Genomic DNA, 72,089 nt, shown 5'->3' with positions numbered 1-72,089 from the left:
AAAAAGGACCCGTTAGCTTAACTTCTGTAGTGGGGAAAATGCTTGAATCTCTCAAGGAAGTAGTGGTGAGATATCTGGGTAGAAATTGTCTCATTGAGCAGACACAGCATGGATTCATGAAAGGCAGGTCACGTTTAACGCATTTAATGGAATTATTTGAGGATACGACGAGTACGTTGGACAAGGTGGACTCTGTGGATGTGGTGTACATGGATTTCCAGAAGGTATCCGATACGTTGCCAACAAAAGGCTGCTGAATAAGGTAAAAATGCATGGCATTGTGGGTAATGTATTATCATTGATACTGGATCGGTTAACCAACAAAAAATAAAGAATGGGAATAAACGGGTGTTTGGATTAATGTTGGCACGACAACTGTTTGCAATTTACACAAATGTTTTGGAGTTGAGGACCAAGTGTACGGTGTCAGAGTTCATATTTGATACAAAGATGAGGTAGAGCAATGTCTGCAGAGGCCTCTGTCAGTCTGCACAGGTTAAGTGAGTGGGTAAGGGTCTGGCAGATGGAGTTCAGTGTTGGGATATGTGAGGTCATCCATTTTGGTCGGACAAACAGCAAACTGATGATGAAATGGTGAAAACGTGCAGCATGCTGCTGTGCAGAGGGAGCTGGGTGTCCTTGTGCATGAATCACAGGAAGTTGGTTTGCAGGTGCAGCAGGTAATTATGGCAGTGAAGGGAATATTGTCCTTCATTGCTAGAGGGATGGTTATGATGCAGCTGTACAGGGTGCTGGAGAGGCCACACCTGGAGTACTGTGTACAGGTTTGGTCCCCTTGCATTAGCAAGGATGTACTGGCACTGGAGGGAGTACAGAGGAGGTTCACTAATTTGAGTTGGGAGTTGAGGGTTGGTGTATGTGGAGAGATTGAGAAAACTGGTTCTATAATCATTGTAATTTAAAAGAATGGGAGGTTGGAGAGGAAACAATAAAATTATGAAGGGAGTAGATAAGACAGAAGCAGGGAGGCTATTTCCACTGCGGGCGGGTCAAACTACAGAGCATTACCTCAAAATAAGGGGGAGCAGATTTAGGACTGAGTTCAGGAGGAGCTTCTTCAGCTAAAGGGTTGTGCATCTGTGGAATTCCCTGCCGAGTGCATCATTTGACGTTATCAACTTGAATGCCTTTAAGGCAAAATGTAGTTTTGTGAACAGGAAAGGAATTAAGGGTTATGGTGAGAGAGCAGGAATGTGGAGCTGAGGCCATGAAAAGATCAGCTCTGATCTTATTGAATGGTAGAGCAGGCTTAAGGGGCCAGATGAAAGTTCTTGCCTTGTGCCATCAAAATTGGCCTTTGTCCAATTCAGAACCTTAACGTTTAGATCTGGTATATTATTCTCTGTAACTATTTTAAAACTAGTAGAATCATCAGAGACTCCCAACAGTGTGGAAGCAGGTCATTCAGCCCATCACATTGATCTTGACCTGGAGAGCCTCCTAACCTTCCCCTGTAACATTGCATTTCCCAGGGCCAGCCAACCTACACATCCCTGAACACTATGGACAATTCAGCCTGGATAATCCACCAAACCTGTACATCCCTGAACACTGTGGGCAATTCAACCTGGACAATCCACCCAACCTGCACATCCCTGAACACTGTGGGCAATTCAACCTGGACAATCCACCCAACCTGCACATCCCTGAACACTGTGGGCAATTCAGCCCGGACAATCCACCCAACCTGCACATCTTTGGACTGTGGGAGGAAACCAGAGCACCCGGACGAAATCCTTGCAGAAAATCCCAATAAGGTGATTATCCCTTTCTTATTTCCCAGTTCCACCTAAATAACTTCACTGGGCGTACTCCCAGGAATATCTTCCCTAAGCAAAAACATAATGCCATCCCAAATCAAAAATGCCACTCCCTCTCTTGTCCCCTTTCTAGTCTCCCTATAGCATCTATACCCTGGAACATTAAGCTGCCAGTCCTATCCATCCCTGAGTGGTGCCTCTGTAATTGCTATAATATCCCAGTGCCATGTTCAAAACCATACCCTGAGCTCATCTGCCTTCCCTGTCAGGACTCTTGCATTGAAGTAAATGCAGTGCAACTGCTCAGTCCGACTTCATTCAGCCCATCATATTAATACTGACCCTTGCCTGCCTTGACTATTTGACTTCTGAGCTCTACCAGCCTCAGACATACCACTTTTCTCAGCATCTTCTTGGGTTTACACCCACTCCCTCACTGGTTTAATGCCTCCCGAGTATCACCAGCAAGTCTCCCTGCCTAGATATTAGACACCTTCCAATTCAGGTACAAACCATTCTTCTTATGCAGGTCAACTCTACTCCAGAGGAGATCACAACGATCCAAAAAACGTGAATCCTTTTCCCCTGCACCAGCTCCTTAGCCACTCATTGAGCACCTCCTCCTCCTCCTCTGTAATATGAACATTTTTCAAGATGTCACCATTTATTTCCCCACATTCTATATCTCCCATGTACTTTTTCACAGTAAACACTAATGCAAAATACTTGTTTCCTATCTCGCCCATCGCCTGCAGCTCCACTCAATGGCTGCCTTGCTGATCTTTGAGGGTCTCTATTTTCTCCCTAGTTGGCCTTTTGTTCCTCATGTATTTACAAAAGCCCTTTGGATTATCCTTAACCCTATTCGCCAAAGCTATCTCACGTCCCCTTTTTTGCCTCCTGATTCCCCTCTTAATTATACTCCTACTGCCTTTATACTCAAAAATTTTTTGGATTGGAATAAATGCAAAATATAACATCCTGACAAAATAAACGAGGGTAGGACTTACACTCAATAAAAGTAGGGTCTTGAGTAGTGATATGGGAACAAAGAGACCGAGGGCTTCAGATCTTTGAAGTGTGTGTTACATGCAGACAGGCTGGTGAAGAAGGTGCTTAGCAAACTTACCTTCATTGTTCAGACCTCTGAGTCCAGGAGTTGGGACGTTATGTTGAGCATGTACAGGACATTGGGGAGGCCTCTTCTGGAATACTCTGTCCAGTTCTGGTTGTGCTGTTATAGGAAGGATATTATTAAAGTGGAGCAGGTTCAGAAGAGATTTACCAGCATGTTTCCATGAATGGAGGGATTGTGTTCGAAGGAGAGGCTGGATAACCGGGGGTGGGGGGGGAATTCAAAACTCAGGTGCATTCATTTTGAGAAGAAATTAGAAAGATTTGGGAAAAGACATTAGGGTTTTAAAAAAAAATTATACGTGTGAAATGAACTTCCAGAGGAAGTGGTAGCTGTGAATACAATCACAATATTTAAAAGACTTTCAGATAAGTACATAAATAGGAAATATTTGGGATGGATGTGGACTAAGCGGAGGCAGGTACAATTAGTTCAGTTTGGAATTATGGTCGGCATGGACTGGTTGGACCACAGGGCCTGTTTCCTTGCTGTATAACGTTATGACTCTAATCCTCACTAACTCTAAATTCCTCCATCCTCAACTCTCCCGATCACTGTCACCTCATCCAGCCTCACAATTCTTCCTTATTTATATAATTCCTCACCAGCCACAGAACGCTCCCTATCTCATGTCCTCCAGTTTCACAAATCTCTGCGATATGTGCCTTTCTTTAGTTCCAGCCTTGAGGATGCCCTCATTCACTCCGATTGATTGGAGGACAAACTGGTACAACCTGGTCCTCCAGTACTGCTCTCTGTCCCCTATTGACCTGCGCTGACATCAATCATCGGGGCCCATTGTGAGGTGAGTGGTGGGATCCTCCCTTTCTCTGCCCAGGGATGAGCTTCAATATTCACAGTCAATGGGGCAGTAACACAGAGCACAGGGGCTGGGGCTTTTCAGCCCATTTGGGATGTACCCTCTCCCTCTGGAGATGCTGCAAATATGTCCCAATTCCCTTCCCATTTGCCCATAGACCCCCAAATCTTCCCTTAAAAAGTAAAATTCCAAATCTGTTTATGAATAACTGCTGAGTCTGTGTCCAGCTGCCATTCAGACTGTTCCAGAAACTCAGAACTTACTGAATAAAAAAAGTTCACATATTCACATTATTTGCCAATTACCTGAAAATAGTTACTAAAATTGTGACATTGTTAACAATTCCCCTCTCCCTGCAGATTAGATATCCTAGAAACAAATTTGCACCTGGTCAAAATCATTGCTTAACCTTCTCAGCTCCAAGGACAATTATCTGTGCTTCTGCTAGCTCTCCACAAAAGAGGAACACATCTTATTTTCATTTATTAGTGTCATAGAGATGTACAGCACAGAAACAGACCTTTGGTCCAATTGGTCCATGACAACTAGGAATCGTCAACAAATGGAGCCCCATTTGCCAGCTATTGGTCCGTATCATTGGAAACTCTTCCTATTCATGTACCCAATCGGATGCCTTTCAAATGTTGTAATTGTATCAGCCTCCACTACTTCATCTGGCAGCTCATTCCACACATACACTACACACAGCTTGAAAACTTTGCCCCTTAGATCCATTTTTAATCTTTGCCCTCTCAACTTAAGCCCATGTGATCTTGTTTTGAACCCACCTAACTGGGGGGAAAAGACCCTGGCTGTTCACCTTATCCATGCCCCTTATGATTTTATAAATCTCCATGAAGTCACCTCTCAGTCTTTGACTCTCCAGGGAAATTAACCCTGGCCTATTCAGCCTCTCCTTGTAGCCCAAATCCTCCAACCCGAGCAAAGTCTTTGTAAATCTTGTCTGAACTCTTTCAAGATTCACAACTTCCTTTCCAGAACAGGGAATTTCGAACTTAAAACACAATTCCTGAAATGGCTTAATCAATGTCCTGTTCAACCACAATTTGACGTCCCAGCTTCTGTACTCAATGCATTGACCAATAAATATAAGCATACCAAAGACCACCTTCACTAGTCTGCCTCCCTGCGGCTCTACTTTCAAGGAACAATGAACCTGTACTCCATGGTCTCTCTGTTCAGCATCATTCCCAAGGACTTTACCATTAAGCTCTGATTTGTCTTTCCAAAATCCAACAGCTTACATTTGTCTAAATTGAACCCAGTCTGCCATTCCTTGCTCCAATGTCCCATCTGGTCAAGATACTGTTGCATTCTGAACTAACCTTCTTCATTGTCCACTACACCTCCAATTTTGGTGTCTTCTGTAAACCCACTGACCATATCTCATATATTCACATCCAAGTCATTTATTTAAGGACCCAATATCCATTCCAGCAGGACAATGCTGCTCACAGGCCTCCAGTCCACAAAGCAACCCTCCATCACCACCCTCTGCCTCCTACCTTCAAGCCAGTTTTGTATCCAAATGGCTAGTTCTCCCAACATTTCATGTTATCTAACCTTGCTAACCAGTCTGCTTTGTGGAACATGGTTCAGTGTCAATATAGACAACGTCCAGAGTCTGCCTTCATCAATCACCTTTGTCACATCTTCAAAATAACTCAATCAAGTTAGAGAGAGGAAGAATTTCCCACACACTAAACCATGTTAACTAGCCCTAATCAATCCTCGTCTTTCCAAATACATGTAAATCCTGTCCCTCAGAATCCCTTCCAACAACTTACCTACCACTGACGTTAGGTTGACTGTTCTCTTGTTCCCTGGCCTTTCCTTACCACCTTTTTTAAATAATGGCACCCATCTTCCAGCACCTCACCTGTCACAAACAATGGTATAAATACCTCAGGGAGGGGCACTGCCAACACCTTCCTAGCTTTCCACAAATTTCTGGGATACACCTGATCAGGTCCCAGGTATTTATCCACCTTGCTACTGTTTAAGACATCCAGGACTTCCTCCTCTGTAACATAGACACTTTTCAAGTTATCACTACTTATTTCTCCAAACTCTGTAGAATAGAAGAGCATAGTATTTCTCCCACATCCTGTTGTTCCATAGATGGCCTTGTTGATCTTTAAGGGGTCCTATTGTCTGTCTGGTTATTATTTTATGCTTAAAGTATTTGTAGAATCTCTTTGGATTCTCCTTAAACTATGTCCTAGAGATATTTCAAGTCCCCTTTTTGCTCTCCTGATTACCCTCGAGTATATTCCTGTAAAAACGTGATCTTGTACTCCCAATTCCTCCGCCTTTGCCATATCTGCTCCCAGAAGAAGCAATTCCACTCCAGGACATCCCAGAAAGGTTTCCTCTTTCAAGGACCGCGTTTCTCACCCACTTGATCAACAATGCACTCCAACGCATATCCTCCACTTCCTGTACCTCCGCCTTCCCCCCACACCTCCAACCACAATAAGAATATAATCCCCCGGTCCTCACCTGCCACCCACTAATCTCCATTAACCTCTGCTATGTCTGCTACCTACAGTCAGACCCCACCACCAGGGATATATCGCCCTCCCCAGCCCTTTCTATCTTCTGCAGAGACCATGGGATCTTTGGTGCTGATGTGCTGCCCCACGGATACTTCAGTCACTCACCCTGCCAAATGGCCTAGTGAGATTATCATTAGATGGATAATCCAGACACCCAGATAACGTTCTGGGGCCCAGGGTTTGGATCCGGTCACGGCAGACAGTGGAATGTGAGTTCAATAAAAATTTGGAATTAAGAATCTATTAAAGACCACAAATCCATTGTTGATTATTGCGAAAAAAAACCTCATCAGATTCGCTAACATCCTTCAGGGAAGGAATCTGCCATCCTTACCTGGTCTGGCCTACATGTGACTCCAGACCCACAGCAATGTAGTTGACTCTTTACTGCCCTTTGAGCCCAGCCAGTGACACCCTCCTCCTGTGAATGAATAACAAAGAAGGTCAAATCTTGTACACAACCATACAATTCTTACAGATAAGTGATCTCTTAGTAAATTTGCTTCTCAACTCCCTGCTGACTATTGGGGAAGTGGGGGGGCGGTCAATAGTACCATCCCAATAAGGAGATCATCCCTTTCTTATTTCTCAGTTCTGCCTGGATGTACTCCCAGGAATACCCTCTTGAAGCCCAGCTGTAATGTTATCCCTTATCAAAAATACCTCTCCCCCTGCTCTGTTGCCCCCTTTCTATCTTTGCTATAGCATCTATACAGTGGAACATTAAGCTTCTGGTCCTATCCGTCATTAAGTTATGCCTCTGTAATTGCTATAATATTCCAGTGCGATGTTCAAAACCATACCCTGAGCTCCTCTGCCCCCTGCATTGAAACATATGCAGTATAACTGCTCATTCTGTGCCTTGCCCTTGTCTGCCTTGACTGTTTGACGTCTGAACTGTACCAGCGTCAGACTGAGCTCTTCCCTCACTCTCTCTGAGTTTACCCACATTCCTTCACTGGTTTAATGCCTCCTGAATAGCACTAGCAACTGTTCCCTTCCAGTGCCAGTACAATCCATCCTTCTGATGGAGGGCAATTCTACCCCACAAGAGATTCCAATGATCCAATAATGTGAACTCTTCTATTCCTATGTCATTGATACCAATAAACAACAGCCTCCCCTCAAAATGGTTATTCTCCCCTTTAAGAATATTCTGCTCCCTCTCTGAGACATCCTTATACAAAAATTACACATTCGAATAATAAACCTTACACTCATAAAAGGATTACATGACACATTGAAGGTTTGGGGAGACCTTTTGAGAGAATGCGATGATTCAAAGGAGAATTTTTAAGCAGCAAATGGGATTGATCTGGAACACAATACTCACACACACAATGCGAATATCCAGATCCTGATATACTGAGTAATTCAATCAGAGTTTAGCAGAATATTTACTGAGATTACCAACTGAATGTCCACCTGTAATATCCCGTAATACAAGTTTATAAAATCTGTCACTATAAGTTTAAGTTAGAAACTCACAGCATCCCCTTCTGGTGGCCCAGGATTACTGTACATATTACCCTAGAGGACATCAGCAGTCAACTCAGAGGGAAATCTGTGGGTTTCTAGGACATTCCAACTTGAGATCTCATGTGACTGAACACAGCAGTTCTTTGACACATTGGAGAAAATGATCCAAGGGTCAGTGAGATATGGGGAACAAGAATTACTTTCTTTTCTTTCATTCCGTGCTGCCGCTCTGCCTCATCAATAAGACATGGGTGTGAAAGGCTAATGCCTAACGATGGGCAAGTTGTCTCCATCCTGACCAATGGGTAGGAAGATCCTCTCAATCACTCCAAAGCGTATCCCTAAAAAGATAGCAACTCTGCCTGCTTCCCACTGCCCAGTGCTCCCAGTAAATGTTTGGAAGAATGGGAAGGGGGGATATCTCCTAGAAAAGGCATAACTGTAAAGGTCTAAGAGGATTATGAAAAGAGAGAGATGCACAGGAGAAGGGGGCAACAAGTTGCCAGATGAGGTGTAACTTGGGAAAAATGGGAAGTTGCTCATTTTGGAGGAGATAATAAAAGAACAAAGTACTATTTAAATGGTGGAACCTGTAGAAAGCTGCACCACAAAGGGACCTGGGGTAATGGTTCAGGAAACACAGAAAGCTACCACACAATTACACCAGGGAATCAGGAAGGAGAATCGAATGTTTTGTTTCAAAGTTTTTCAGTATTAGAGTTTGGAGTCTCTACCTGAGAGTAACATGTGGAAGTGCTGGTGAGACCACCATATCTGCAGTAATGAGAGCAGTTTTGGTCCCTTTAGATAAGGAAATGTGTCACTTTATTGGAGGCATTTCAGGGAAGATTCAATGAGATGATCCCTGGTTTGGAGGGATTATCTTTTAAATAAAGGTTGAAAAGGTTGGGTCTCTACTCACTGGAGTTTGGAGAAAGAGAGGTGATCACATTGAGACAGATGGGATTCTTTAGGGGTTTGACAGGATAATATTGAGAGGATGTGTCTGAGGGTAAATACTGAGAGGGGAGTCTGAAACCAGATTATGAGTCACGGAATCAAGGGTTCGGTTTTGGATTCAAGTTTAAGGTGACACAGACGCGGGTAAGGGGTTTCAGTAGCAATGGAGCTGGGGTGAGGTGGAAAAAAGCAACGTTTAAGAGATTGGAATTCCTGGTGTTTGTGATTGTGTGGATGTCTGATCAGAAGGTCACCTTGGGGTCAGATATAACAGCAATATTGTGAAGAGTGTCATTCTGCTTCAGAGAGTTCCCAGTGAGAGGGAGGGGCTCAGCAGAAAGGTAAATGTAAGGCAATGGGTTTAACCATGACAATGTTTCATTGGAGGAAACTGCAGCTTATCGAGTAGGAGGAATGTGGTAAGCAGTTTGATAACTGAGTAACAGTGGAGTAATGGAGAGGGATGATGGGGGGAGGGAGAGCTGGGCATCGTCAGTGTACATGTCAAACCTAACACAGTGTGTTTGGATGATATCACCTCCTGGCACTATGTACGTGAGATACAGGAGAGACCAAGGATAGATCGTTGAGGGACACCAAATGCAAGGAATTCAGAAAGGAAAAGGAGAGTGGAGATGGAGCAGGATTTTCCAACAACGGTGAGGTCAAATATCAGTTTTTCACAGAATGGGAGAGAAGGACATAACCAAAAAAAGACCAACAGACAGAACAAGGAACAACATCTATGAATTGGCAAAGGGGAGTGATGAGGCGGCAGCAGAGGAAAGAGAGTTGGAAAGTGAGTTTAGTGAGATTAGGGTAAAGTTTCAAGCTGAGCTCTGATAAGACTTGACAAGACACTGGAGAAAGATGTAGGTTCAGGACAAAACCAGGAACACCACGTGAGGCAGTTTGGCTCAGTGGGCTAGCGGGAGGGAGAGGAGCAGCAGATCGGATTATCTCAGTCTTAGTGACAGAGAAACTCCATGTGCTCCTCACTCGTTGGTGGAGGGGAGGATGGAGGAGACAGGATGATGGGCAGTGTTTTACAAAGAAACAAAACCAGGGTTAGTGATATTTAAAATGAACGAACAAACCTGATGTATTTAGGTTTTATCCAGAATATTAAAACAAATGACTGAAGTCCAGGTTCGAATCCCATCTTGGCAAATGGTGGCATCTGAATTCAAGAAAAAAAAACAACGTATTAGGAATCTCCTGATCTCCATGAAACCATTGTCATTGGCGAAAAAAATCCTGCCAACCTGACAGCAGCCCAGCCAGCTACTCACTGAAATAATCACTGCAAAGTCTCAACACAGGAATGAAACTGGATGGACCAGTTGGCAACTAACACAGCACCAGAAATTACAACCACAGAATCAGCCCTCTCGATGGTGCAACGTCCTCCTCACTAACATAGGGTTTTTGGGGCCAAAATGTGGAGAGCTGTCTCACAGACCAGTCAAGGAACAGCCTGACATAGTCATACCCACGGAATCATCCCTTACAAACAATGACCAGACACCACCATCACCATCCCAAGATATCGAGAGTGTGGTGCTGGAAAAGCACAACAGTCAGGTAGCATCCGAGGAGCAGGAGAATCGACGTTTCTAGCCTAAGCCCTTCATCAGCCTGACCTGCTGTGCTTTTCCAGCACCAGACTCTTGATTCTGATCTCCAGCATCTGCAGTCTTCACATTCTCCTAAAATCTCTGGATATGTCCTGCCCCACCAGCAGGACAGACCAGGCAGAGGTGGTGGCACAGTGATGTACAGATAGGGAGGATTTGCCCTCGGAGTACACAGCATTGGTTCCGGAGACCAGAAAGTCTCATGGCTCCTGCTGATTACCACGTCCCGTCCTCCCTTGGCTGATGAATCACTCCTCCTTCATGTTGAATAACATTTGGAGGAAGCACTGAGGCAATAAAATGGTATCAAACATACTCTGAGTACAGGGTTTCAATGTCCACAATCGAGACTAGCTCTATAATAGAATTACTGACTGAGCTGGCCAGGTCCTAAAGGGTATAGCTGCTCAACTGAGTCTGCAGCGGGTGGTGAGGGAACCAACAAGCGGGAAAAACATACTTGATCTCATTGTTATGAATTGACCAGCTGCAGATCCATCTGTCCATGACAGTATCAGTACGAGCGACCATCACAAATTCCTTTTGGAGACAAAGTCTTGCCTTAAAGTTGAGAAAAACCGCCATCGTGTTGAGTGACACTATCACCGTTCTAAATGGGATAGACTTTGAAGAGATGTAGGATCTCAAACTGGGTATCTCTGAGGCACTGTGGGACATCAACAGCAGCAGAACTGTACTCCAGCACAATCTGTAATCTCATGGGTTTGTAAATCCTGCTCTCACCCATCACAATGGACTGAAAGGAGGGCATGCCATGAGCAGCACCAGGCAGACTTAAAAATGAAGTGCCAACTCGGTGAAGTGACCAAACAGGACTATCTGCATATCAAACAGCATCAGCAGCAAGCAACAGAGCTAAGTGATCCGACATCCAATGGAACAGATCGGAGCTCTGCAGTTCTGCCACACCTAGTTGTGAACGGTGATGGACAATTAAACAACTCACTGGAGGAAGCATCACAGATATCCCCACCCTTACTGATGGAGGGGCCTCACACATTCATGCACCAGATAAGATGACAGCATTTGCAGCAATCTGCAGCCAGAAGTGCAAAGTGGGATGATCCATCTCAGCCTTCTCCAGTGGTTTCCAACATCACAGATGTGAGTTTTAAAGCAGTTCAGTTGAGTTTGAATAACATCAAGAAATGGTTAATTAGTGCAAAGGCTACGGGCCCGACCAATATTCTGGCAATAATACTGATGGTTTGTGCTCCAGAACTTGCCACCCACCAATCCAAGTACCACTCCAGCACTGGCATCTACCGACAATGTGGAACATTGCCCAGGGATGTTCAACACAAAAACACAGTGCAATCCAACCCAGCCAATTTCCATCGATCAGTCTACACTCGATTAGCAGTAAAGTGATGGAAGATGTCATCGACAGGGCTACCAAGCAGCAGCTGCTCAGCAACAGTCAGATCAGCGACCCTCATTTTAGGCTCCACCAGGGCCACTCAGCTCCCGATTGTGTTACCGCCCTGATTCACAATCTGGCAACCAGCTGAATCCCAGAGGTGAGGTGAGGTGAGTGTGATAACTCAGTCCCACTCCAAGACCACTATTTCTAGCTGATTCCACCCTTGTCTCAGCTCAAATACTTTCATCCACCTTGTGTTATCTCCAGACTTCATTTTCCAAACACACTCAGGGCCAGCTTGCCACATTCAACCTCCCTGTAATCTCAAGAAAGTCTAAATCTCTGCTTGTTGATTCATCAAAAGGCTCCTAATTATAATCAACATACAGCCATAGAGATGTACAGCAAGGAAACAGACCCTTCGGTCCAACCCGTCCATGCCGACTAGAAAACCCAACCCAATCTAATCTCACCTGCCAGCACCTGGCCAATATCCCTCAATTTAAAATTCTCACACTTGATTTAATTCCTGACTGTGATAATCCCTAGCTCCCTGCACCACACACACTGAGACCTCGACAACCCACTTTCTTAGAGACTCAGAACCATTTGTTAATTCATCACTTCACCTGTGTGGCTGTTTCTACAGTTGCTGAAGCAGCTTGGTCTGAAATTCGCAACCAAAACCTCACAGGTCTGCCTTTAAGACATCCCTCAAAACCTGCTTTTTGGCAATGCTTTTGGTCACCTGACCTAATATCTCCATCTCTGGCCTTATGTCTAAAGTTCTCAATAGTATTTTTGAGAAATTATAAGCATGATAATAAAAATACAAACTGTTGTTGATTTGGACATTATTCTCAAATCATCACTGTTGCTGAATGAATAATCTATGTTAGAAACGAAAATTGCTTCTTAATAATCGCTCTAGACAAATTCAGGAAAACAAAGCTTTATTAGGAAGTCTGCAGAGATGGGCAGCCTTCTGAGTAAAAGGCGGGCTGAGGCTTACAAAGTTTCTCATTATATACAGCACAAGTCCCTCCCCTCCTTGGTTCTAACGAGCCATGAGGTTCACATTCTTAAAAACATCATTATTCTCCAACTTGCATCCTTATCACAAAGTCTGCAACAAATGTCTTCAGACCCTCCCCTTCATGCCTCCAGACCCTAGAGGTGTTATTTTTCTCTCCCTGTAGTCTTATCAGTCAAAGACTTATTCTTCTCTGTCTGTGCTGTAGCAGATGTCTCTGTATCAATCTGTAGCAGATGTCTCTCGAGTCGTTTCCCTGTCCTGCAGTCTTTATCAGTCAAGGACTCATCCTTCCCTGCCTGTGTTTATGGTTTCATCAATCAAGGGCCTGCTTGTTTTACTCTGCTCACAAACTGCATGCACTATTTTAAACTATTCTACTTTTGAGTATACAAAATGTTTTAAGAAAGCAAAAGTCTAATGTTTTAGAAAAGAAGCAAAAGTTTTATCTTTTATTATAGATCAGTCTGAGGTCTAGGCACATCTTAAAGTTGCAAACCGAAATTACCTCTCACAATCTATAATGCCACTTACCCAACCACATTGTAGGAGCACCTACACCACACAAACTGCAGCTGTACAAGAAAGTCAAACATCACCCTCTTCACAAGCAACAGGGATTTGGCATTAATCACTGGTATCTGTGGAAGGAGAAACACAGTTGATGTTTCAGGGAGTGCAAAATGTATTACAGGGAATGAAAATGGTGCAGAATTTGATCGTCAGAAATGGAAGGAAAATACACTTGCTTGTTGGAAAAAAGAATTCTTGACTGTCAAATATATTCAAGAAAAAAGTAATCTGATAATAGAGCAGTACATGGTCAGGGGCTGGGCAGCAGTGAAAAACTCATTTACAAAGGGTCTATAAAAGTAATAATACAGGAGTAAACAGACCAAAAATACACCCATGGTTCGAGACTGAGGAAGCTAGATATTGACAAAGTGGTTATGAGGGAGCCCAGAGGTGAATCAGAGCAGGATTGGCTGCTGTGATCCCAGTGACTCTATACTAGAGAAAGGCTGCACATGCGCCTGGCTGCACCTTGCCCCCTACAAAGATGGCAGCCGCGCACGTGTCCAGTGAATCGTTGTCCCGAATAAAGATGGCGGCGCTTACTCAGGTCTGCAGCCGCACTGAGGCAATTCTCCATTTACTGCAAACACGGGAGTGGGACGTTCAAATTTATGTTTTCCGACGTGCACAATTTGTTTGTAAAACCTCTCCGCTCATAGCAACACAGTTTTTCTCCCGTTTCCCTGTTTATTTCTTTCCTTACCGTATCCTTTCTCTCCATAACTTCCCGAACATTCATTACAGCGACTCTGCGCCGCGCGCGAGAGTGATCACATGGTTTAGTTTAGCTCCGCCCTTCATTTACTTTGATTGGTTGGAGGACCAACATCCCGTTAGGTCCTCCAGCTCCGCCCACCGTTCTTTCATTGATCCGGTGCTGACATCAATCACCCGCGGGTCCCTTTGTTGGCTAGAGCATGCGCAGTGCGACCTGCTTTTGCTGATATGTTGGGTAATGTGATGGGAGAGTTTACTGAGGGGAGGAATTCCCTTTGTGTGAGCTCTGCAGTAGATTTCCTTTATTCATGGAGGGAATTGCCTTCCCACTCATGACTGGATAGCTGTGATTGATGAGTCAATGCCATCTGAACCAGTACATAAACACCCCATTTTCACAATATCTGAGATCTTTAGCACATTGTATCACGCTCTTCTTTGGAGACAACAAAAAAACATGAAACGGAGCCTCAAGGAATCGGAGCAGGAGTAGGGCATTCATCGCCTTCAGCTTGTTCCCCCATTCTATCAGATCATGGCTTGGCCAACCCAGACCTCAACACCTCTTTTATGCTTGATCCGCATAGCCCTCAACTGCTCAATATTTCAAAAATCTATCTGCCCTTTTTTAAAATAATTTGAGACAGAATCACAGATTCCCTACTATGTGGAAACAGGCCCTTCAACCCAACAAGCCAGAACAACCCTCCAAAGAGTAACCCAACGATTCCCCTCCCACATTTAACTTTCACAATTGTTTGGGCGAGAAAATTCTAGCCATTCACTGAGAGAAAAAAATTCTTTACTTTTTCTAAAATGAATGTTCCCTTATGTAATATCCCCTGGTTTGAGACATCACTGGTGCTAGAAGATCGAGTCAACATCTACTCTGTCAAGCTCCTCAGAATCTTGTTTCCATTAGATCACCCCTGCTTATCTATTCTTGATAGGTCAACCCTTTTGTCCTCAAAGCAGCTAAGTAAATCTTTTTTGAATGGTCTCCGATGTTAGTTTATCCTTTATTAAATGTGGGAGCTAACACTGTATACAGCACTGCAAGTGAGGACTCAGCAACAGCCAGTGTGGTTAACCAATCCTCAGTCCATGCTAATACATTTCGCCGATCCCATGAGCTCCTAAATTGTACAATTAACTTTTATGTAGCACCTTATCATTTGCATTTTTAAAATCCAAATACAGAACATCATTGGATTGCCCTTTATCAGCCCTGCTTGTTATCTCCTCAATGAACTGTCGCAAATCTGTCAAATATAGTTTCGCTTTCACAAAACCCAGTCTACCATGTTTAATAATAAGCTTTTCTAAATATCCTGCAATTTCTTACTTGAATATTTGACCTCTGTAGATTCTTTCAGTAGATTTGCTAAGTATGATTCCCCTCTCTTAAATCCATGTGGACTCTGTCCAATCCTGTCACTGTTCAGTAAGAAACTTGACTGTACTCCAATATACTTAGTAAATGTATCTGTATTTATTTTTAAAAATTGATTACTTCTAAATGCTGGACCCATGCAATATCAATGAATTAGTGACTCTGAATTTGGGTTATAATGTTTTTTCTATTAATTCCTTTTCGTACTGTGTTATGCAGACAGCACCAAGTGATCACTCTTAATTGTGAGTAACTTTGAAAATAATATATTTTAAAAATGACATCCCAAAATGCTGCCTCATTATTGTGCAAGGAGGATTTTGCATTCAATAGTTTGCAGATAAAATTGAACAGATTTTTGCTGCATTTTGGCCAGACTGCACGTTACACCAAAGTGGTAACTCTGCTATCAAATTCTTACGTGACACTGCCCAAGGCGATACTGATGGGACTTCACTTTGCCATTCTGGGTCACCAGCTTTATTTCCAGGTTTAATCCTATAATCATCCTAGAGCTTGTAATTTTAGACAACTTCTCTTTTAGGTACATATGTAAATATCATACTGAAATGTTGCACTGAATGGTACCAAATCTGAAATTAGTCTCTAATCTGACCCTTCTACAAATGTATTGGCATAAGTCTATGCCAGTTATTTTTCTGAAGCCTGTGATTCCTGATGAAGGGCTTACGCCTGAAATATCAACGCTCCTGCTTCTTGGATGCTGCCTGACTTGCTGTGCTTTTCCAGCATGACACTTTTCGACTCTGATATCCAGCTTCTTTGGTCGTCACTTTCTCTTTTGAGAAGTTTAAACCAAGAATAATTTTTATTGATCAAAGTGCAATAGGAACCAATTCATGAAATTCAGATATCTCACATTTACCTTAAGTATGGGAAGGCTAAGTCATGACTAAATTATTGTCAGTAATTGAAACCATGCTGACAAACTTGTGCAGTATCAGTGCCTCACCTTTACAGTGTTCCCAAAAATCGCACAGCTGCAGTATTTTGTTTTGCACTGAGCGATATGTTGTTCTCACTTTTTTCTTTGTGAAAGATTACAAAATTAACTTGGATGAATGAACTTATAACTTCTTTAATCAATGTCGGGAGAAAGAAAATGTCAGTATTTCAAGTGCTGATAAAGTAAAATAAACTGAATCAGTAGAAAGGGTTTAAGATGGATATGGAACAAATGCTGGCAAATGGGACTAGATCAATTTTGGATATCTGGTCAGCATGGGCAAGTTGGACTGAAGGGTCTGATTTTGTGTTGTACAACTGTGACTTCATTCTCTCAATTATTCAAGAAGTTGAATACTTCGAGGAGGAAAAGGAGAATTTATTCAGAGAATGCACGTGAAATGATGATTGAGGTATGTGAGATGCAATTTCGGTTCAAACAATTGAGATGTGCCTGACCCAACAGGCTGCTATATAATAAAAGACAAGACTTTTGCTTCTTTTCTAAAACATTTTCTATACTCAAAAGTAGGATAATTTAAATTGTGCAAATGCTGACATTTTGTGAGCAGAGTAAAAACAAGTCCTTGATTGATGAAACCATTAACACAGACAGGGAAGAATGAGTCCTTGACTGATAAGACTGCAGGATAGAAAAACAACTCGAGAGACATCTGCTACAGATTGATATAGAGACATCTGCTACAGATTGATAAGACCGCTAGCACAGACAGAGAAGAAGAAGTCTTTGACTGATAAGACTACAGGGTAAAAAAAACAACAACTCTGGAGACATTTGTTGCAGACTTTGTGATAAGGGTGCAAAATGGAGAATAATGACGGTTGAAGAATGTGAAACTCGTGGCTCGTTAGAGCCAAGGAGGGGAGGGACTTGTGCTGTATATAATAAGAAACTTTGTAAGCCTCGGCGCGCCTTTTTCTCAGAAGGGTGCCCAACTCTGCAGACTTGTAAATAAACCTTTGTTTTCCTGAATTTGTCTAGAGCGATTATTAAGAAGCGATTTTCGTTTCTAACAAACTTGGGGGTTCGTCCGATCAACACTCCGGCCGCGAGGGGAGCTGAGGAAGGATATCGGAGAAGGTGCACCCTGCCGAGTTCGGCAGTCCCTGATTCCTTGCTTGTCGCCCCGCGCGGCTTGAGCGAGTGATATCCGGGAGGCTCAGGAAAACAAAGGAGGGGTGTGGCCGAGGCAGTGTGGACAGTTAACGATCGAGTAATTTCGGTGCACCGAACCCAGGTAAGAAAAAAACTTGTGGGGACCGTGTTTCCGGAGGCCTGGGGACCTACGGGGTGCCTGTTGATTTTTCTACAGAGACGTGGGACTCAGGTATCTAGAGACCGGGGCTCGCCTGTGAGGGATTTTGCAGAGACCGTGTTTGAGGAGGAACGTGTACCTACGGGGTGCCTGTGATCTGTGTCACAGAGACGTAGGACACAGGAATCCAAAGACCGGGGGTGCCTGCAAAGGAACCTGGGCGATCACGGGACTGAAGGTCTGGGAATTGGCTAAATTGTGATAGATTATCACAGGATAATACAAGAAATACGAAGTGCTCGGCAATGGGAAATAAGGGATCCAAGGCAAATAAGGGAAGGGTGGGCTTAAACAGGGACAATGACACATACCTCGGGGTACCTGACGATAGTCCGTTAGGAAGAATGTTAAATAATTGGAATCAGGGTAGGAGAAAAGGAAAATCTAGAAGGAAGATGGTAAAATACTGTCAAAAGTGGTCCCAGAAACCTATTCAGGGCGACTCAGTGTGGTGGCCTAGATTCGGTACTGACGAAGACTGGGTCCGGCAAGCTCTCATTTTATATGTCAATTCGAAACCTAATGTTATTCTGGAAGAAAGTGATTATGCCCTTTGTTGGCTACCGGTCACAATATCTTGCAAAATGAAGGTAACTAATGAAGACTCGAAAGGGCAGAAAGAATGGGAACCTTTAGATCACTTACCGCCACCCTACGTGACCCCGTCTGCCCCACAAAATGTTCCTTCGGGTGACGACGAGTCAGGGGAAGGGGAAGAAAATGGGGAGGAATCACAGGCTGCCTCAGGGGTACAGACTAGATCTCAAGCTGGAAGGAGTCACAGACAAAACCCTGTCTCGATTGCAAGAATGAATCCACTCCGGGAAGTGCCCATTGGGGGGGCGAGGAAGGAGGGATGGGATATGTGAACGTTCCCTTGACGAGTACTGAAGTACGGAATTTCAGGAGGGAGATGACGGGTCTACTGGAGGACCCCATGGGCCTAGCTGAACAATTGGATCAGTTCCTGGGTCCGAATACTTACACGTGGGAAGAGATGTGTTCCATCATGAAAACATTGTTCTCTAGCCAGGAGCGACAGATGATACGACAAGCTGCACTCTTGATCTGGGAGAGAGAGGGGAGAGAAGGAGGGGAGCAGAAGTTTCCCCTCACCGACCCCGAGTGGGATAAGAAAACAGAAGAAGGATGGCGCAACATGAGAGACATGCGGGATTATTGGATAAAAGGAATAAGGCAGGCAGCCCCGAAGGGGCACAATTTTACCAAGGCCTTTGGTAATCATCAAAACCCGGAAGAAACCCCTACGGACTTCCTAGACAGAATTAGGAAGAACTTGCAGCAGTTCGCTGGGGTGGACCCTGAGACGGATGTGGGACAATAACTCATACGGGTAGAGTTTGTATCAAAAGCCTGGCCGGACATACGAAAGAAGTTAGAGAAAATGGATGATTGGGATAGTAAACCTCTAAGTGAACTACTACGGGAGGCGCAAAAGGTGTTTGTGAGAAGGGACGATGAGAAGCAAAAGAAGGCGACAAAGATAATGATGCAGACTGTGCAATAAGTGACAGCTGGAAGAAGGGAAAAGGGAGAGCCGTGGCAGCAACAGGAAAGGGGAGAGTCATGGCAAGAGCAGCGGAAAAGAGGACCATGGCCTGAACAAAGGAAGAGTGGAGGAACACGAGACCGCGACAGGGAAACGAGGAGGATACTCAGATGTTACTACTGTAATGAAAAGGGACATTTTAAGCGAGAGTGCCCCCGCTACAAGCGGGAGGTGCGGTCGTACGCCCTGATGGAGGAAGATTAGGGAGGTCGGGGGTTCCTACCCTTGGGGCAAAAGGACTATCGACAGGAACCCCTGGTAAACTTGAAAGTAGGGCCCCAACGGTCGGAGATCACATTTATGGTGGACTCGGGAGCCGAAAGATCAAGTATAATCCAAATACCCCCCGGCGCCCGAGCAGGAGGAACAGTTATGGGAGTATCTGGAATTGGAGAACAGAAATTGCAAGTCCCAGTAGTGGAGGACGTGGAAATAGGTTATGAAAACAGAACTACTAAACGAGACCTCCTTCTACTGCCATCGGCGGGGTTTAATTTGTTAGGAAGAGACTTGCAGGTCAAACTAGGGATTGGAACGGTACCAAGTAACGGGGAAATGGTGGTAAGGTTGTTCACCCTCACCGAAGAAGATGATCAACAAATAGACCCGGACGTATGGTACCGAGAGGGGAACAGAGGGGGTCTAAACATCAAACCTCTCCAAATCACCATGTTACCAGGAAAAGGCCCGGTAAGAAGGAAACAGTACCCGATTGCTATGGAAGGACGGGAAGGGTTACAACCTGTGATAGAAAGATTAATCACAGATGGACTGCTGGAGGAATGTATGTCCCCTTTCAATACTCCAATACTTCCTGTGAGGAAGCCGGATGGGACGTATAGGTTGGTACAAGACTTGCGGGGGTTGAATGAAGTAGTCCAGGCTCGATACCTGGTGGTACCCAATCCCTACACGTTAATGAGTAAAATTCCCCCCGAACATGAATGGTTCAGTGTAATAGATCTGAAGGATGCCTTCTGGAGTTGCCCCCTTGACGAAGAAAGTCGGAACCTTTTCGCATTTGAATGGGAGAATCCCTTCACAGGATGAAAGCGACAGTTAAGATGGACGGTCTTGCCGCAGGGATTCACGGAATCACTCAACTTGTTTGGACAAATACTGGAGCAGATCTTAGGAGGATTTCAGTGTAACGCGGGGAATCAATTGCTCCAATATGTCGATGATCTCCTACTCTCAGGACTAAGAGAGGAGGAAGTACGAGCAGACACCGTTGCCCTGCTGAACTTCCTGGGGAAACAGGGCCTACGTGTCTCCAGGACGAAACTCCAGTTTGTGGAGCAAGAGGTAAGATATCTGGGCCATCGAGTCAGTAAGGGGCATCGCCGTATCACGCCGGAACGAATATTGGGGATTACAGGTATGCCAATACCCAGGACCAAGAAGGAGATCAGACAATTCCTGGGGCTGGTGGGGTATTGCCAGATATGGATTGAAAGTTACACCACTCTAGTAAAATTTTTGTACGACAAACTCGGACAAGAAGGACCACAGGTGGACTGGTCAGATGAAGAGGAGCAGCGATTTAATATTATTAAAAATAAACTGATCCGAGCTCCGGTATTGGCCTTACCCACCCTGAAGGAACCGTTCCAGTTATATGTCAATAGCGCCGGCGGAATTGCCCAGGGTGTGCTTTCCCAGCTGCGTGCAGGGAAGCGTCATCCGGTTGCATTTTTGTCAAAAATGTTAGACCCTGTGTCCTGTGGATGGCCGACCTGTATACAGGCAATGGCAGCTACGGCAATGTTAGTAGAAGAGGCCCGGAAACTTACCTTTGGAGGAAGAATCATAGTATACTCCCCACATTCAGTTAGCACCATACTGGATCAGAAGGCTCACCGCTGGTTAACAGACTCTCGTATCCTCAAGTATGAGACAATTTTGATGACCGGAGACGATCTTACTTTTGCAAAAGATCTCAGTTGCAACCCTGCCCAGTTTCTGTACGGATGTCCTGCAGATGGAGGACAGGAGCATGATTGTGTGGAATTTGTAGCCCTGCAGACCAAAAGCCGAGAGGACCTGCAAGAGGCCCCGCTGGGTGAGGGACAGGAACTGTACATCGACGGATCCTCCCGGTGCGTCAGTAGGATCCGGTACAGTGGCTATGCTGTCGTAGATGGCGCAACAAAACGGACGATTGAGTCCGGACGACTGCCTGGGAAGTTGTCAGCCCAATCCTGTGAGTTGTACGCCCTCCAGAGGGCCCTGAAGTTGTTGGAAGGGAAAGTGGGGACCATATATACTGACTCAAAGTATGCATACGGAATCGTTCATACTTTCGGAAAAATCTGGAAAGAGAGAGGATTGATAACTTCCCGGGGAAAAGAATTGGCTCACGAACAAATGATCAGCCTAACGTTGGAGGCCCTGGCATTACCTACGGAACTCGCAGTAGTCCATGTACCCGGTCACCAGAAGGGGTCGACACCAGAAGCGGTGGGAAACCGGCTGGCAGATGAGGAAGCCAAGCGGGCAGCGGTCGAAAAATCCGTCCAATTTTTAACATTAATACCGTTGAGGGAAGGGCTCGCTAAACAACCCGTCTTCAACCAGGGGGAGATTGATAAAATGGATCAATTGGGTGCCCGGCTAGATACTAACGGGAAGTGGACGGTTCCTGATGGGAGACAAGTACTTAACAAACAGATCACCCGGGGTATTCTGCACCGATTACACCATCAGACCCACTGGGGGCTGCAAGCCATGTGTGACACGTTCCTGAGAGACTATGTATGCAGAGGGATATGCACATTAACCCAACAAGAGGTAGTCGGATACCCCACTTGCCGGCGTATTAACCAGAAAGCCATGCGTTCTATGCCAGCCGGTGGTCAGCCCCTCGCAATTAGGCCATTCCAGAGGATCCAAGTCGACTTTACAGAATTACCCCCAGTACAGAGATGGAAATATCTGCTAGTAATAGTAGACCATTTCACTCACTGGGTAGAGGCTTTCCCAACTGCCAATGACGATGCACCAACCGTGGCCCGACTGTTGTTAGAGAACATAATCCCGAGATATCGCATAATGGAATCTATCGACTCTGACTGTGGGATACATTTTATTTCTAAGCTACACAATTTGATCTGTACTGCCCTGGGTATCCAATGGAAATTCCATGCACCCTGGCATCCTCAGAGTTCGTGTCGGGTTGAGAGAATGAATGGCACGCTCAAGACCCAATTGACTAAGCTGGTGTTAGAAACTAAGTCACCTTGGCCGAAGTGCCTGCCCATTGCCCTATTGAGGATACGTACGGCACCTCGCCGGGATGTCGGGGTGTCCCCCTATGAAATGCTGTTCGGATTACCATATTGGAGTAAGGTTGATGGATGTCCCACTCTACAAGGGGGAGATGTATTTATCAGAAACTATTTACTGGCCTTATCCCGTTCTTTTGCAGAACTCCAGAGGAAAGGTCTCCTGGCTCAGACTCCGCCGCTCGACTTCCTCCTGCATAAGGTGGAGCCCGGAGATTGGGTACTTGTTAAGACCTGGAAGGCCGAAAAGCTCCAGCCGCGGTGGGAAGGACCGTTCCTGGTTCTGTTAACAACTGAAGCAGCTGTTCGGACGAAAGAAAAAGGGTGGGTCCACGCATCAAGGATAAAGGGGCCTGTTCCGCCTGAAGAAGAAAGCACTTGGACATGCGGGCCAGGGGACAAGCCGTTGGTGGTAAAACTGAAAAGACAGCAATAATGAACTCTACTTGGACTGTATTGGTGGGGATATTGATCAGTTTACTCCTGTATGCGGGGGAGGGCGAGGGGAAATGTGACAAATGTCGGACTACAGTAAGGCTCGGGATTCGAATCTACTCGGGATCATTTGTGTCTCACTCCCATGTGGACGATTGGTGTTACGATGTGAGTGCACGACACGAATGTTGGGAGGGTGGAAGACCCTATTATCAGGTGTATAATAAAGGATACGGTGGCAAAATCCGTGGATGCCCTATAAATGACCGCTGGGTGTGTATTAGCAAAACAGGGAGGTGGGGCCTATCCTCCGTATTGCTCAGGGAGCAGGTTGACAGAGTCAAGGAGGCCAAGATACAGAACACTGATCGGGGGTTGGGGAAAGAGCAAGACCGTCAGGGAACGGTCGTGCTCTCTAAAGTGTCATCTGTATACGAACAGGTAGAAGAAAAGATTGAACTCCCTGATGTTACACAAAACCTGTTTATTGATCTCACCTCTAGAATAGCCACTGTTTTAAATGTTAGCAATTGCTGGGTTTGTGGGGGGCCGCATATGTCGGAACAATGGCCGTGGACTGGTCAAAGCTTAGACATATGGGAATTGCTGCAAACCACTTGGACTCATGTCAATGAAAGGAAAAGCCAGGGGTGGAGACTGACAAACAGCCCTGAGGGCCAGTTCTGTGTTGAAGGCAAGGGGACCGTGGAGGTAGGGATTAGTCCCTGTCAGAATGTATTGGACGCGACCACGCGAGTATGGTGGCCTGAGGATATTACTTGGTACATTGCAAACCGAGGTCATGGAAATTGCGTTCCATTACGTATTGATTCCTCCTCTGACGAGCTGGGGGCTGATTACTGGAATTGCAGTGGTCCTGGTCCTTATGAGGGCGTCCCTGGGGTAAAGGAGCTGTGGGATGACGTTGTCAGGCAGGGAGGGCCTGCTCCAGATGGCCTATTTTGGATATGCGGTAATCAGGCATACTCCAAACTGCCCATGGGATGGGCTGGGGTATGCTTCCTGGGTCTAATACGACCTGCGTTCTTCCTATTACCCTGGGAGGAAGGCGACGATTTGGGAATTAAACTCTTTGACTCCCTCCGTAGGTCGCCAAGGGATATCCAAGTCGGTGATTGGGGGGATGAGTGGCCACCGGCCCGGATTATTGAATACTACGGGCCAGCTACATGGGCACAGGACGGATCATGGGGATACCGTACTCCTATCTATATGTTAAATCGAATTATCAGGCTCCAAGCAGTCGTAGAGGTTATTACTAACTGGACTGCCCTGGCCCTGGAGCTGCTGGCTAAGCAGCAGGATCAGATGAGGGCTGCTATATATCAAAACCGACTTGCCTTGGATTATCTGTTGGCCTCGGAGGGGGGTGTGTGCGGGAAATTTAACCTGACTAACTGCTGTCTAGAAATTGACGATAATGGTAAAGCGGTTTTGAAAATTTCCGATGAAATTCGGAAATTGGCCCATGTGCCAGTACAATCTTGGTGTCCTCTTAGTGGCATCGGATGGTGGGATGGTCTCCTGGGTGGTAGTTGGTGGCGCACGGCGTTGCTGGTGGTTGGGGGGGGGGCGTGATGCTTCTCCTCATATTACCCTGCCTAACCCCCTGTATTCAGTTTTTAATTCAGAAAAATATTTCCCAACTCCAGGCAGTGGCGGTTCCACAACATTGGACGCAGGAACTTAAGGTGCTGTTGCTGCGAAAGACCAAGGATTTCCCGGGCCCTTGAGGAGGGGAGGCTTATCTTAAAAAGAGAAAGGGTGGAATTGTGAGAGGCAATTTCGGTTCAAACAATTAAGATGTGCCTGACCCAACAGGCTGCTATATAATAAAAGACAAGGCTTTTGCTTCTTTTCTAAAACATTTTGTATACTCAAAAGTAGGATAATTTAAAATGTGCAAATGCTGACATTTTGTGAGCAGAGTAAAAACAAGTCCTTGATTGATGAAACCATTAACACAGACAGGGAAGAATGAGTCCTTGACTGATAAGACTGCAGGATAGAAAAACAACTCGAGAGACATCTGCTACAGATTGATAAGACCGCTAGCACAGACAGAGAAGAATAAGTCTTTGACTGATAAGACTACAGGTAAAAAAAACAACAACTCTGGAGACATTTGTTGCAGACTTTGTGATAAGGGTGCAAAATGGAGAATAATGATGGTTTAACAATGTGAACCTCGTGGCTCGTTAGAGCCAAGGAGGGGAGGGACTTGTGCTGTATATAATGAGAAACTTTGTAAGCCTCGGCGTGCCTTTTTCTCAGAAGGGTGCCCAACTCTGCAGACTTGTAAATAAACCTTTGTTTTCCTGAATTTGTCTCGAGCGATTATTAAGAAGCGATTTTCGTTTCTAACAAGGTATATCAAACTCACATTGTTTCATGACCTTTTCCTCTGGGTTCTTCAATGAACAAACTTGTTTTGTTATCTGAATAACTATGTTTCATGTGATTTGTTTCACATAAAATATTTCATTAGGATCTTGCGAACTATTAAGAAGTGTTCATTTTTAAAATTTAGGTAGCTTGATTATTAAGCAAGAAAAGGTTAGCGTTTTACTCCCACTGAATCATTCCTCTATAAAAGGTAACAAGCTTTTTATTTTTTCTGGACTTTGACTATATGGAAGTCAATTCTGAAAGAAAAAAATCCTCGTCGGTAATGTTCCCACATATGTGGAGTAATTGCTTCTGGTCAGTCTTCAGGTTATAGAGGCTCGGAAAGAAATGAGTTGGCCAAAGTTAGCAACATCATTTCGATGGACTATGCTCATTGGGGAAACTTGCAGGATCTGCAGAAGGAACACGTGTTTCAGAGTGTATGCAATAAACCTGAACATTGTTATTTTTTCACAGAGCTTGTGACCCGACTGGAGCAGCAATGAAGCTCGAATTGTTTTTTAAATTTCCGAGCTTGCCAAATTATTGTTGGTAAATGCAGGTGACTTTATCAAAGCACATTTCACACTCCCCAGCCAGGAATTTGGTCCCAATTCTGTCAGTCCATCCATTCCTATGGATAACAGGTATTTTAAATGTGAGCACTCCATTTAACTATTTGAATTGAATACTTCAGTGGTTACATCCTCTTGGATTCTTAATTTCAAATTACTCAATGTGATTTTTTTGTCCCCCCTGAATTTGCCAAGCACTGGGCAATTCTGGAATATTCCAAATATTTACAATAGATGCATTCACACTATTGAAGGCAACCTGGCAGATTTGAATACCATTCAGGTCGTCAACAACAATACATAAGTAACTTTATGAATTGCTTACTGTACACCAACAACACAAGCCAAGTATTAGTGAAACCACAGATTCTCTCCCAAGGATTCCAAAATCGAAACAGTGCATTCCAGATATGCTCACTCTCACCATCTGGGAGCAGTCTCCCAAAGTGCTCCCAGAATTTAGAAAGCACATAAACTGCCCTCCAAAGCTAAATCTGCTCTCACAGGCTTCACCCTTATTGCATACAATGACATTTATTGTTCAGTTCTTTAACGTGACAAATGATTTTACAAACAATTTGTAAAATACTTTAAATCCTGAAGAAATGTGGTGTCAGCCCTTTGTAGAAGTGAATGGAAAGTGTGATGTTTGCTTGACCTTTGGCTCTATGTATCAGACTGAACTGAACCTTTAGCAAGATGTGGGATGTTTCCCACACACTTTGTTTAAAAAAGCAAAGATTATGCTCTGAGATTTAAATGTTCAATCAGGTTTAATAAAAATCCTTCCAAAAACTGAGTTTGACTTCAGTTCCTTTAAAGAGACATGCTCTTGTCCTTCAATTTTGTGACATGTGATCATTCTTTGGTAAAGGTGGCTGTGTGTAACACTGCAGGATGTTGTGCTGAAGTGCATCATTGGGTGGAGGAGCTTTATTACTGGTGTAACTTGGCTAATTTTGAGATGGAATATTATTGAGAGTTAAATCTTGTTTTTAAACCGAGACGTACTTGTGTAACTCAAGTGTGGAAACTATGCTCACGTTTGCAATGAACCTTTCACTTTTGGAGATTAGTATTTTTCTGATCGGTTTTGTAAATAAAGTTCACTAGAGAAAGCACAGTGCTGGAGAACTGCAGCTCCAGCAGCATCTCTGAGGGGAATAAAACATTGGAAGCTCCAAGTCTCATGACCATTTGTCCGTTCAGACGAAGAGTCACTGAAATTGAAATGTAACATTATTTTTCTCTTCACCGATGCCCTCAGAACTGCTGAGTTTCTCCAGCACTTTGTTTCTGGGATTCAGATCTCCAGCACCTGCAGTTTATTGTTTTGTTATAGATCTATGATTTGACTTGGGGAGCGAGAGGCAGCAACTGCGATCAACTTGGATAAAACTCTCCAACCATGGAAAACAAACACATAGTTCTTTATACTTTGCAAAACACAACTGTAAATAAGAAATACAATTAAGCTAAGTGCAAGGCGGCATACCACCTGCCTTGTCTCAAACTTGCTACTCATCTTTGAGAACTAATCTGTCAGAATTGTGTTTGCTCCCTTCCTTTGAGATCACAGTCCACAAATGTCCCAGTTGCAATTCCTAAGCCGGGCCCAGTTACCACATTGCAGTGGGGTGGGGAGCTTTGTGTCAGCCTGAAGTTTTTGTTAAGAGCAACATTGCGTGTTGAAGTTGACGGTTTTGGCGAATATTGCGTCATCAATCTTGGAGGAAATCCTTCCGAATATATTGATTAACTGGACTGAGCCTGTTTACATGCAGCCCTGTTAGTAGTGCGGTCATATTCTCAGTTAATAATCACACAATACCAGGTTATAGTCCAACAGGTTTAATTGGAAGCACACTAGCTTTCGGAGCACCGCTCCTTCATCAGGTGATTGTGGAGGGCACAATTCTAAGGCACAGAATTTATAGCAAAGATTTAGTGTGATGTAACTGAAATTATCAATTGAAAAATACCTTGATTATCTGTTGAGTCTTTCATCTGTTCGAATACCATGATAGTTTCACTTTTTTCATGTGTAAATCACAAAACCTTTTTTTTAAAGTTGCATTCCTGACAGTGGCCCATCAAATCACTCATTGTATTAATCACTGCACAGTCTCAACAAAGGAATGAAACTGGATGGATCACATTACATCTACCAATGCACTGGAAAATACAACCACACAATCAGCCCTCTTGACCCTTCTGTCTCACTGTGGGCCAACAACAGCAGCAGAACTGTATTCCAGCCCAATCTGAAATCTCATGGCCTGGTATATTCCCCACTCAACCATTAACATCAAGGCAGGGGATCAACCCTAGTTCAATGGAGAGTTCCGCAGGGCATGCCAGGAGCAATACCAGGCATAACTAAAAATGTGGTGCCAACCTGGTGAAGCTACCCAACCTGCATGCCAAACAGCGTAAGCAACACCAAATAGAACTATGTGATCCAACAACTCATGGATCAGATCGGAGCTCTGCAGTTCTGCCACACCTAGTCAGGAATGGTGATGGACAATTAAACAACTCACTGCAGGAAGCATCACAGATATCCCCACCCTTACAGATGGAGGGGTCTCACACATCCATGCAACAGACAAGAAAACAGCATTTGCAGCAATCTTCAGCCAGCAGTGCCAAGTGGATGAGTCTTCTACATTGGTCCCTGACATCAGAGACGTGAATCAACTTGGTTGAAAACTTATTTCAAATCAGATCAAGAAATGGAGAAGTAGTGTAAAGGCAGTCAGCCCTACCAAAATTGTGGCAATAATACTGATGGCTGTGCTCCAGAAATTGCTGCCCACCAAGACAAGTCCAGCACTGGCACCTACTGACATTGTGGAACATTCCCAGGGATGTTCAACACAAAAACGCAGGACAGAGCCAACGCATCCAATTTCCCTCCATCAGTTGACATTCACTCAGCAGTGAAGTGATGGAAGGTGTCATCAACAGTGCTGTCAAGCAGCTGCTCAGCAATAACCTTCTGTGACACCCAGTTTGGGTTCTGCCAGAGCCACTCAGTTCCTGATCCTGTTACAGACTGGATTCACAAACTGACAAACAGCTGAATTCCAAAGGGGAGGTGAGGGTGATAGTCCAGTCCCACTCCATGACCACTATTTCGACTTCAGTGATATCACCGGACCTCACCACAGTCTCAGCTCATTTACTGAAACTCTCATTCATTCATTTTGTTAACACTAGATTTCATTATCTAAACCCACTCCTGGCCAGCATCCCACAATCACCCTCCCTATAATCTCCAGAATATTGAAAACTCTACCGCCCAAGTACTCACTTGTACCAGAACTTGCTGATCCATCAAAAGGCTCCCATTTATAAGCAACAACAATTTACTTTCACACCCTTGATTTAATTCCAGGCTGTAATCATTCCTATCTTCCTGCACCACACACCCTTTCATATCTCAATAACTTAGTTTAGACTCCCAATGATGTGTTTATTTTTGAGTTCAGCTGTGTGACTGTTTTGAAAGATTCCAAGGCAACGTGGTCTGGAATTCCCACCCTCTAAGATCTGCTTTCTTCCTTTAAGGCATTCCAGAAAAATTGCTTATTTGGCAATGGTTTTGGTCACTGGACATAATATTCTCCAGCTGTGGCCTTATGTCAAAAGTTCTCAATATTTTTGTGAAATTAAAAACATGTTGAGTTGTGCAGATATCTTCTACTTTTCACTATCGCTGAGTGAATAATCTGTAATGTCTCTTGCCCAACCACATTGTGGGAGCACCTTCACCATTCAAACTGCAGCTGTACAAGGAAGTCAAACATCACCCTCTCCACAGGCAACAGGGCTTTGGCAATGATCACTGGTATCTGTGGAAGGAGAAAATACACATGATGTTTCAGGGAGTGCAATATGAATTATATGGATTGAAAATGGTGCAGAATTTGACTGTCAGAAATGGAAGAAAAATCCACTCACTATTGGAAAACAAGAATTCTTGACTGTCAAAGATATTGTGTAAAAAAAAAACCTGATAATGGAGCAGCATACGGTCAGGAGTCGGGCAGCAGTGGACAATCCATTTACAAAAAGGTCTGTGAACGTCGTAGTAAAATACTAAACGTGGCAAAAATACACTCATGTGAGACTGAGGAAGCTGGATAACGAACAAGTGGACATCAAGGAGCCCAGAGGTGAATCAGAGCAGTGTTCACTTTTATGATCCCACAGTCAGAGCTGTCTAGCACAAAAACAGACTCTTCAGTCCAAGCCATCTATGCAAACCAGATATTCTAACCTAAACTATTCCCATTTGCCAGCACTTGACTGACATCCCTCTGAACCCTTCCTATTCAAATGCCTTTTAAATGTTACAATTTTGGTTGACCTTTAGGCTCCTTTTGAATTTTCCCCTCTCACCCTAAACCTATATCCTCTCGTTCTGGGTTCCACCACCCCAGGGTAAACACCTTGTCTATTTACGCTATCCATGCCCCTCACGATTTTATAAACCTCTTCAACATCACACCTCAGCCTATGACACTCCAGGGAAAATGGCCCCAGCCTATTATGCCTCTCCCTGCAACTCAAATCCTCCAACCCTGGCAACATCCTTAAAAAATCAATTCTCAAACCTTCCATGTTTCAGTGCCTCTTTCTGATAAGAGGGAGACCAGAATTCCACACAATATTCCAAAAGTGGCCTAACCAATGTCCTGTACAGCTCCTTCACTCAATGCTCTGACCAACGAAGGGAAGAATCGCAAACAATTTCTTCACTGTCCTATCTACCTGTGACTCTACTTTCAAGGAACTATGAACCTGCATTCCAAGGTCTCTTTGTTCAGCAAGACTCTCCAAGACCTTACAATTCAGTGTGAGTCCTGCTCTGATTTGCTTTTCTAAAATGCAGCCCCTCACATTTATCTAAATTAAACCCTATCTGCCACTCCGCAGCCCATTGGCCCATATGATCAATATCCCATTGTATTCTGAGATAACTTTTATCACTGTCCACAATACCTCCAATTTTGGTGTCATCTGCAAACTTATGAACAGTACCGGCTCTATTCACATCCAAATCATTTAAATGGATGAAGAAACAAATCCAAGAAAACAAAACATCAATTTCTCTGGGTTTGAATGTGCTCTGGGTAAATCCTGCCCTCTGAATCTCTACCAGGGAGGGCTGCACATACATCCCTCTGAACTTTGCCCCCAACAAAGCTGGCGGCTGCGCACGTGTCCAGTGAATCTTTGCCCCGAATAAAGATGGCAGCGATCACACAATGAGGTTATTTTCCAGTTTACTGCAAAAACGGGACTGTATGTTTCAAATTTGTATTTTCCGATGTGCACCAAATGTTTGTAAAGCCTCTCAGCCCATACCAATACCATTTCCCTCCCACTTCCTGCTGTTTATTTCTTTCCTTACCAACAGCTCTCCATCCACATGTCCCGCACATCCGCGCCCACCGCAAGGATGATCACGTGGTATAGTCTCGTCCCGTCCTTCTTTTACTTTGATTGGTCGGAGGACCAAATGCCCCGCCAGGTCCTCCAGCTCTGACCCTGCCTTTCCATTGGTCTTCCGCTGACATCAACTACCAGGGGCCCATTGTTGCCTGGAGCATGCGCACTGCTTTGTGGCTTTTGTTGCTGTTTATCAGTTACAAGAGTGAGACACAAAGTTAAAAATCACACAACCACCTGATGAAGAAGCTGCAAAGCTAGTCCTTCCAAATAAACCTGTTGGACTATAACCTGGTGTTCTGTGAATTTTAATTTTGTCCATCCTAATCGAACACCAGCACCTGAAAGTCAAGAGTGTGGGAGGAATGCAAAATATAACAACAAAAGAACTAGGAACAGGAGAAGGCCGTCCTGCCCTTTGAGCTTGCTCTGCCATTCATTAAGATCATGGCTGATCATTTTGTGGACGCAGAACCATTTACTAACGTTCTCACCATATCCCTTAATTAATTAAGTAATTCTTTTTTTTAAAAAAAGCTACCTTAGCTTTAAAAACGTTTACTGAACTAGCATCAACAATTTCCTTGGCAATGAATTCCACAGAGGTCAAGAAGTTCTTCTCAATTCAGTCCTAAATTTGCTGCCTCTAGGCTTATGGTGATGCCCTCTTGTCCTAGCTTCACCTGCCAGTGGGAACATTCTCTCTACTTCTGTTTTATCCATTCCATTCATTATTTTATATGTTTCCCATTCTTCTGAATTCCAATCAATATAATCCCAATCTACTCAGTCTCTGTTAAGCCAACCCCCTCAACTCCGGAATCAACCTAGTTAACCTCCTCTGCACCCCCTCTAGTGCCAGTACATCCTTGAGCTAGTAAGGAGACAGAAACTGCATGCAGTACTCCAGGTGTGGCCTCACCAGCACCCAATACAGCTGGAACATAACCTCTGCTTTTAAACACGATCCCTTCAGCAATGAAGGCCAACATTCCATTTGCTTTCTGAGTTGATTGTTGTACCTGGTGACCAACCTTCATGCAGAAGGTTACTCAGGTGCCCCTGCATAGCAAATGATGCAACTTTTTAAAATTCAAGTAATAATCTCTTTTTTAATGTTACTCCAACCAAACAGTAGGACTTTACATTTATGAACATTATATTCCAAATGCCAGACCATTGCCCACTCACTCAATGTATTAATGTTCCTCTGCAAAGTTTCCCAGTTCTCCGCACACTTTGTTCTGCTACTCATCTTAGTGTCATATGCAAACTTTGACACCCTACATGTGGTCGCCAACTCCAAATCATCTGTATCAATTCTAAATAATCACAGTCCCAACACTGATCCCTGAGGCACACTATCAGTCACTGATTGCCAGCCGGAATAGTACTCATTTATCCCCACACTTTGCTTCCTGTTAGTCAACCAATCTTCTATCCATGATAATACTCTACTCCTAATGCCATGCACCTTTATATTATGCAACAGCCTCTTGCACAGCACCTTGTTGAAGGCCTTTTGGAAATCCGGGTACACCACATCCACTGGGTCCTTGTTGTCCACCTTGCTCGAAATGTCTTCATAGAATTCCAAAAGGTTTGTGAAGCATGACCTGCCCTACATGAACCCATGCTCTGTTGTCCAATGGGACAATTTCTATTAAGATTCCCTGCTATTTCTTCCTTGACAATAGACCCAAGCATCTTTCCCACTACAGAGAATAAGCTAACTTGTGTATAATTCCCCACCTTTTGTCCACCTCCTTTTTAAAAACGTGGCATCAGTTTTGCTGCTTTCCAATCTGCTGGGACTGCCACAGAGTCCAGTGAATTTTGGAAAATTACTGCCAGTGCATTTTCTATTTCTCCTGGCATCTCCTTTAGTACCCTGGGATGCATTCCATCAGGCTCAGAAGACTTTTCTGTCATTAGGTCAATTAACTCCAACAGTCCAACACTCGCTGTTCTGTAATAATGATGGTTTCCAAATCCTCACCTATCTTTGTCTCTTTGCTAATTATTGGCAAGATATCAGTTTCCTCCACTGTGATATCCCATAATTAAATGTTCCTTCTCATTTTCCAAAGGACCAACATTTACTTTAGCCACTATTTTCTCATTCAATATGAAATTTTGTTTTCTGTCTTTATAGTCTGTGCTAGATTTTTTTCTCATGTTCTATCTTACTTTTCTTTATAACTCTTCTGTGGCTTTCTGTTGACCTTTATAGTTTTCCCAGTTCTAGTTTCAGGCTGTTATTGGCCACTTTGCATGCCTTCTCTTTCAATTTGATTGCTTTCCGTAGATACCCATCACAGAGTATGCCTTTTCTTACAGTCCTTCCTTTTCACTGAAATATATCATTGCTGAGCACTTTGTAAAGTACCTCTGAAAATCTTCCACTGCTCATCAACTGTCCCACCATAAAATCTTTGTTTCCAGTCTACTTTATCCAGGTTCTCCCTCATTCTAGTGTCGTTTCCTGTGTTGAAGCACAGGACCCAGGTATGAGATTTTATCTTCACACTCTCCATATGTATTCTAAATTCAACCATACAGTGATCACTTCTTTCAAGAGGATCCCTAACTCTGAGGTCATTAATTATTCCTGTCTCATTGCACAGGGCCAGATGCTGGATAGATTGCTCCCTTGTCAGTTCCATTTCATACTGTTCAAGAAAACTATCATGGATACACTTAATAAACTCAAGGCTACCTTGACTGAGCTGGTTTGATCAACCTACATGTAGATTAAAATCACCCATGATAATAGCCATACCATTTTTACAGGCAATAGTTATTTCTTTGTTTATTGCCCATCCCAATGTGATGTTATTATTTGGTGGCCTGCACACTACACCTGTCAGTGACTTTCTTGTTGGAATTTTGAATGCATCATTCCTGTTTCTCCTACTGTACAGCAATAACAACAACTACTTGCATTGTATGGAATCTTTTACAATGGCAAATCTCCTAAGGTGCTTCCTGGATGATCAAAACGTTGATTAAAGAGAATGATTTTAAAATACATCTTAAAGGAGGATAGAGAAGGTTAGGGAGGGTATTCCACAGACTTCTGCCCTTGACAGCACCATTCGTGGAGTGATGCAGGTGGGGTGGTTTGGAAAGGGAACATGCAAAGGGGAAATGGAGGAGCACAGGCAGTGCATAAGGTCTTAAGGACAGAGGAGGTTCCAGATTGAGTCTCTCTGTCACAGAGTATGGCTGCCTCATGGAGTTTGAAGCTCTGCAATGGGTCCATGCATGTCACATTAGTCGAGGAGAGTATAACGGTGGCTGAGAGAACTTTTGATGAGGACTAGTCGCCTGAGGTAGTGTGCGCTGAGGTTAGAAACAGAAGAGGAGAGGTCACACTCCTTGGAGTTTTTTTTATAGGCCTCCACAGAGTTCCAGGGAGGTGGAAGAGAGGATTAGCAAAATTATTCTGGATAGGAGTGAAAGTAACAGGGTGGTCATTATGGGGGACTTTAACTTCCCCAAAATTGACTGGAAATGCTATAACTAATAGATTGGATGGATCAGTTTTATCCAATGTGTACAGGAGGGTTTCCTGACACAGTATGTTGAAGGGCCGACAAGAGGGGCGGCCACATTGGATGTGGTCCTTGGTAATGAACCAGACTAGGAGTTTGATTTAGTTGTAGGTGAGCACTTTGGAATGTGACCATAATTGAGTTAAGTTTAGTTTAGCAAGGGAAAGGAATAAGTACATGCCACAGGTGAAGAGTTATTGATGGGGCAAGGGCAATTATAATGGTATTAGGCAAGAATTAGATGCACAGAATGGGGAAGCAAAATGCAGGGTATGCAGACAATGGAAATGTGGAGCTGATTTAAGGTATTGTGTGTCCTTGATAGGTATGTCCCTGTCAGGCAGGCGGAAGTGATAAGGTAAAGGAACCTTGGTTTACTGTGGAAACTGCATCTCTTGTTACGAAGAAGAAGAAGGCTAAGATGTTGATGAGGCAAGATGGTTCAGATGAGGCGATGGAGAATTAAGATCAGCTAAGAAGGATTTAAAGAGAGAGTTAAAAAGAGCAAAGAGAGGACACGAGCAGTCTTTAACAAATAGAATAAAAGAGAACCCTAAAGCTTTGTATAGGTATGTGAGGAATAAAAAGATGATTAGGGTAGGAATAGGGCCAATCACAGACAGAATGGGAAGATGAGTGTTGACCCTGTGGAGATTGGAGAGATGCTAAATGAACATTTCTCATCAGTTTTCACTCAGGAAAAGGAGAATATTTTGGAGGAGGAGAATGAAGTATGAGATATTAGACTAGAAATTATCAAGGTTAGTTACGAACACGTGTTATCAATGATGGAAGGAGTGAAAATAGACAAGTCCCCTGGGCTGGATGGGATTTATCCGAGGATTCTCTGGGAAGCTAGGGAGAAGGTAGCATAGCCTTTGGCTTGGATATTTGAGTTGCCATTGTCTGCAGATTTGGTACCAGAGCACTGGAAGATTGCAAATGTTGTGCCCTTGTTCAAGAAGGGTAGTAGAGAGCCTTACTTCTTTTGTAGGAAATGTTTAGGAAAGGATTATAAGAGATAAGATTTATAATCATCTGGCAAACATCAATTTGATTTCAGATAGTCAACTTGGCTTTGTCAAGGGCAGGTCATGTCTCACAAACCTCATTGAGTTTTTTGAGAAGGTCACCAAGCATGTAGATGAGGGTAGGGCATTTGACATGGTATACATGGACAAAAGTAAAGCCTTTGACAAGGTTCCACATGGTAGGCTGTTGGAAAAAATGCAGAGCCATAGAATTGAGGGTGATTTAGCAGTTTCGATTAGAAACTTGCTTTCTGAAAGAAGGCAGCGAGTGGTGGTTGATGTAAAATATTCAGCCTGGATTCCAGTTACTAGTCACGTGTCACCAGGATCTATTTTGGAACCACTGCAGGGAGAGGTGAATGGATTAGGAAATTTGCAGATGCCACTAAAGTCAGTGTAGTAGTGGACAGTGTGGAAGAATGTTACAGGTTGCAAGGGGACATGGATAAACTGCAGAATTGGGCTGAGAGGTGGCAAATAGAGTTCAATGCAACTAAATGTGAGGTGATGCACTTTGAGAAGAATAACAGGAAGGCTGAATACTGGGTCAATGGAAAGATTCTTGGTAGTGTGGTGTGCAGAGGGATCTTTGAGTCCATGTACATAGATCCCTGAAAGTTGCCACCCAGGTTGATAGTGCTGTTAAGAAGGCAAACGGTGTGTTAGGTTTCATTCGTGGAGGGATTGAGTTCCGAAGTTGATATACCATACTGCAACTCTACAAAACACTGGTGCAGTCACACTTGGAATATTGTGTTCAATATTCCTCTAGCTTATCTCTCCATGCTTCAGGCTCTCTGCCTTTATACCTGATGAAGGGCTTTTGCCCGAAACGTCGATTTTACTGCTCCTCGGATGCTGCCTGAACTGCGGTGCTCTTCCAGCACCTCTAATCCAGAATCTGTACCCGACCACATCACTTTGCCCCACAATCGTGGTATCTGGTTGTACAGAAGGAGGAGTGGCACAGTCTGTACTGAGATGCACTGGGGCCCTGAAACACATGGTAAAGACTGAAATCACCAGAGCATTGAGAGCCCCACCACATTGTTTGCATGTTCTATTGTTTTTACTCTGTTCCTGCCTTCCCTTGTTTTTTCTTAATCAAGTTGTTATTATACACACCTGCACAAGCTGTGAAATGAACTCAGCCCTCTCGATCCAAGATTCAGGATATTTTCACCACATCACAAGGCATCGACTCTAACCTCCCCTGTCCCTTAGCCGACTGAGTCGCGCCTGAATCAACTCCGCAATTGGGAGGAAGGGGCGGAACAGGAGGACCGAGCAGCAGCCGGTCGGCTAACCAGAGTGAGTTAGGAGCGGGGCCAAAGCATTCTCGGGAGTGAACGCTTCAGGATTGGTCAGAAAGCAAACTATTTTGCAGGATTGATCATTCTCACTACATAGTGGAGCATTCAACCTTTCTCATGAATCAATGTGAGATTTTTACAAAATAGTTGAGATGTAAATCTGATAACGTACATTAGGGAGATTTAAACAATCCTTGGATAAACACATGGGTGATTTTGCAAAAGTTTAGGGGGACGAGCTGAGAATAATTCACAGGTCGGCGTGAATAATTCACAGGTCGGTTTACACAATGCGAGTAAGAAATTTATTTTCAAACTCCCAGAACGATTAGTAATTTACATACCTGGCTAGTATGGTTAAATTGGACCGAACAATCTATTTGTATACTAATGATCTCAATGACTGTAACTCGACAGAGCAACTGTTAATGACTAATATTTTACCCATGATCCTGTGCTGATATGAATATTCTCTGTAAACTCACCGATAATCTCAGACGCACGCGCGGTTTGGTTTCTATGTGGAGCATGCGCAGTGTCACATTGATCAGGACACCGAGAGAGAGACATGGAGCGGCTTTCTCCGGCAGCGGCTGCGATCAGCTTCAGAGAGTCGCGCTAAGAGCCGGTGTGAGGGAGCCTCGCTGGGAAAAAGGAGCGAAGAGAATTCACAATTTCCTGGATACAGGTTAAAAATAACTCTAAAAAGTGCCTCCAGGCCCGGGTAAGGAGGTGGCGGTCTCTGATCAGGGAAGCGGCCCAGGGTCACGGCCGCCATTTGTTTGAGGGAAGAGGGAGCGCGGTCCTGAGGGCCGCCATCTTGAGAAGGTCAAGGTGCAGGAGGGCGGGGCTCTCGGGGTCTGTAGAACAATCAGAGGAAAGGGAAGACCCATTGTTCTTGATTAATTCCACGAACACAGCTTCACTGGGCGATCCTGCAGGAATATCCTCTCTCAGTCCTGCTGTGATGTTTCACCCCATCAGAACCAGCAGCTCTCCTCCTCTCTCAGCTCCCCTTCTGTCCTTCCTGCAGCATCTGTCCCCTGGAACATTGAGCTGCCTGTCCTGTCCCTCCCTCAGCTGTTGTTTCTGTAATACCTGTGATATCCCAGTCCCATCTTAGATTACTTCACTAAAGACAGGAATGCACTCGATGGATTTTTCTTAACATCAGCAATTGTTTAATACTCATTTACACGTTTTTAATTACATTGTTTTTGAAGCATTTACTTCACATTCAATCATTTGCAATGGTGGGATTTGAACCTGTGTCCAGAGAACACTTGCTGAGTTTCTGGATAAATTGTCATACAATAATGCCTCTAGGCCATCACTTCGCCTGCTCACAGTTTGTATATCCCAGTGCAACATGAATCAAAACTCTTTCTTCCAGCACAATTGTTTGACCCGGCATTCTGATGATGTGACTCGGTAACTTTCCATGTGGTATCCCTCACTGTGTGGGTCTAATTGCTGCCTCTGTCAGCGTCTCTCACTTTTGAAGCTACTCCAGATCATGAGCCAACAGAATTCTCCATTCCAGAGAGATGAGGCAACACAGGTCAGGATTTTCCAGATCTCTGTGGGCTCAGTGCCATTCTATATGTGTAACCCTCAAAGCATTCGTCTAATTGCCCATTCTGCCTATTTCTGTGTCCTCTACAGGTACTCATGAAGTTCCAGACTCAATAGACTTGCCAACTGCTGGTTGGGATGATGGTTGGTCAGCCAGAAAGACAAAGTCAGGGAGGTCGGGAGTCTTCAATAAATCCTGCTGCCAGGTAAGATCATTCCAGTGCACAGAGCAGAAAGTAATAATCACCACGCCTGCTGCAAGTTTTGTTGCAATGAGACAGCATCGGGAGTTCCCAGTTATCAGTCCAGGCCTGTGCTTTCTTAGGGAGCATCAGAACAACTGAGGGGAAAGCAGGCCTCCCACGAGAGGGTGGTAATGCAGCCTGGGATCTTTCTGTTCCCTATTCCCTCTCCAACATTGTATCTATTGCTTGTATTGAGGACCAGTGTCTTCAATCATTCTAACTCCTATAACAGTTCCTATCTCTGTCATCTCCTCCCCTCTCACCAATTATTTCACATATTTGAAACCTCCAGTCCAGATGACCATCTGTATCGCTGTAACTTGCTTCAGTCTCTACAACATGCCTTGTCTCGATAGTCTCCTCCTCCAATAACTGGAGACATAGGGTCTGTTTCTGTGTGGTATGACTCTTCGGCCGAGGTTTCCTAAATGGAATGAGTCGGGTTTGCCTGTGTTTGGCTCATATCCCTTCAAACCTTCTCCTCTCCATGTACCTGCCCGAGTGTCTTTTCCATGTTGTAATTGTACTTGTTTTTACCATTTCCTCTGGCAGTCCATTCCGTCTATGCACCATCCTCTGTGGATAATGTTGCCCCTCAGCTCCCTCTTTAAATCCTTGCTGTCTCACGTCACGTTTATGCCTCTATCTTTGGACTCACCTACCCTTGGCAATTCACCTTACTTAGACCATACATGGTTTCATAAACTTGTATAAGGTCACCCCGTGGCCTCCTCTGCCCAGGAAAAATATTGACGACAGAGTTACCAATATCTCCAACTCATGTACTCAATGCTCTCACCAATGCTCTCACAAGTGTGCCAATTGCCGCTTTCAACACCCTGTCGCCCTGTGATGCCAGTCAAAGGAACAATGTAACTGCACCCCTTGGTCTCTCTCTTTTCTACAACACTGTTCAGGGCCCAACCATTACCCGTGTTAGTCCTCCTTGGTTTGTCTGAACTAAATCCAACAACTGAATTAAACTCCATCTTTCATTCCTTGGCCCCTTCGTCTATCATTTTGGTCACATCTTGAGCAAACTCCAGTCAAGTTTGTGGGACATGTTTTCCCATGCACAAAGCCATGCTGGCTGTCCGTAATCAGGCCTTATCTTTCCAAATGCATGGATGGCCTACCTCTCAGAATGACCTCCAACAACAGACCCACCCTGATGTCTCGATCATCAGTCTGAAGTTCCCTGGCTTTCTCTTGCAGCCTTTCTTAATTAATGACACAACATTATAATCATAGTTGGAGGCATACCGCACTCCGCACTGTTCAGTTAACGCTAACCATACTCTAAAACAGATCTCATCCCACCTGCCTGTTTCTGGATCATATCCCTTCAAACCGTTCCTATTTCTGTACTAATCTAAATGTCTGTTAAACATTGTAATTGTCCCCAGGTTCTTGGGAAGTTCATTTCACACACAACCCACCCTCTGTGTAACAATGTGCCTCTCAAGTCTTTTTTTTTAAATGTCTCTCCTCTAAACTTAAAAATGTAGTGCCTTGTCTTGAAACTCCCCTGTCCGTGGGAAAAGACAACTCCCATTAACTCTATCTATCCCCCTCATGATTTTATAAACTTCTTTGAGGTCATCTGTCAACATTCAGGTTTCAGTGAAAAATACCAACCTATTCAGCCTTTCTTTATACTGAAGCCTTTCGTACCCAGCCACTTCCCAGTAAACCTCCTCCCAACCCTTTCCAGCTGAATAATATCCTTCCTATAACTAGGCGACCAGAACTGGACACAGTATTCCAGAAGAGGACTCACCAATGGCCTGTATAATCTCAATGCGACTTCCCAACTCCTATATCCAAAGGACTGAGCAATGAAAGCAAGTGAGGCAAGCACCTTTTTTTAAACTATCCTGTCTCTCCATGTTACAAACTTCAAAGAATTATGTAGCTGAACCCTGAGGTCCCTCTGTTCTACAACACTACTGAAGGTCTTGCCATTAATTGTATAAGCCCTACCCGGGTTTGTTGTACAAAATGCATTACCTCGCATTTATTCAGATTGAACTCCATTGACAGTTTTTCAGCCATTCACACCTTTCATCAGGATCCCTTTGTAATCCCAGAAAACCTTCTTCACTGTCCACAATGCCACCCTCCAGTCTAACAGCCCATCACACCTAGCTCTCTAAGTTACAAATATCTCTGTTAGGGGCCCTACAATTTCTTCACCAGCTTCCCACAATGTCCTGAGATCCATTTGATCAGGTCCTGGGGATTTATCTACCTTTGTGTTTTAAAACCTCCAGCACCTCCTTTTCTATCATGTGGACTCATTTCAAGACGTTGAGTCATAGAGATGTACAGCACAGAAACAGGCCCTTCGGACCAACTCCTGCATGACGTTTCTCGTCACATTTGCCACAATTTTGCCAATATCCCTCTGAACCTTTGCTATTCATACACCCATCCACATGCCTTTTAAATGTATTTCTATCAGCCTCCACTATTTGCTCTGGCAGCTTATTCCATCCACTCTGTGGGAGCCAGTTGTCCTTTAGACCCCTTTGAAAAGTTTCCCTCGCCTGGGGAAATGACCTTGTCTATTGACCCTGTCGATGACCATCATGATTTTAAACACCTTTTATCGGTTCACTCCTCAGCCTCCCATGTTCAAGTGAAAACAGCCCCAGCCTATTCAGGCTTTTCCCTGAAGCACAAACCCTCCAACCCTGGCAACATCTTTGGTCATTTCTTCTGAACCCATTCATGTTCCACAACATCCTTCCGATGACATTGAGACCAGAATTGCAGACAGTATTCCAATAGTGGTCAGGCCAAACACTGTTTAGTTCCCTGAGCGCCCCAGTCTTTATCCACAGTAAGTTCCAAAGTGAAATATTTGTTTTGGATCTTGTAGTTTCACACATCGTTGCCTTCATTGATTATTAAGGAGACCGGGTTTGTCCCGAGCTCTTCTTTTGCTCTTAATACACTTGTAAAGTCTCTTTGGATTCTCCTTAACTTTCTCTGCCAACGCTATCTCGTGTCCCCTTTTTACATTCCTGATTTCTATCCTAAGTGTATTTCTACAGCCCTGATGCTCCTGAAGGGATTCCCTTGAGCCAGCCAGTTATATCTGACATGTGACCCCCTTTTTCTTGACCACAGCCTCAACTCAGCCAGTGTTTCCTAATTCAGTCAGCATTCAGCTGCACACTAACAGGAACACACTGGCGCTGAACGCTCCTTTTATCTCGATTTTAAAATATTCCTACTTGCCAGATTTCCCTTTATCTGCAAATACTCTCCCCTGATCTACTTTAAAAATTCCTGTCTAATACTATCTTGCTCCATTGAATAACTTTAACTTGTGGACCAGGCCTGTCCTTTTCCATCGCTATTTTCAAACTAATACAATTGTGGTAACTTTCCAAAGTGCTCCCCCACTAACACCTCAGTCCCGTTCCTGACCTTGTTTCCCAAGGGGAGGTCAGGTTTAGCCCCACTCTCCAGTTGGGCCACTTACATAATGACTGGGAGTTTTCGGAACACACTTAACAAATTCCTTCTAACCAAATGCTTAACTTAGTAACAATCCCAGTCCAGGTTTGGAACGGTTAAGATCCCCTATCATTACAACCCTATTATTCTAAGAGATATCTGAAATCTCCTGACATATTTGCTCCTTCATCTCCGTTTGCCTATCGCTGTAGTCTGACCGTAGAAAACTAATGACCAATTTTTATTTCTCAGTTCCACTAATATCGTTTAACTGGGCGATCCTACATGAATCCTCCCTCTAGTTACTGCTGGGATGTTTCCCCCCAATCAAACCCACCAGCTCTCCTCCTGTTTTGCCTCCTGTTCTCTCCTTCCTGTAGCATCTGTCTCCGGAACATTGAGCTGCTGCTCCTGTTGCTCCCTCAGCTGTGTTTCTGTAATATCTATGGGATCCCAATCCCATGTTCCCATCCATGCTCTGGGTTCATCTGCCTTATCTGTCTGGCCCTTTGTATTGAAATAACTGCAGTTTAATCCACCACTTTTCCATAATTGTCTGCTATGTTCTTGCCTGCCTTGTCCACTTATATTCCTCTGTTGAACCTTTGTACCAGCCTCAACTTTCTTTCTGGCCTTATGACTCTTTGGGGTCACACAGCCCTGCCAGACAAGTTTAAATCCTCTCGAGCAGCTCCAGCAACGTTCCCCACCAGGATGTGGGTCCCCCTCCTGCTCCCAGTTCAGGTGTATTCCCCACCCTGTCTACCTGTGCTGACACCTTCAGACATCCAGGGACTTGCCCACCAAGGTCCCTGTGTCCCTCAGTTCTCCAGGAGGACCTACCATTCATGATGTATATCATTCATTTATTAGACTTCCCACAGTGCATTACCTCACAGTGACCAGAAGTAAACTCTGTCTGCCATTACTCTGCTCAGTTTATCATCTGATCGATATCAGACTGCAGCCTGAGTCCATCCCCCTCACTGTGGACAACACCCTCACCTTTCATGTTATCGGCAAACCTACTAATGTTACCGTCTGCTTTCACATCTGAGTGATTAATGTCCATAATGAACAGCATGGCTCCTGCACAGATCCCTGTGGTACATCCGCTGGGCAAAAGCTTTCAGTCACAAAACCAACCCTCCTCCACGTGTGGAGCCAATTTACCAACTGACCTTGGATCCCATGGGATCTTCCCTTTTGGACCAGCCTTCCGTGTGGGACCTTGTCAAAGACCTGAATGAACTCCATATAAACCACATCATCTGCACTGCCCTCATCAATATCAGAGGACAGTCGTCTAACAAATCCATACAGACAATCCCTAATGAAATTGCGGGGGGAATCCGTTTTTGGTGGATACATTCTTCCTCTTTTTTTGCAGTTCTGGTGTACTGCAGTGTGTTGTGGCCCTTTTGAACAGTGTCTTGATGCAACTTCTTTTGTGTGTGTTGAGGTGGTTGCTTTCATAGATCAGGACTTGGTCTGTGTGTGTTGCTTTCCTGTATACCTTTGTGGTGAATTCTCCATTCGGTGTTCTCTGTACCGTCACGTCTAGGAATGGGAGTTGGTTGTCCTTTTCTTACTCTCTTGTGAATCGGATTGCGGTGAGTGTGGCGTTGATGATCCGGTGTGTGTTCTCTATTTCTGTGTTTTTAATGATTACAAAGGTGTCCTCCACATATCTGACCCCGAGTTTGGGTTGAATTTGCAGTAAGACTGTTTGTTCTAATCTTTGCATTACCACTTCTGCTATGAGTCCAGAGATGGGTGAGTCCATGGGTGTGCCGTTGATTTGTTCATATATTTGGTTGTTGAATGTGAAGTGTGTTGTGAGGCACAGGTCCAGTAGTTTGAGTATGCCGTCTTTGTTGATAGGTTCAACGTCCTGTTGTCTGTTCTGTATGTCCAGCAGGTTGGCTATTGTTTCTCTGGCTAGGGTTTTGTCGATAGAGGTGAACAGTGCCATTACATCAAATGAGACCATAGTTTCTACCTTGTCTATGTGTATATTTCTGATGATGTCCAAGAATTCCTGTGTTGATTGTACAGAGTGTCTGGATCCACTGATCAGGTGTTTCAGTTTCTGCTGTAGTTCTTTAGCCAGTTTGTGTGATGGTGTCCCTGGTAGTGATACGATGGGTCTGAGTGGGATGTCTGGTTTGTGCACTTTAGATAGTCCATAGAATCTGGGGGTGTTGTTGGTTTCAGCTTTCATTCCCTGTCGGTCAAACCTGGTTATCTGTCCGTTTTTTATTGTAGGTTTCTCAGTGTGTTGTTTATCCTATTGGTGAGCTGCGGGGTGGGGTCAAACTCCACGCAATTTCATCCACAGATGCCTCAGGGAAAGACAACGGAATGAAGACATGCCACGACCCAAAGGACTAGCCACACTACCGTACATCAGGAACATTTCCGAACTGACAGCCAGACTACTGCGACCACTAGGACTCATAACAGCACACAAACCAACAGCCATTCTCAGACAACAACTCACCAGGACGATGGACCTGACACCCAGCATGAGCAAAACCAATGTAGTGTACAAAATCCCATGCAAGGACTGCACAAAACACTACATAGGACAAACAGGAAGACAGCTAACGATCCGCACCCATGAACGCCAAACTGGCCACGAAACGACACGACCAGCTATCCTTAGTAGCCACACATGCAGATGACAAGCAACGTGAGTTCGACTGGGACAACACTACTATTATAGAACAAGCCAAACAGAGAACATCCAGGGAATTCCTCGAGGCATGGCACTCATCCACAGATTCAATCTATAAGCACATCGACCTGGACCCAATATACTGGCCACTGCAGCGGACAGCTGGATATGACAACCGCAAGCGGCAGATACAAATCACTATAAATCCCGGAGGAAAGATCACAGAAGCGATTCACAGGAGGCTCCCAAGCACTGAGGATGTCACCTAGACAGGGGAAGAAACGTCTGCAACACAAATTCCCAACTCGGCGAACAGAACCACAACAACGAGCACCCGTGCTACAAATCTTCTCCCAAACTTTGAAGCCCTTTAGACTCTACTAAGCTCAGTCATGAACAAGCCACCATCTCTCTATTTCCTTTGCCTTGTTCAGTGTCTGCAACTTTCGCTGTATCTTCCAGTAAAGTTCTTTAGATACTGCAGGTCTGCCTAGCTCCCCAGATAACCTGTTTCATCCCCTACAGCTCCCTCAATCACTGTAACACCCTCTGCTCTGTCTAATCCTCCCCTTTCCCACTGTCTTCCAGGCACAACGGCGATCCTGTAAGAGAGCAGTGTGGAATGGGATGTTATAAATCTCAGCTGAGGCTTGAGGCCTACCATTACCTGGGAATCACAAGGGGAGAGAAGCTGAGAGAGAGCAGCACAAAGTGGGAGAATATAAATCAGCAGCGAGGGTCAAGGCCGACTGGGACTTGGCGTTGGATATAAAGCAGAGCAGGAGGCTCGAAATCAGCACTGAGTCACAGAGGGAGTGACCGTGTGAGGGAGCAACTTGGAGCAGGAGCTTGAGGCTGACTCACACCTGGGAGAATATAAATCAGCCCTGAGGATCGAGGCCTAGTTGTACCTGGGAGTCACAGAGACGGTGACACTGTGAGGGCGCAGACTGGAGTGAGAGCTGGATAATTACATGTCCGAGGAGACACATCACTGTGTGTGCACGTGTCCCTCCATTGTTCTGTGTTTGTGTGTGTATGCGTGCGTATCCCCTTCCCTCGCTGTGTGTGTGTAACTCTCCTCACTTGTGTGTTTGTACCTCCCTTGCTGTGTGTGAGCATGTCCCTCCTTCACTATGTGTGTGAGCATATCCCTCTCTCACTGTGTGTGTGCATGTCCCTCCCTCGCTCTGTGTTTTTGTTTGTGTGTGCGTATGTCTGTGTGTCACCATCCCTCACTTTGTGTGTGTGTGTCCCCTCTCGCTTTCTGAGCAATGTCCCACCCTCGCTGTGTCTGCGTGTCTCAACCTTCTTGTGTGTGTGTGTGTCCAACCCTCGCTGTGTGTGTGTGCGTGTGCCCCTCTTGCAGTGTGTGAGGGTGTCCTCTCCTCGCTCTGTATGTGTGTGTATGCATATCACTCACTCACTGTGTGTCTGTGTGTCCGTCCCTCGCTGTGTGTGTGTGTGTGCGTGTGCACGTCCCTCTCTCACTGTGTGCGCGTCGCACTTGCTTTGTGTGTGTGTCCCTCCCTCGCTGTGTGTGTGTCCCTCCCTCGCTGTGTGTGTGTCCCTCCCTCGCTGTGTGTGTCTGTGTCCCTCCCTCGCTGTGTGTGTGTGTGTGTGTCCCTCATCGCTGTGTGTGTGTGTCTGCATGTCCCTCCTTCACTTTGCGTGTGTGTGTCCCTGTCCCTCACTGTGTGTGTCCCTCCCTCGCCGTGTGTCTGCATGTATCCCCCTCACTGTGTGTATGTGTGTGTCCCTCCATCGCTTGGCATGTGTGTGCACCCTCTCAATTTGTGTGCACATGCCCTACCCCTTGCTGTGTGTGTGCTTGTCCCTCCTTCACTGTGTGTCCCTCTCTCGCTATGTGTGTGCGTGTCGCTTCCTCGCTGTGTGTGTGTGTCCCTCCCAAGCTGTGTGTGTCCATGCTCCCTCCCTCGCTGCGTGTCTCAGCGTGTCCCTCCCTTGCTCTGTGTGTGTGTGTCACTCCCTCACTGTGTGTGTGTCCCTCACTCTCTGTGTATGTGCGCATGCATGTCCTTTCCTCACTGACTGTGCATGTCCTTCCCTCGCTGTGTCTGTGTGTGTGTCTCTTCGCTGCGTGTCCCTCCCTCACTCTGCGTGTGTGTGTTCCTCCCTCGCTGTGTGTGTGCGTGTCCCTCCCTTGCTCTGTGTGTGTGTGTGTGTGTGTGTGTGTGTGTGTGTGTGTGTGTGTGTGTGTGTGTGTCCCTCCTCACTGTGTGTATGTGTGTGTGTGTCCCTCTTGCTGTGCGAGTGTGTGCTTGGCCCTCCCTCGTTGTGTGAGCATGTGTCTCCCCCCTCGCTGTCTGGGCGTGTGTCCCTCTCTTGCTGTGTGTGTGTGTCTATGTGTGTCTGTGTGTGTGTGTCACTCTCTCGCTGTGTCTGTCTGTGTTTGTGTGCTTTCTCATGCATGTGTCGCTCCCTCACTGTCTGTGTGTGCGTGTCCCTCCCTCGCTCTGTGTGTGCGTGTCCCTCCCTCGCCGTGTGTCTGCATGTATACCCCTCGCTCTGTGTGTGTGTGTGTGTGTATTTGTGCGTGTCCCTCCTTTGCTTTGCGTGTGTGTGCCCCCTCTCAATTTGTGTGCACATGCCCTCCCCCTCGTGGTGTGTGTGCTTGTCCCTCCTTCGCTGTGTGTCCCTCCCTCGCTGTGTGTGTGCGTGTCGCTCCCTCGCTGTGTGTGTGTGTGTGTCTCCCACGCTGTGTGTGTCCATGCTCCCTCCCTCGCTGCGTGTATCAGCGTGTCCCTCCCTCACTCTGTGTGTGTCCCTCCCTCACTGTGTGTGTGTGTCCCTCGCTCTCTGTGTATGTGCGTGGGCATGTCCTTCCCTCGCTGTGTCTGTGTGTGTCCCTTCACTGCGTGTCCCTCCCTCGCTGTGTGTGTGTGTGTGTGTGTGTGTGTGTGTGTGTCCCTTCCTCGCTGTGCGTGTGTGTGTGTTCTCCCTCAACTTGTGTGTACGTCCCCCTTGCTGTGTGTGTCTGTCCCTCCTCACTGTGTGTGTGTGTGTGTGTGTGTGTGTGTGTGTATCCCTCCTCACTGTGTGTGTGTGTGTGTGTGTGTGTGTGTGTGTGTGTGTGTGTGTGTGTGTGGCCCTCCCTCACTGTGTGTGCATGAGTCTCCCCCTCACTGTGTGTGTGCGTGACCCTCTCTTGCTCTGTGTGTGTGTGTCCATGTCCCTCACTGGCTGTGTGTGTGCGTGCCCCTCTCTCGCTGTGTGTCTGTGTTTGTGTGCTTGGGCATGAGCGTGTCCATCCCTCTCTGTATGTACGTGTCCCCTCTTGCTGTGAGTATGTGTGACCCGTTTACAGTGTATGTGAGTGTCCTTCCCTCGCTGCGTGTGTGTGTGTGTGTGCCCCTTCCTTGCTGTGTGTCTATGCGCGTGTCCCTCCCTTGCTTTGTGCGTGTGTGTGTGTGTGCCTCTTGCTGTGTGTGCGTGTGTCACTTCCTCGCTTTGAGTTTGTATCCCTCCCTTGTTCTTTGTGCATATACCCACCATTGTGTGTCCGCATCGCCCCTCGCTGTGTGAGTGCCTGTCCCGTCTCGCTGTGCGTGCGTGTGTCCCGTCTCGCTGTGTGTATGTGCCCCCTCTCAATTTCTGTGCACATGCCATCCCCCTCACCGTATGTCTGCTTGTCCCTCCTTCCCTGTGTGTGCGCGTGTCCCTACCTTGCTGTTTATGTGCGTGTCCGTCTCTCGCTCTGTGTGTTGGTGTATATCCCTCCCTCGCTGTGTGTGTGCATGTCCTTCCCTCCGTCTGTGTGTGTGCATGTCCTTCCCTCCGTCTGTGTGTGTGTGTCCCACTCTCACTGTGTGTGTCCCCCTCTTGCTGTGAGTATGTGTGTCCCTTTTGCAGTGTATGTGAGTGTCCCTCCCTCGGTGTGTGTGTGTGTGTGTGTGTGTATGCATGCGTGTCAATTCCTCACTGTGCCTGTGCGTCACTCGCACGCTGTATGAGTTTGTGTGTGTGTGTGTGTGTGTGTGTGTGTGTGTGTGTGTGTGTGTGTGTGTGTGTGTGTGTGTGTGTCCCTCCCTTGCTCTTTGTGTATATTCCCCTCGCTGTGTGAGTGCATGTCCCCCCTTGCTCTGTGTGATTGTGTCCCTCCCTCGCCGTGTCAGTGCCTGTCCCACTCACTGTGTGTGCGTGTCCCCTCACTTTCTGTGCACATTTCCTCCCCCCTCGCCATGTGTGTGCTTGTCCCTCCTTCCCTGTGTGTGTCCCTCCCTCGCTGCATGTCTCAGCACGTCCCTCTCTCGCTGTGTGTGTGTGTATCTCTTCCTCGCTGTGTGTGTGTGTACGTGTAACATCCTCACAGTATGTGTTCTTGTGTCACCCCTTCAGTGCGTGTCCCTCACTCGCCGTGTGTGCGCGTGTCCCTCCCTCGCTGTGTGTGTATATGTGTGTATGTGCGTGTCCCTCCCTCTGTGTGTGTGTGTGTGTGTGTGTGTGTGTTTGTGTGTGACCCTCCCTTGCTGTGTGTGCATATCCCTCCCTGGTTGTGTGTGTGCGTGCGTGTCCCTCTCTTGCTCTGTGTGTGTATGTGTACCTCTTGCTGTGCATGTGTGTGCATGTGTCTCCCCCTCGCTGTGTTTGCGAGTGTCCCTCTCTTGCTCTGTGTGTGTCTGTGTTTGTGTGTCCCTGCCTCACTGTGTGTCTGCGTGTATCCCCCTCTCACTGTGTGTGTTTGCATGTCACTCCTTCACATTGCGTGTGTGTGTGTCCCCGTCCCTCGCTCTGTGTGTGTCCCTCACTCTCTCTCTGTGTATGTGCGCATGCATGTCTTTCCCTCACTGTGCCTGTGTGTGTGTCCCTTCGCTGAGTGTCCCTCCCTCACTGTGTGTGTACGTCCTCCCTCACTCTGTGCGTGTGTGCTTGTCCCTCTCTCGCTCTGTTTATGTGCGTGTCCCTCCCTCGCTGTGTATGTATGACTTTCCACCCTTGCTCTGTGTGTGTGTGTGTGTGTGTGTGTGTGTGTGTGTGTGTGTGTTCCTCTTGCTGTGCGAGTGTGTGCTTGGCCCTCCCTCGTTGAGTGAGCATGTGTCTCCCCCCTCGCTGTGTGTGTGCGTGTCCCTCTCTTGCTGTGAGTGTGTGTCCCTCACTTGCTCTGTGTGTGTGCGTGTCCTTCCCTGCCTCACTGTGTGTGTGTTTGTGTGTGTGTGTCACTCTCTCACTGTATGTGTACGTTTCACTCCCTCACTGTGTGTGTGTCCCTCCCTCGCTCTGTGTGTGTGTGTGTGTGTGTCCCCATTGCTGTGTATGTGCGTGTCCCTCCCTCGCTGTGTATGTGTGACGTTTCCCCCTTGCTCTGTGTGTGTTTGTGTGTATGTGTGTCCCTCCCTTGCTCTTTGTGTATATCCCCCTCACTGTGTGAGTGCATGTCCCCCCTTGCTGTGTGTGCCTGTGTCCCTCCCTCGCCGTGTCAGTGTGTGTCCCCTCTCACTGTGTGTGCGTGCCCCCTCTCACTTTCTGTGCACATTTCCTCCCCCTCGTCATGTGTGTGCTTGTTCCTCCTTCCGTGTGTGTGTGTGTGTGTGTGTGTGTGTGTGTGTGTGTGTGTGTGTGTGTGTGTGTCTCCCTCGCTGTGTATGTGTATGTCTGTCCCTCGCTGTGTGTGCCTGTCCCTCCCACACTGTTTGTGCATGTCCTTCCCTCCCTAGCTCTGTGTGTGTGTTTGTGTGTGTCCCTCCCTCGCTGTGTGTGCATGTCCCTCCCTGGATGTGTGTGTGTGTGTATGTGTGACTTTCCCCCCCTGCTCTGTGTATGTGTGTGTGTGTCCCTCTTGCTGTGTGTGTGTCCCACCCTTGCTCTTTGTGTATATCCCCCTCACTGTATGTGCGCATCTCCCCTCGGTGTGTGAGTGCATGTCCCCCCTCGCTGTGTGTGCGCGTATCCCTCCCTCGCTGTGCCTGTGCGTATCCCCAGTCGCTGTGTGTGCGTGCACCCTCTCAATTTCTGTGCACTTGCCCTCCCCCTCGCCGTGTGTCTACTTGTCCCTCCTTCCCTGTGTATGCATATCCCTCCCTCGCCGTGTGTGTGTGTGTCCCTTCCTTACTGTGTGTGTGTACATGTCATATCCTCACTATATGTGTTTGTGTGTCCCCCCTTCACTGCGTGTCCCTCCCTCGCTGTGTGTGTGTGTGTGTGTGTGTGTGTGTAAGTGTGTCTCCTCCCATGCTGTGAGTGTGCGTGTCCCCCTTGCTGTTGTGTGTGTGTGCATGTCCCTCCCTCGCTGTGTATGTGTGAGATCCCCCCCTTTGCTGTGTATGTGTGTGTGTGTGTTTGTCCCTCTTGCTGTGCATGGCCCTCCGTCGCTGTGTGCATGTGTCTCCCCCTCGCTGTGTGTGTGTGTGTCCCTCTCTTGCTCTGTGTGTGTGTGTGTGTTTGTGTGTGACCCTCCCTCGCTGTGTGTGCGTGTCCCTCTCTTGCTCTGTGTGTGTGTGTGTGTGTGTGACCCTCAATATGTGCACGCGTGTGTGTGGCCTTCCCTCTTGTGTGTGCATGTGTCTCCCCCTCGCTGTGTTTGTGAGTGTCCCTCTCTTGCTTTGTTTGTGTGTGTGTGTGTGTGTGTGTGTGTGGACCTCCCTCGCTGTGTGTGCATGTGTCTCACCCTCGCTGTGTGTGCGTGCGTGTCCCTCCCTCGCTGTGTGTGTGCGTGTGCCTCCCCCCTCGCTGGTGTGTTTGCGAGTGTTCCTCTCTTGCTCTGTGTGTGCGTGTTTCTGTGCGCGAGTTCCTCCCTCGCTGCATGTGTCTGTGTTTCTGTGCTTGCACATGTCCCTCCCTCACTGTGTGTGTGCCCCCCACTTGCTGTGAGAATGTGTGTCCCTCTAGGAGTGTATGTGCGTATCCCACCCTCGCTTTGTGTGTGTGTGTCCCTCTTGCTCTGTGTGCGCGTGTCACTCCCTCGCTCTTTGTTTGTGTGTGTTTGTGTGTGTATGTGTCCTTCCATTGCTCTTTGTGTATATCCCCTCATTGTGTCTGCGCTTCCCCCCTCGCTGTGTGTGCGTGTCCCTCCCTCGCTGTGTGTGTGCGTGCCCCCTCTCAATTTCTGTCCACATGCCCTCCCCCTCGACATGTGTGAGCTTGTCCCTCCTTCGCGGTGTGTGCGTGTCCCTCCTTGCAGTGTATGTGCGTGTACCTCCCTCGCTGTGTGTCTGCGTGTATTCCCCTCACCGTAAGCGTGTGTGTTTGTCCCTACCTCGCTGTGTGTGGGCGTCTCTCCCTTGCTCTGTGTTTGTGTGTGTGTATGTGTGCGTGTCCCTCCTTCGCTTTACGTGTGTGTGTCCCCGTCCCCCGCTGTGTGTATGTGCGCGTCCCTCCCTCGCTGTGTGTGTGTGTGTGTGTGTCCCTCCCTCGCCGTGTGTCTGTCTGTATTCCCCTCACTGTGTGTCTGTTTGCGTGTCCCTCCCTCGCTTTGTGTGTGTGTGCCCCCTCTCAATTTGTGTGCACATGCCTTCCCCCTCGCTGTGTGTGTGCGTGTCCCTCCCTCGCTGTGTGTGTGCGTGTCCCTCCCTCGCTGTGTGTGTGCGTGTCCCTCCCTCGCTGTGTGTGTGCGTGTCCCTCCCTCGCTGTGTGTGTGCGTGTCCCTCCCTCGCTGTGTGTGTGCGTGTCCCTCCCTCGCTGTGTGTGTGCGTGTCCCTCCCTCGCTGTGTGTGTGCGTGTCGCTCCCTCACTGCGTGTCTCAGCGTGTCCCTCCCTCGCTGTGTGTGTGCGTGTCGCTCCCTCACTGCGTATCTCAGCGTGTCCCTCCCTCGCTGTGTGTGCATGTCCTTCCCTCTCTGTCTGTGTGTGTGTGTGTGTTTCCCTTCGCTGCGTGTCTGTGCGTGTCCCTCCCTCGCTGTGTGTGAGTGTGTGTGTGTCCCTCCCACGCTGTGTATGTGCATGTCCCCTCCCTCACTGCGTGTCTCAGCGTGTCCCTCCCTCGCTGTGTGTGCATGTCCTTCCCTCACTGTCTGTGAGTGCGTGTGTGTGTGTGTGTCCCTTCGCTGCATGTCTGTGTGTGTCCCTCACTTGCTGTGTGTGTGCGTGTCTCTTTCCTGCTGTGTGTGTGCGTGTCCCTCCCTCGCTGTGTGTGTGTGCGTGTCCCTCCCTCGCTGTGTGTGTGTGCGTGTCCCTCCCTCGCTGTGTGTGTGTGCGTGTCCCTCCCTCGCTGTGTGTGTGCGCGTGTCCCTCCCTCGCTGTGTGTGTGCGCGTGTCCCTCCCTCGCTGTGTGTGTGCGCGTGTCCCTCCCTCGCTGTGTGTGTGCGCGTGTCCCTCCCTCGCTGTGTGTGTGCGCGTGTCCCTCCCTCGCTGTGTGTGTGCGCGTGTCCCTCCCTCGCTGTGTGTGTGCGCGTGTCCCTCCCTCGCTGTGTGTGTGCGCGTGTCCCTCCCTCGCTGTGTGTGTGCGCGTGTCCCTCCCTCGCTGTGTGTGTGTGTCCCTCCCTCGCTGTGTATGTGTGTCCCTTCCTCGCTGTGTATGTGTGTCCCTTCCTCGCTGTGTATGTGTGTCCCTTCCTCGCTGTGTATGTGTGTCCCTTCCTCGCTGTGTATGTGTGTCCCTTCCTCGCTGTGTATGTGTGTCCCTTCCTCGCTGTGTATGTGTGTCCCTTCCTCGCTGTGTATGTGTGTCCCTTCCTCGCTGTGTATGTGTGTCCCTTCCTCGCTGTGTATGTGTGTCCCTTCCTCGCTGTGTATGTGTGTCCCTTCCTCGCTGTGTATGTGTGTCCCTCTCTCGCTGTGTGTGTGTCCCTCCCTCATTGTGTGCGTGTGTCCCTCCCTCGATTTGCGTATGTGTCCCTCCCTCACTGTGTGTCTGCGTGTATCCCCTCACTGTGTGTGTGTGTGTGTGTGTGTGTGTGTGTCCAAAATTTGCACCATCAGTGAACTGGCCATCATAAATTGACTGTGGTATTCAGGAATATGTGGTTTAAGTAAGTTCACCACGAGAAATTCAGGGTTTAATGTATAGGTAGAGGGGTGGGTCTGGGTAGGATGCTCTTCAGAGTTTTGGAATGGACTGGTTGGGCCGAATGGCCTGGTTGCACACGATGGTGATTCTATTCAGGTTATTGTCCAGCCCTGTCAACCATCCCTATCTCTTACACCTGACCTTCTCCCCAATATTCTCCTTAACACAGTAATCTCCTCCAGACTCTAAAACACTCCTTGTCTATGTAACCTTCTCCAGTCCTTACAAAGATCGATATGTCTGTCATCTCTTCCTGCTTTTCGAACCCTCCCTATAACTATTACCATTTGGTACAGCACTCCCAATCATTGTTCCCTCTTGAAACTCCCATAAACATTTGTGTCTCTGAAAACTCATCTGGACTGTCTCAACTTCCCTTTGACAGTTACGTGCTGAGACCTGGTCTATTTCAGTGAAGTAATTAAGTCTTGGCAACAACTCGCTGTTATAATCTCCCTCCAGCCTTACAGCACTGAGGATCTGTAGAAGGTCTTTTCAACCCGACAGCCATCCCTGTGTCTGTAATCTCCTCCACTCCCCACAATACATTCTCTCTGAGCTCCTCTGTAGTCCACTAAACACTCCCTAACACTGTCTGTATCAGTATAACCTTCTCCAAAACACACAACCTTCTCTATCTGTGTAAATCCCTAAACCGGACCCTATCCCTCTCAGCTCCGTCTAACAATACAACTCTCCATGTCTGTGTATTCACCTTCAGCCCCTACTCTCCTCCCGATCTGTGTAACCTTCTCCATGCATTTTTGCTTCAGTCTCTTCAACTGTCCCTGTCAGTGTAACCTCTTCCAGACGAGAGAACTCTCCTCTTTTTGACTTACTCAGACCACACAGCCCTCACTATCTATAACCTACTCCTGTCTGAGAAACCTACTTCTGCAGTTGCTCCAACTCTCCATAAGCTTCTGCAGCTCTTACATCCCTCCCTATCTACCAAATCTCTTCCAGTCCCTAAACACCAACAGTCTGTGGAGACCCGACCACCATCCCTATCAGTGTAATCCTCTCAGGTCTCTGCAGTAATCCTGATCTGTCGAACTCACTCCATGCCTGTGCCTCTCCCAATCCGGTCCCTACAAAATGCACTATCATTTTAACACCCTCCTGTCACTATCACCCCCATGTCAATGTAAGCTCCTCCTGTGTCTCCACCATCTACCCATCTCCATAACCTTGTCCAGCTCTTACACCATGATCTGTTTAAACGTCACCTTCCTCTACAACTTCCTCCTGTTTGTGCTATGCTCCCTTATCTGTGAAACTGTTTCTGACCAAAATTGCTATCCCAGTCTCTGAAAAGAAATCCAGATTCCACAGCCTCCATAACCCCCAGAACCTAATCCTTCCTATGTCTATAAACATCGTTAGTCACGATACCCTGCATATCTCTGTTTGTTCTTCCAGTCGATACAAATATCTTTATCTCTGTAATCTGCTCAGCTCCCTAAAACAGTCCCTGTCTGTGATTCAGCCCTGGCCTACAAACATTCTTATCCCTGTAAACTTCTCTATCCCTCCTAACATTCCCATCTCCATGAATCCCTGTCAGCCCTACAGCTCTCCACATTTCTGTAACCGCCTGTGGCTCTATGGTCCTCCTTCCCTGTGAAACCACCTCCAGTCCCCACATCCCTCCCAATCTGGGTCCTCTGCTCCAGATCAGACCATTGCTGTCTCTGTAAACACCTCCGCCCCTGACAACTCTTCCCATTTGTGTAACCTCGTTCAGACCCCATACTCTCCAGCTTCCTGAATCCTCTTCCTGCATTGCAACCAAAACCATGTTTGTGTAACAATCTCAAGTGCTTAAACCTCCCCAACTCAGTAACCTTTTGCAGTCCTAACAAAACACCTAAACTGTGAAACCGCTCATTTCCCTACAATCCTCCCTCCCTCCCTCCCTCCTCAAATGCCTTCATCACCATGAAAACTCACAATTACTGAAGCCTCCTTTTGGCACTGCAAACCTCCTAATATCTGCAAAATCCTCGTGTCCTGATATCCCTCCCTATCTCTGTAACTCCCTCCACCCTCCAGTGTCATTCTGGGGAGCATGGGAGAGGAGAGAACGTTTGTAGAGTTTGGACCATATTACGGAGGTAGAATTCTGGGAATTACAGATTTAGTTTTATGTCTGTGGTGTGCAGATTATTGGCGAGGACTCTAAAGACAGGATTTACGACTACTTGGAAAACCATAGTTAAATTAGCCACAGTCAGTATGGGTTTGTGAGCGGTCAGGTCATGCCTCACAAACCTTATTGAATTCTTTGAGGATATGGCAGAATATGTTGATGGCTCATTCAGAAAAGAAGGAAAATTGGGATACAGGGAAATCTGTCTGTCTGGATACAGGATTGGATGGCCCAGAGAAGACAGAGGGTGGCAGCAGATGGACAGTATTGAGCCTGGAGCTCAGTGACCAGTGGTGTTCTGTAACAATCAGCTCTGGGACTCTGCTCTCTGTGATTTTTTGTAAATGACTTGGATGTGGATGTTGGAGAGTGGGTTAGTAAGTTTGCCAATAACGTGAAGTTTGGTGGAGTGGTGGGGAATGTGGAGAGCTGTTGTAGAATGCAATGGGACATTGACAGGACACAGAGCTGGGCTGGAAGTGACCGATGGAGTCCAATCTGGAAAAGTGTGAAGTGATTCATTCTGGAAGGTCGAATTTAAATACAGAATACAGGGTGAAAGGTAGATTACTTGCCAGAGATCATGGGGTCAGTGTCAATAGATCCCTCAAAATCGCCACGCACGTTGGTAGGGTTGTTAAAAAGGCACTTGTTGTGTTGGCTCCCCTTAGAAGGGGATTGACGGTAAGAGCCGTGAGGTTTTACTGCATCTTTATAGCGTCCTGGTGAGACCACACTTGGAATATTGTGTTCAGTTCTGGTCCCCTGTTTACAGGAAGGCTGTGCACGTTTTAGAGAGCGTACACAGGAGATTTACCAAGATGCTGCCTGTAATGGAGGTCAGTTCTTACAAAAAAAGGTGAGGGAGCGAAGGATTTTTTCATTGGAGTGAAGAAGGGGGCGGGGCGACTTTGTGGATGTGAACAAGATGATAAGAGGCACAGAGTGAGTGAATAGTCAGAGACTTTTCCTCCTTTGGCATAAATGGCTATTACAAGGGGGCGTAACTTTAAGGTGAATGGAGGATGGATAAGAGGATAGAGAATGGTAGGTGGTTGGATGGACTGCCAATGGTGGTAGTAAAATTAGGCACATCTGGGACATTTAATAGAATCTTGGACAGACACATGGATAATAGTAAAATGAAGGGGATGTAGTTTATTTTGATCTTACAGTTGGATAAAAGGTTGGCATGAAATCATGGCCGAAGGGTCTTGGGCTGAACTGTTCTGTGTTCTGTGTTCTGTCTGGTAAACTGGGTAATAAGCTCAGATCAGTGTCAAAGGATATGGCTTTCAGGAGGAGCTCGTGAACTGGATACAAAATTTGCTTGATGGTAGGAGACAGAGGGTGGTGGGAGGCATGTTGTTTTTTTCTGGCTGGAGACATGTGACCAGCGGTGGAGTGGGTCCACTGTTGTTTGTCATTTGGATAAATGGTTTGGATGGGAATATTGGCTTCCTGGTAAGTAACTGTTTTGTGTGACACTGAAATTGGTGGTAAAGTGGATAGTGGAGAATGTTATCTGTGATACAACAGGATGAACAGTACTGCTGGGATAGTGGGCTGAAGAATAGCAGATGGAGTTTAATTAGATAAAGGTGAGGTGTTCCATTTTGGTGGAACAAACCAGGGTGGGACTTGTACAGTTATTGTTCGGGCCCTGGATCGTGTTTTCAGTCAGAGATCCAGTGACCCAGGTACACATTTCTTTGAATGTGGTGTCACAGGTAGACAGGCTGGTGAAGAAGGCATTTGGGATGGTTACCTTCATTCGGGAGAGCATTAAGTGTAAGAGTTGGGATGTCATGTTGTGGCTGTAAAAGACGTTGGTGGGGCCACCATTAAAACATTGTTGATCAGTCGGAAGAACTCATCTAGTTCACTAACCTCCTTTAGGGAAGGACATCAAATATTCTAACCTGGTCTGGCCAACATGTGACTCCAGACCCACAGCAATATGACTGACTCTGAGCTGCCCTCTAGGTAATTAGCAGAGGGGCCAAATAACGTTGTTCCAGGCAGTGACACCCACATCCCATGAATGAATAAATAAAAATACCCATGTCCCTCCGTCCCTCTGCAAACCCCTCCAGCTGCAGAAATCCGTCCTGGCTTTGTAACACCCTGACCACTCTCTGTAACACTCTCACCACCTCCAGCACATTCATCTCTCCCTGTTCCTATCGTGTCATTAAACCTTGACAATGATTCCCCTTCCCACAGCCCTCCTCCTGCGAGCAGACCCATTGCAATTACTCCTAAAACACTCTCTCACTTCAGGCTTTTAAGTACTTTTTGGTGATCTTCTCAGCCTCATAATCTAGTATGATTCGTTTTGTCCTGAGTAAAGGATCAGTGGGAATTTCTTGCTGAGGTTTTTACTGTTTCAATTGAATGTCCTTTTGTTGAGTATTTTGCATTGTCCCTTCAAATATTTTCCACTGTTCATTTACAGGCACATATTTCAGTCTGTTTCCCGTGTTTACCTTGGTCAGTTCTCCTGTCAAACTCATGTAATTGTCTATTTTTATTTCTAGTTGCAGATTTCCTTTCTGTGAATCACTTTAAAACTTTATTTATTTTAACTGCACTTTACCACATTTCCCGAAGGATCTCTGCAGGTGACATTACTCATTCACTAAGTTTCATTACATGGTCGCTCTGCGATAGTTATGTCCCTTAACAGTTGCACAATGTGTCTTTCAAAGAAACACTGAAAAAAAATTCACCAAACTCATCTTCCAATATCAATGGTGACTGTGTGATTGTCCCAGATTATACAAATATTGAAGTTTCCCAAAGTTATCACAATGTGTTTGTTAAAAAAATTCCAATGAGTTCGTGTGTAATGCAGTGCTGAACAATGGAATGCTGTTCAGTGGCTAAAACTGTTCTGCTGCTTGTGACCTTGGCAAGTAGTAGCCAGAATGTACATTCAGACTGACTCTACTTCATGATCTGAGGCCAAATGCTTTCTCTGTAATGCCTTTGGTATCCATTATTGTTATCGTTGCCCATTTTGCCTGAGTTTGCACAAGATTACAAACCACTGAATATTTTTGTTCACCCTGTATCCATGTCTCCCTGGTGTCTAAACCTCTTTTATCTCTGTGTCACAAATACTTCGACCATATTGCAGCAACGTTGTCCGTTTAAAAAAAAAACATAATATATTCTCTTCCACAATTTTCCGTCACAAATCTATTTGCTGATGTACAATTTTAGATGAGATTACTTACAGTGTGGAAACAGGCCCTTCGGCCCAACAAGTCCACACCGACCCGCCGAAGTGCAACCCACCCATACCCTTACATTTACCCCTTACCTAACACTACGGACAATTTAGCATGGCCAATTCACCCGACCTGCACATCTTTGGACTGTGGGAGGAAACCGGAGCACCCAGAGGAAACCCACGCAGACACGGGGAGAACGTGCAAACTCCACACAGTCAGTCGCCTGAGGCGGGAATTGAACCCAGGTCTCTGGCGCTGTGAGGCAGCAGTGAGAACCTCTGAGCCACCGTGCCGCCCCGATAAGTCAACACTGACCCTCCGAAGAGCAGCCCACCCAGACCATTCCCCTACACCTAACACTGTGGGCAATTTTCCATGGCTAATTCACCTAACCTGCAACTTTTTGGACTGTGGGAGGAAACCGGAGCACCCGGAGGAAACCCACACAGACACGGGGAGAATGTGCAAATTCCACACAGACAGTTGCCTGAGGCGGGAATTGAGCCCGGGTCTCTGGTGCTGTGACGCAGCAGTGCTAACCAATGTGCCATCGTGCCGCCCTCAACGTAAAAATTTTAGTTAAACTCTGTCTCCTCCTGTTCCTTTCTGCTTGTCTTCAGTCATATTCCCATGCTGCTCCCATACTTCACCTTTCTGCTGTGGTTTTGGAAAGATCCTTTCACTTGAATCCTGTCCCGGCATCCTCTCTGTCAGTTTAATGCCCTGTCCATAAACCTACCAACATGATTGGCCAGGACACTGCTCCTAGCACAGTTCCAGAGGGACCATCCTAATAGATTTTTTTAAAATCAGGTATGGGATGTGTGAGTCTCTGTCTGACCAGCCTTTATTGCCCAGTCCCAGAAGCCCTTGAACTGAGTAGCTTGCTCGGCCATTTCAGAGGGTAATTGAGGGGCAAACCCTTTGCTGTGGGGATGTCGTGCAGACCACGTGAGGATGGGCAGATGTCCTTCTCTAAAGGACAAGTGTTTGGATTTGTTGTACATCAGTAATGGTTTCATACTTATTTGTGGATTGTTAATTATTATTTTTAAAATTATTGATTTCAAGTGTCTCCTTTTCAGATGGCGGGATTCAATCCTGCCTCCCCTGAACATTAGCTGAGGTTTTGGATACATTCTCTCGCAATAATACCACTAGGCCATTACTTCACCTGCTCACTGGGTGCTCATCCCTGAGCACTGATTCCAGGGCATCATGAAGCTAAACCCATTCTTCCGACACAATTGTGTGATCCTGACATCTTCCAGCAATCTGGGACTATTACTTAATATCGCACCATTTTCCAGATCTCTGTGGGACTCTGTGCCATTCTCCATGTGTAACCTTCACTGCATCTGTTTAATTTCCCATTCTGTCTATTTCTCAGTCTCCTGTAGGTACTCAGGAAACTCCTGAATCAATAGCCTTCCCAGCTGCTGGGTGGGTCGTCCCTCACCTCATTGAACGCAGTTGGTCTGCCAGAGAGAGACAAAGGGAAAGGAGATCTGGAGCGTTCAATAAATCCAGTGGTGAGGTAAGGTCACCCACAGTGCACAGAGCAAAGAACAATGAGAGGGCTCCAAACATCTGTTAACACAACATGACATAGATACAGTGCTGGAGGGGAGTACAGTACACACACACACCCCAGGCTCAATCACCACACCAATGTAAGTTCTGTTATATTAAAACTCACTTCTCTGCAACAGTATATCTATGGCATGTGTTGTGGTCCAGTGTCTTCGATAATTTTTAATCCTGTAACAGATCCTATCGCTGTAACCTCCTCCTTTCCTGATCGTCCCTCCACATATTTGAATTGTGCTGCATTCCAGACTACCATCCCCATCGCTGTAACTTGCTTCATTGTCTACAACATGCCTTATCTTGGTAGTCTCCTCCTCCAATAAGGTAAAAACATGGACTGCGGATGCTGGAAACCAGAGTCTAGATTAGAGTGGTGCTGGAAAAGCACGGCAGGTCAGGCAGCATCCGAGGAGCAGGAAAATCGATGTTTCAGGCAAAAGCCCTTCATCAGGAACAGAGGCCGGGAGCCTGCAGAGTGGGGAGATAAATAAGAGAGGGGTGGGGATGGGGAGAAAGTAGCATAGAGTCCAATAGGTGAATGGGGTGGGAAAGAAGGTGATAGGTCAGAGTGGAGGATGGGGAAGGTAGCAAAGAGTACAATGGGTGAATGGGGGTGGGGATGGGGGTGATAGGTCAGAGACGAGGGTGGAATGGATAGGTGGGAAGGGAGATAGGCCATTAGGACAGGTCATGAGGGCGGGGCTGAGCTGGAAGGCTGGAGGTGGGGTGAGATGGGGGAAGGGGAAATGAGGAAACTGGTGAAGTCCACATTGATGCCCTGGGGTTGAAGTGTTCCGAGACGGAAGGTGAGGCGTTCTTCCTCCAGGCGTCGGGTGGTGTGGAAGTGGCGGTGGAGGAAGCCCAGGACCTGCATGTCCTCGGCAGAGTGGAAGGGGGAGTTGAAATGTTGGGTCACAGGGCGGTGGGGTTGATTAGTGCGGGTGGCCCAGAGATGTTCCCTAAAGTACTCTGGTGTTCAGTCTCCCCAATGTAGAGGAGACCGCATTGGGAGCAACGGATACAATAAATGATATTGGTGGATGTGCAGGTAAAACATTGGATGTGGAAGGCTCCTTTCGGGCCTTGGATGGTGGTGAGGGGGGAGGTCTGGGCGCAGGTTTTGCAATTCCTGCAGTGGCAGGAGAAGGTGCCAGGAAGGGAGGGTGGGTTTTTGGGGGGCATGGAACTGACCAGGTAGTCACAGAGGGAATGGTCTTTGCGGAAAGTGGAAAGGGGTGGGGAGGGAAATATATCCCTGGTGGTGGGGTCCGTTTGGAGGTGGTGGAAATGTCGGCAGATGATTTGGTTTCTGAGAAGGTTGGTCGGGTGGAAGGTGAGCACCGGGGTGTTCTGTCCTTGTTACGGTTGGAGGGGTGGGGTCTGAGGGCGGAGTTGTGGGATGTAGACGAGATGCATTGGAGGGCATCTTTTACCACGTGGGAAGGAAAATTCCGATCTCTAAAGAAGGAGGCTATCTGATGTGTTCTGTGGTGGAACTGGCCGTCCTGGGAGCATGTACGGTGGATGTGGAGGTATTGGGAATAGGGGTTGGGAATTTTGCAGACGGTAGGGTGGGAAGATGTGTAATCTAGGTAGCTGTGGGAGTCGGTAGGTTTGTAAAAATTGTCGGTGTCAAGTCGGTTGTCATTAATGGGGATTGAGAGGTCCAGGAAGGGGAAGGAATTGTCTGAGATGTTCCAGGTAAATTTAAGGTCAGGGTGGAATGTGTTGGTGAAGTTGCTGAATTGCTCAAACTCCTCGAGGGAGCACGAGGGGGTGCCAATGCAGTCATCAATGTAGCGGAGGAAGAGGTGGGGAGTGGTGCCATTGTAACTATGGAAGATGGACTGTTCTACGTAGCCAACAAAGAGACAGGCATAGCTGGGGCCCATACGGGTGCCCATGGCTACCCCTTTGGTATGGAGGAAGTGGGAGAATTTGAAGGAAAAATTGTTAAGGGTGTGGACAAGTTCAGCCAAACGAATGAGAGTATTATTGGAAGGGTTCTGTTGTGGATGTCGGGAGATGAAGAAACGGAGGGCTTGGAGGTCCTGGTCATGGTGGATGGAGGTGTAGAGGGATTGGATATCCATGGTGAAGATGAGGCGTTGGGGGCCTGGGAAACGGAAGTCTTGGAGGAGTGGAGGGTGTGAGTGGTGTCTCAAACGAATGTGGGTAATTCCTGGACTGGGGGATAGGACAATGTCGAGGTAGGTAGACATGCGTTTGATGGAATAGGAGCATGCTGAGAGAATGGGTCGGCCAGGGTGGTCAGGCTTGTGGATCTTGGGAAGGAGATAGAACCGGGCAGTGTGGGATCCCGGACAATAAGTTTGGAAGCTGTGGGTGGGAGAGCTCCTCCTGAGGTGATGAGGTTCTGTATGGTCTGGGAGATGACGGTTTGGTGATTGGAGGTGGGTCATGGTAGAGGGGGTGGTAGGAGGAGGTGTCTTTGAGTTGGCATCATGGCTTCAGCGGTGTAGAGGTCAGTGCACCAGACTCCCACTGCACCCCCTTTATCTGCTGGTTTGATGGTGAGGTCGGTATTGGAGCAGAGGAAGTGGAGGGCTGCACGTTGTGAGGGTGAGAGGATGGAGTGGGGGAGGGGGTAGATAGGTTGAGGCGGTTAATGTCTCGGTGGAAGTTGGAAATGAAGAAATCGAAGACAAGTAATAGGCCAGCGCGGGGTGTCCAGGTGGATGGAGTGTATTGGAGGCCGGCAAAGGGGTCCTCAGAAAATAGGTGGGAGTCTTCATTGTAAAAGTCAGCTCTGAGGCGGAGGTGGTGGAAGAAGTGTTCGATGTCACGGCGTGTATTAAATTCATTGATGTGTGGATGGAGGGGGATAAAGGTGAGGGCTTTGCTGAGGACTGATCATTCGTCCTCAGTGAGGGGGGGTCAGGGGGAATGGTGAAAACTCTGGTGGACTGGGAGCTGGGACCAGGCATAGGTGTGGAGCTGGGGGAGGCGACGGAGCCTGTAACTGGAGTGGGTGTGGTGTTAGGGGGAATGGGGATGGAGTCATGAGCAGGGGTGGTGTTCCCCTCAGGGTACTGGGGGCAGGGATGCTGACGGTGGGACTTGGAGGTGGTGTCAGCAGAATGCAGGTGAGTGGCGTTGGTGGGGGCGGAAGTGGTGGCAAACATGGCAGTGGGGGGGCGTGGAAGTCACTGAGTGTGTGACATCAGCGAAGATGTGAGGGGCGGAAGTGATGTCACTTGTGGTGTATGAGGAATTGTGAGGGGCAGAAATGGCATTTACTTTATTTTAACCAATAATTTCCTGTCACAAATCTGTTTGACAATGTCATATTTTAATTAAACTCAGTCCCTTACTGTTTCTTTCTGTTGGTCTTCATCCACATCTCCACGGTGTTCTAATATTTCAACCTTTCTCTTTGGACTTGGGAATATCCATTCACATCAGACCTGTCCCCCTCCTCATCTGTGCCCATTTATAGCACGCTGCATAATCCTGATACCTGGGGAGCCTATCCCAATAAAATAGCTCAGTCTTCCCTGAGTACTGGTAGCAGTGCTCACTGGTCAGAACCACTTCTGATGATACCATTGTGTGATCCTGATACATTCCTGCACTCTGCTGATATCACTGTCTCTCTCCATGTGGTATCCCTAACTGTGTGCGTCTAATTGCAGTCTCTATCAGTGTCTCTCACTCTTGCAGCTACTCCAGATCCTGAGCCAACAGCATTCTCCACTCCAGAGGGAAGCAACTGCGCAGGCCAGGGACGGAGACTGGGTATTTCCAGATCTCTGTGGGACTCAGTGCCATTCTCCACGTGGAACCTTCATTGCATTAATCTAATTTGCCATTCTGTCTACTTTTCTGTCTCTTGCAGGTATTTCTGATGTCCCTGACTCAGCAGAATTCCCAATTCATGAATCGTCCATCACCACATTGAAGACAGTTGGTCAGCCAGAGACAGATGGAGAGGGAGATCTGAACCCTTCAGTAAATCCTGCAGCCGCTAAGATCACTCACAGTAAACAACACAGGGAGGAGTTCGTGGGCTTTAATTCAGACCCTGAGGGCATGATGTAGGAACAATGCTGGGCAAGGAACATGAGAAAATTCTCAGGCTTCATTATCATCATCTTGCCTGTAAATTCATCTGTTCCACAGAACCCTCCCTATGTCTGTCAGTTTCTCCATTGTCTGTTTCATCGATACCACTTCCCCTATCTCTATCAGCCCCTACAATCCTGCTTATCCCTGTAAGCTCCTCATATCAGTAAAACTCTCCAAGTTTCTGCCTTTGCCTTTAATCCCGGGTTCTGTCACATCTCTTCTTTACTGAAGAAAAACAACTCCTCAGTTCCTTTCGCCATCCTGGTCAGTGTAGTCCTTTCCAGACCTGAAAAACCTCCCTGTCTTAGTGACTGTTTTGACCTCCTACTACCTTCATGATCTCTGTAACCTTCCCGTCACGACAACAAAAAAGCTCTTTTCCTTAGTAACCTCCTCCAGCTGTGAGACTCCTCCATGTCTCTGGGCACAAAGCAGAGTGACCCTGCTTCTCTCATAAATTAGTTTCTCATTTCTAATGATGACTATCAACTCTTCCTGTCTCTAAAACGCACTCAGTCTCTGTAAACTCTGCTGGTCCCGATTGATGGAATTTCCTTCGGTAACAACAAACCTTTATACCTTAAATCTCCTCCAGACGCGACCACACAGTTTATTTCTATAACCTCAATGAGTGATAGAGTCCTAGAGATGTACAGCACGGACACAGACCCTTCGGTCCAACCCGTCCATGCCGACCAGATATCCCAACCCAATCTAGTCCCACCTCCCAGCACCCGACCCATATCCCTCCAAACCATTCCCATTCATATACCCATCCAAATGCCTCTTAAATGTTGCAATTGTCCCAGCCTCCACCACATCCTCTGGCAGCTCGTTCCATACAGGTTCCACACTCTGCGTGAAAAGATTGCCCCTTAGGTCTCTTTGATATCTTTCCCCTCTCACCCTAAACCTATGCCCTCGAGTTCTGGACTCCCTGACCCAAGGGAAAAGACTTTGTCTGTTTATCCTATCCTATCCATGCCCCTCATAATTTTGTAAACCTCTATAAGGTCACCCCTCAGCCTCCGAAGCTCCAGGGAAAACCACCCCAGCCTGTTCAGCCTCTCCCTGTAGCTCAAATCCTCTAATCCTGGCATCATCCTTGTAAATCTTTTCTGAACTGTTTCAAGTTTCACAACAATTCTTCCGATAGGAAGGAGACCGGAATTGCACAAAATATTCCAACAGTGGCCAGACCATTGTGCTGTACAGATGCAACATGACCTCCCATCTCCTGTACTTAATACTCTGACCAATAAAGGAAAGCATACCAAATGCCGCCTTCACTCTTTTATCTATCTGCGATTCCACTTTCAAGGAGCTATGAACTTGCACTCCAAGGTCTCTTTGGTCCGCAACACTCCCTAGGACTTTCCCATTACGTGTATATGTCCTGCTAAGACTTGCTTTCCCAAAATGCCGCACATCGCATTTATCTGAATTAAACTCCATCTGCCAGTTAGCCCATTGTCCCATCTGGTCCAGATCCTGTTGTAACCCTCTTCGCTGTCCACTACAGCTCCAATTTTGGTGTCATCTATAAACTTACTAACTATTCTCCTTTTACTGTTTCAAGACATCCAGCACTTCTTCCTCTGTTTCTCTGGACATTTTGCAAGATGTCACCATCGATTTCCCTACAGTCTATATCTTCCATATGAATTTCTACAGTAAATACTGATGCAAAATATTCATTTCGTATCTCCCCCATTTTCTGCGGCTCCACACAAAGGCCGCCTTTCTGATCTTTGTGGGGCCCTATTCTCTCCTTCGTTACCCTTTTTTCCTTTAATATATTTGTAAAAACCCTTTGCATTCTTCTTCATTCTCTTTGTCAGACCTATCTCATGTCCGCGTTTTGCCCTCCTGATTTCGCTCTTAAGTATACTCCTACTTCCTTTATTCTCTTCTAAGGATGCACTCGGTCTACCCTGTCTATTCTTGACATATGCTTCCTGCTTTTTCTGAACCAAACACTCAATTTCTTTAGTCATCCAGAATTCCCAATAATTACCAGCCTTCCCTTTCACCCTGACAGGAATATACGTTCTCTGGATTCTCATTACCTCATTTCTGAAGGCTTCCCATTTTCCAGCCGTCCCTTTAGCTGCGAACATCTGCCTCCAATCAGCTTTCAAAAGTTCTTGCCTTATACCGTCAAAATTGGCCTTTCTCCCATTTAGAACATCAACTTTTAGATCTGGTCTATTCTTTTCCATCACTATTTTAAAACAAATAGAATTATGGTCGCTGGCCTCAAAGAGCTCCCCCACTGACAGCTCACTCACCTGCCCTGCCTTATTTCCTAAGAGTAGGTCAAGTTTTGCACCTTCTCTAGTAGGTACATCCACATACTGAATCAGAAAATTGTCTTGTACACACTTAACAAATTCCTCTCCATCTAAACCTTTAACACAATGGCAGTCCCAGTCAATGTTTGGAAAGTTAAAATCCCCTTCCTTACCTACCCTATTATTCTTACAGATAGCTGAGATCTCCTTACAACTTTGTTTGGCAATTTCATTTTGACTATTGGGGGGTCTGTAATACAATTCTAATAAGCTGATCATCCCTTTCTTATTTCTCAAAAATGCCACTCCCCTTCTCTCTTGCCTCCCTTTCTATCCTTCCTGTAGGATTTGTATCCTGGAACATTAAGCTGCCAGTCTTGCCCATCCCTGAGCCATGTATCTGTAATTGCTGTGAGATCCCAGTCCCATGTTCCTAACCATGCCCTGAGTTAATCTGCCTTCCCTGTTAGGCCCCTTGCATTGAAATAAATGCAGTTTAATTTATTAGTCCTCCCTTGTCCCTGCCTGTCCTGACTGTTTGACTCCCTTCTGTTCTCAGCTGGACCCGTCTCAGATCGAGCTCCCAAAATCCTCCCTGTGATTGTTATCACGTCCCATCCCTGCATTCCTCCAAAATCCATGTAGAGTCCTACCATTCCTAAAACCCACCTGTATCTGTCACCTGTCCCAGCTTCCACATCCCTCCCTATCTCCCTATCTCCGTAAGACACCATCCCCCCACCCACCCCCGTCCCAGTTACTACATCCCGCTGTATCACGAAATGCCAGTAGTCACTATAATATCAGAGTAAGGTGTGAAAGCAGGAATACTGTACTGGGTTAAATGATCAGTCGTGATCACATTGAATGGTGGGACCGACTCCGTGGTCAAATGGCCGATACCTGCTCTTCTTTCCTGTGCTTCTCTATAAACATACGATCCATATAACCTCCTTCAGTCCCCACATCCCTCCCTCTCTCCATAAACTCATTCAGTCCCCATGACTCTTCCTATCCATGTAACCTGAATCATTCCCCAGAAACCTCCCTAACTTCATAACCTCCAAAAAGCCCCACGACCCTCCCTATCTCCATAATCACATCCTGACCCAACGACCCTCCCGTTCAGAGTAACCTCCTTCAATCCCCATGATCCTCCTGATCTGTGCAACCTCCTTCAGGCCCAACAGCCCTGCAGATCTCTTTGGCCCCTTTCAGGCCCCACATCACTCCCTATCTCCATCATGTTCTTCAGTCACCACTGCACTCTCTGTGTCCATAATCTCATACAGTCCCCACATCACTCCCTATCTCCATAATTTCCTTCAGTCCCCACGACCCTCCTTATTCCCAAAACATCTATTACCTGTTGAACCTGTAAGCTACATTTTTCAGATTGATAAACACGAACTCCCATAACCCTTTCTGCTGCCAGTCTGAAACCAAACAGTGTTAACCTGATAGTAGGTCGGTAGCTGAAATATGTTTGAAAGGGTATGTCAATGAACAATAACTGGACCCTTAGAAACGCTTTTAATAAAAAGAGAATATGTTTTTGAGCATGTTGGATTTTATTTTTATTGGTGAGAATATAAATGGCAGAATAGATACGGGTGTAGGAGTGGTTGTACCGAGGAAACGGTTTATTTGAATTTTCAGAAACCTTTACACAAGTTTCAATAAGGGCTAAAGAGTAACTTGTTAGAGAATAGGGCACCTTAACTGTCAGGACATGGGTGAGATATTAGACGAAATAGTGTTGTCAGAATTTACTGTGGAGAAAGACATGGAAACTCGGGAAGTTGGGGACATAAATAGTGATGTCTTGGAAAGAATCCTCACCAGAGAAGAGAAAGTGCTGCAATATTAAAATAAAAAAAGGTAGATCAATCCTCAGTCACTTGTTAGTTTGATCCTAGAATATTGTGGGAATCTGGGGAAGAGATTGCAGTGTCCCTAACAGAGATATTTATATTATCAACATACACAATGAGTTACTGGAAGACTGGAGGGTGTTCCATCACTTTAAGGCTTCAGGGAGCAGCCAGGAAATCACAGCCCAGTGATCCACTGGTATGTTGTTGGAGGAGATTCTGAGAGAAATGAGCTACATATATTTGGAAAGGCAAGGGCTGATTAGAGATAGTCAGCATGGCTTTGTGAGTGGGAAACCGTGTTTCACAAACCGGATTGACTCTTCGAGGAGTTGACCAAGAGATCGATGAAGGCAGAACAGATAGTGTTGTCTACATGAACTTCAGGAAAGCATTTGTCAAGGTTCCAAGGGATGTAGAACATCTAGTCAAGAGGAAGAAGGAAGCTAATTTAAGTTTGAGGAACCAAGGATCAGAAGCTCTAGAGAGTTACATGGGGCAGCGCGGTGGCTCAGTGGTTAGCACTGCTGCCTCACAGCACGAGGGACGCGATTTCAATTCCAGCCGCAGGCGACTGTCTGCGTGGAGTTAGCACATTCTCTCCATGTCTGCGTGGGTTACCGACAGGTGCTCCGGTTTCCACCCACAGCCCAAAGATCTGCAGGTTAGGTGAATCAGCCATGCGTTGTTCAAGAAAGGGAATAGAGATAATCCTGGGAATCACAGACCTGTCAGTCTTCTTTCTGCGATGTGCAGATTATTGGAGACTCTGAGATCCAGGATTTATGATTCCTTGGAAAACCATAGTTTGATTATTGAATGTCATTATGGCTTTGTAAGGGACAGGTCATACCACACAAATCTTATTGAATCCTTTGAGAATGTGACAAAACACATTTATGGCTCATTGAGAAAGTACAGAGCATGGGATACAGGGAAACCTGCCTGCCTGGATACAGAATTCCTGGCCCATAGAAGACAGAGGGTGATGACAGATGGAAATCATTCAGCCTGGAGCTCAGTGACCAGTGGTTTTCTGCAGAGAGAGGTCAAAACATCTGTGCTCAATGTGATTTTATGTATGACTTGGATTTGTGAGTGGAAGAGTGGGTAAGTAAGGTTGCCAATGACACGAAGGTTGGTGGAGTGGTGAATAGTGTGGATGTCAGCTGGAGGTTGCAATGGGGCATTGACAGGATGTAGAGCTGGGCTGAGAAGTGGCAGATGAAGTCAAATCTGGAAAAGTGTGAAGTGCTGCATTTTGGAAGGTGAGACTTGAATGCAGAATACAGGGGTAAAGGCAGAATACTGAATAGTGTGGAGGAACAGATGGATCTTGGATTTCATGAGCAGAGATCCCTCAAATTTGCCACCAACATGATAGTGTTGTTAAGAAAGAATATGTTGTATTGGCTTTCATTAGCTGGGGGATTGAGTTTTAAAGCAATGAGGTTATGCTGCAGCTCTATACAGTCCTGTTTAGATCTCAATTAGAATATTGTGTTCAGTTTTGCTCCCTTCATTACAGGAAGGATGTGGAAGCTTTAGAGATTGTAAAGAGAAGATTTACCAGGATACTGCCTGGACTGGAGGGCATGTCTAATAAAGAAAGGTTGAGGGAGCTAAGTCTTTTCTCATTGGAGTGAAGAAGAGTGTGGTGTGATTTGTTAGAGGTGAACAAAATGGTGTGAGGCAACGATAGAGTGAACAGTGAGAGACCGCTTTATCCCATGGTACAAGGGGTCATAATTGTAGGGTGATAGGAGGATAGGTAAGGGGGGATTTCAGAATTAGTACTTTATACAGAGAGTGGTGAGTGGGTGGAACAGGACATTTTACCAGACTCTTGGTTAGGTACATGGATGATAGCAAAATGAAGGGTATGTCAGTGAGTTTGATCTTACAGTCAGGTAAAAGATGGGCATGGCATCATGGCCGAAGGGTCTTGTGCTGTACTGTTCTGTGTTCTACGTTCTGTCTGGTAATCTGGGTAATAAACTCAGATGAATGTAAAAGGATATGGCATTCAGGAGGAGCTAGTGAACTGGATACAAAATTGGGCTTGATGGTAGGAGACAGAGGGTGATGGGAGACATGTTGCCTTCCTGACTAGAGACATGTGACCAGCGGTGAAGTGGGTCCACTGTTGTTTGTCATTTGGATAAATGGTTTGGATGGGAATATTGGTTTTGTGGGAAGTTTTTTGAGTGATACTGAAATTGTTGGTAAAGTGGACAGTGCAAAACGTTACGTATGATACAACAGGGCGAATAGTACGCTGGGGTAGTGGGCTGAAGAATAGTAGATGGAGTTTAATTAGATAAATGTGAGGTGTTCCATTTTGGTGAAACAAACCAGGGTGGGTTTGTACAGTTAATGTTCGGGCCCTGGGTAGTGTTGTCAGTCAGAGACCCAGGGATGCAGGTAGACAGTTCTTTGTAAGTGGTGTCACATGTAGACAGGCTGGTGAAGCAGACATTTGGGGTGGTT

At 46.2% G+C, this 72,089-nt stretch overlaps 1 protein-coding gene and 1 long non-coding RNA gene across 2 annotated transcripts; both read left to right on the top strand.

Moving 5' to 3' along the window:
* The first annotated feature begins 17,514 nt into the window (after nucleotides 1–17,514).
* On the top strand, nucleotides 17,515–24,988 carry LOC140470911 (endogenous retrovirus group 3 member 1 Env polyprotein-like). The gene is made up of 2 exons (XM_072566851.1): nucleotides 17,515–17,719; nucleotides 22,795–24,988. The coding sequence occupies exon 2, from the start codon at nucleotides 23,036–23,038 to the stop codon at nucleotides 24,683–24,685; it is 1,650 nt and encodes a 549-aa protein (XP_072422952.1). The 5' UTR covers nucleotides 17,515–17,719; nucleotides 22,795–23,035; the 3' UTR covers nucleotides 24,686–24,988.
* A 13,032-nt stretch (nucleotides 24,989–38,020) lies between these two features.
* Nucleotides 38,021–69,287, top strand: LOC140470970 (uncharacterized). Its single transcript, XR_011956815.1, has 4 exons — nucleotides 38,021–38,119; nucleotides 39,097–39,212; nucleotides 61,153–61,289; nucleotides 65,202–69,287. It is a non-coding gene; the product is annotated as an uncharacterized lncRNA (long non-coding RNA).
* Nucleotides 69,288–72,089: the final 2,802 nt, after the last annotated feature.

This window comes from Chiloscyllium punctatum, chromosome 52 (assembly GCF_047496795.1).
Source record: "Chiloscyllium punctatum isolate Juve2018m chromosome 52, sChiPun1.3, whole genome shotgun sequence".
In the NCBI taxonomy this organism is placed as follows: domain Eukaryota; kingdom Metazoa; phylum Chordata; class Chondrichthyes; order Orectolobiformes; family Hemiscylliidae; genus Chiloscyllium; species Chiloscyllium punctatum.
Note: the sequence above shows the minus strand (reverse complement) of the source record. Positions and strands in the feature narration are given on the sequence as shown.

Bases quoted from the DNA above. Each gene is read 5' to 3' on its own strand.
- LOC140470911 (XM_072566851.1), top strand. From the start codon at position 23,036: ATGCGGGCCAGGGGACAAGCCGTTGGTGGTAAAACTGAAAAGACAGCA.